Source organism: Oryx dammah, unplaced genomic scaffold (genome assembly GCF_014754425.2).
Source record: "Oryx dammah isolate SB20612 unplaced genomic scaffold, SCBI_Odam_1.1 HiC_scaffold_24, whole genome shotgun sequence".
Classification (NCBI taxonomy): Eukaryota; Metazoa; Chordata; class Mammalia; order Artiodactyla; family Bovidae; genus Oryx; species Oryx dammah.
Window position 1 is genome coordinate 80,489,105 of NW_024070208.1, and position 72,089 is coordinate 80,561,193.

Genomic DNA, 72,089 nt, shown 5'->3' on the forward strand with positions numbered 1-72,089 from the left:
ATCATTGCACAGGGCCTATTGTCTTCCAGACCCATTGACCTATGGTGAAGTGAAGTGAAGGGAAGTCGCTCAGTAGTGTCCGACTCTTTGCGACTCCATGGACTGTAGCCCACTAGGCTCCTCTGTCCATAGAATTCTCCAGGCAAGAGTAGTAGAGTGGGTTGCCATTTCTTCCTCCAGGAGATATCCCGACCCAGGGATTGAACCCGGGTCTCCCGCATTGCAGTCAGACACTTTACCATCTGAGCCCACTAATCTTCACAACAGCTCTCAAGATGAGCGTTAATGGGCCTCTTTTCATTGATGAAGAAACCAGAGGTTCCAGGAGGTTAAGTACCTAGACGCGCAGCCAATCAGCAGCGGGGCCAGAGTCGCCCGTAGCCAATGGGAACGCGCTCTGAGCTACGGTTCATGGAAGCTGTGCTGATAACAGCAAGGCTTTTCTGAAAAAGTCCCTTTATATCGGGTGCCACTTACCACAATTTGGGTTGAACAGGGAGGTCCCGCCTGGCAGATCCTACACAATGCAGGGAGGGGAACATCCCCAGGGGTGAGCACCATTGCACCCAGCTGCACACCCCTGGATTCCAAACTCAGGGGGAGGCCGCCCTCCCAGCTCTAACCTGCTCTTCTCGCAACGTGATCTTTCCCTAATGTGTTTTGCTAATGCTCTGTTTCAGCCTCCCGTCGCTCGGATCCACGGAGCGCAAGTCCTGTGAGCTCCTTCCCTGCCTGTGGAAACTGGCAAAAAAGAAAGGGCAAGAGCCCAAAAGAAAACAAACAGGCCTCGTGTTCTCTCGGTTATCACCATTAGCTATGGATTGTGTGTGTGTGTCTGGAACAGTTCAAAGACTCGCCTAGTTTCTAATGCCTCTGTGAAAAAGTTGGGAATGTTCATGGCATGCAAAAGAGAAGAGAAGGAAAGAAAAACGATGATGCTTGTCCTCACTGTTCTAAGGAACCATGGCCAAAACCAACCCTACTTCTGGACAGGGAAATGCATAGTTTGAATGTTACAGAGAAGCTTTTGTTGCCAAAAAAATAATTCTGTATTGACTTGCTACGAGCTGATTTTTATTGGGAGAAACAAGAAAAGCAGGGGCATTGTCTTCAGAAGGCCCGAGTTAAATAAACCATGTGTTTCCTGAGCAAAGCCTTCTCACTTATAGAAACTGCTCATCAGATTAGGCAGCAGAAATTTGGGAGTGGAGGAACTGAGATATAGGGCGATGTCAGTGGGTGTGGTTCCCAGCAGAGTGAAGTTGGCAGCGTGGTGATGGGATGAAGGGATCCGGGCAAGGAGGGCCAGCCAGCTTCACTGGGAGGAGGATGGGCAAATGTTTATAGTGTCTTAACAATTGCTCCCTAAGGAGAAGGTACTTTATTTATTTATTTATTCTGTCTTGTCTGTGCTGATAGAGAAGTTACTTTAAATACAGCCACACATGTGAGCAAAAAGAAGGCCATTAAACTTGTCCAGAACCAACGTCATTGTCTTGCTAAGAGCTGATCCTTTTGCGGGCCCCTCTGTGTAAAGTTTATGTTTCTGAATCATCTGACGGGCAGACAGGTGAGGCCCAGGCGAATATGGAAGAGACCTGGAGAGGAGGTGCTTGCCCATAAACGGAGACTTTTGACGCTGAGGACAAGCTTTACTCATAGACCGCTTGGACAACTACATAGGCAGTGCCGTCTAGGGAGTCTGAGATCTAAGTTCTAGCCCTGATAAAGCTCAGTTCCTTCTGTCCTGCCTGACTCTTTGTGACCCCACGGACTGTAGCCCACCAGGCGCCTCTGTCCGTGGGATTGTCCAGGCAAGAACACTGGAGTGGGCTGCCATTTCCTCCTCCAAGGGATCTTCCTGACCCAGGAACTGAACCTGTGCCTCCTGCATTGCAGGCGGGTTCTTTTACAGCTGAGTCATAGGGGAAGCCCAGGCATCTTCTTACTAGGAGCAAAATACGTCTCCTTACATCGTAATCACAAAGCAAGACTGAAGGTTCTGAGCACTCTAGAAGGTACTGCGTCCTGTGTAAATATAAATATGCATATTTGTGTGTGTGATATTTCTAATTCCCAGAGCTTGGCACCAAAGCAATATTTAGTGCCTTAACAATTGCTACCTAAGGAGAAGGTACTTTAAACACAGCCACACATGCAAGCAAAAAGCTCCTGGTGGTATTAATCTTTTTCATCCCATTTGCCTCTTGCAGGTTTTAAAGCACATCACAGAGGAAAAATGTAAACAAACTAGGAAAGGGAGGCAGTGGAGTGGAGCAGAAGTTGTATATTTAAATAAAAAAAAAAAAAGAGGAAGGTAATTGGAAGGCAATCTGGCAGTATTTATCAACATTTCAAATGTGCTTTGCCTTTTGTATAACAATTTCACCACTAGGAATTTGCCCTATGGATATACTTGGAAAAATACCTGGAGATGGTGAGGATGTATAAATTAGGGTAGGTGGGCACAGGCTGTGGTAACAAATACCAACCCCCGCCCCGATCTTCTGGCTTACCATGTCAATTTGAGTCATCAAATGCAGAGCACAGTAACACAGACCAGCAGGAGGCTCTGCTCCATACAGTCACTCAGGATCCAAGCAGGCCAGACCCAGCCTCTGCTTCCTTTGAACTGTGCCCTCTGGAACTTGTGGCAGCCTCATCGTGACGGCTGGGGAGGAGGGAAGCATGCCAACCCCTCACCTGCTCCTTTGTCCTTCATACGACATCCCCATCGCCACCTGTTGCCTTCAACCTAATTGCAACTGAAGCTGAGAAAAGTACAGGAGTATGTAATTACCCAGTGAACCCCACTGTCTCTGCCACTAACATGAGCTACACGTGATGTATTGTATGTCCAAGCTTAAAAACCAAATTTTGCTAGTGGCCAATGATTTAAATAAGCTGCGATATATTATGATACGGTGACTTAAAAAATGAATCTGTATGTCCCAATAAGGAAAGACCTCCTAGATGTATTATTTAGCAAAAAAAAAAGAAAAGAAAAAAAAAACAAAACATGGACAATGTGCAAAGTGTGATCTCTAGAGATATCATTTAGAGAATGCACATATGCAAGTATACAGTGTTTTTCTGAACAGACAGACACAATTCTGTTCACGATGGTTGCCATGAGGAATGAAGGAAGGGACAGGAAAAGAAAGATAATTTTTGCCAGATGCAAGCTCAGTACTAATTTTCCCCAAAATAAGAAAGCTAAAAAGATAACTCTAACACACTAGTTAATAATATTGTGAAATTCTTAGTTTTCTCAAGATTGATTATGGTATTTTGGTTCCATGAGGGGGGAATCTTTGTTCTTTTCTTTTAAATATTTTCTTGGCCATGCTGCACAGCACATAGGATGTTAGTTCCCTGACGAGGGATCAAACCCACGCCCCCTGCTCTGGAAGCTCGGAGTCTTAATGCCTTGACCACCAGGGAGGTCCCGGGTTTCTCTCTTCCTAGATGCTGAGCGGTGAAAGGAAGTGTAATGATATCTGTAACCACTTTCAAATGCTTTAGCCGAGGAATCATGTGCATGTGCACACACACGTGCCCCCAGAGCACACACTTACGTGCAAAATGTGACTTGTTGAATCTGCATGGTAGCTCTGTGGCAGCTTACTGTTCTGGTCTTTCAGCTCTTCTGTATATCTGAGAATTTTCAAGGTAAAAAGCTAAGGAAAATGAAATAATTATAAAGCTTGGCACCTTAGGACAGAGAGCTTCAGAGATCTCCCGTCTTCCTGATGTAGGCAGCGTTCACAGGTTGCCGTATTAAAACGTCAGAAATTAGGCATTAAAATCTGAAATGAAGATGCATTACAGAAAGAGTGGAGACCACGGTCTGGTGGAAGGAGCTCTCTGAAAGGATTTCTGTTCAGGCCTAGGGGAAGCTGGGAAACCTTGGTAAGGGTGACGAGACTCTTCCAACTGCTTCGTCACTGTCATAATCATGGTATCTTCTTGGCTGGAGATGCTGTTTGAAAAGATCAGTTGCCTTGTATCAAACCCTTTTCTGGAATCTGTTCTTCAAGTTAACCTAAAGGAGCCTCTTAAAAACAGTGCCGGGGGATGAAAAGCCCAGTGACGGTAACTCATTCTCTTCTGCGTCCTTGAGGTGGTGATGACTCATGAGAAGGCGTGTCCCTGCAGGTCATCCTCGGGGAGGCAGTGATGCTGCCATCCCAGTGGCTGGCAGCCTCTCTCCACACCCCAAAAACGCTACACACAGACTCTTGTCCGTCGCGTTCCACGAAGACTGCGGTGTTTCCCACATTCAGCGATCACTTGCAGCTGAACCTTGTCCCCACGACGCAGAGCCGAGGGGCCTGGAGGAAAGGAACCATCACGGGCTGTCTTCCATTGCCCGACAAAACGAATGGTAACTTCCTCTTTGAATCTGACACACGTGCTCCTGGAAAGAACATGTGTGGTGCCATCTTGTCTTTTCCTGACCACAGTATGGAGGAATCCATGACACAATTATGTGTGTCATTGATGACAGTGAGATTTCTGCACGATAATTAAAGGAGTTGGTAGTTATCTTTTCTTCTCTCCGTTACAAGGAGACAAGTTAAAAGGCAGAGCCCTGGTCTCGACAGGAGGAGCCCTGCTAAATACCTTCTGCTGCAAGAAACTCTGGAGGTCAGTCTGGCAAGCATCCCAGACACTCAGACTTCATTTTTTTTTCCTGCAGTTTTTGAGCTCAGCGCTAACTACTGTTAGCAGACAGAGAACTCTCTGCAATTCTTTCCTCAGAACTAGCTACAAGAAAACTACCAATTATAGCCAAGAAACAGTCTTTCAAATACACATACACATTGTAATGTGGGCTGGAAACCAATTGGAAATGTTTTGATTTGCCCTTTAAGGCCAGAGGCAGGAGCTTGAGGCAGACTCTGAAGATGTTTTGAAGAACCGTTACACTAAATTTAGCATCTGAACCAGCCCGTTGGCATATATGCAATGAAACATTTAAAAGGAAAGAAATGTAACCCACAGTAACAAAGACATAGGCTGCTAATGGACAAATACTTCTTACAAAAGATGCTGTGGGAGTAAATCACAGAGTGGTTATTAGAGTTGTTACTCCCCTCTTTACATGCGTTTGAGACACTTCATTTTTCCTTGTGAAGGTTTTGAGTTGACGACTGGACTCTGAGCTCCTTAACAGGAGGAATCTTCTGATTCATGTCATCATTTCCAAGGCTTAGGGCCCTGCCTGGCATATATTAAGTGTTAAATAGATACGTGATGGGTAAGTGGGCAAGTTAAATGTGTGTGTGTGTGTGTTTTCAGTGGACAGAAGCTTCTAGACTTGTGTAGAGCCTACTGGGCCCCTTGTTAGCGTCTTGGACCAGTCCGGTAAAAAGGATCTCTCTGAGGATGCTGAAGTCACTGGTAATTCTGCTTCTATGTCATGATTATCTGCTAATCTCTAAGCGTTCGCTCCGGGTGAGCTATAGAGATAATAGGTTTTGATTTGTTGTGTTTTATAAGTTACACGCCAAAATGGGATGCACGGAATTAAGTTAAACCTTATAAGTGAGTGTCCCAGAAAACCCACTTTCAGATGACTGGCCTTGGAGGAGGAAGGAACAGCTATGCAGTTTGCCTGGAGCCGGGTGGCGGGGGTGGGTTGGAGCCGGGTGGGGTGGGGGCGGGGAATCCTACAAGGAACCAGAAGCTCCAGACAGGTGTCCCCGGTTCTGAGAGTTGTATGCATTCTCTCAGGCAAATGACACTTCATCAGAAGGATGTAAAGGAACCCAAACACAGAAAATGCCACGTGTAAAACAAAGAAATTTGCGGTGATGTTTGTAGAAACCTCTTACAGCCTTCTCAGCCTCTTGAACAATATGCAGATTGCCAGGATGACAAAGGGTCCAAATACCTTATAGACGCGACTGAGAGCTGTCGCAGGAGCTTTTCCTGTGGTGTTGCTGTTGCTTTCCCCACCTGATATGTCCTGGAGCCAGACATTAATCTCGACCACCTTTTCTGTCTCCCTTTCATGTGGCCTTAATGAGGCTACTATACAAAAATGATACATCTAAAAAGCATCTTCAGATTTCAGTCAATTTTAAGCAGTTTTCTGTGATGACCATTATCTCCTGTACGGTTCTTGAGCTTTTAAAGATAGAGCCACGGATGGCTTTAAAAACAAAACACACAAAAACTCTGTGATGTCTTTATTATGCATGAATGATTCTTAGGAAATAATAGTGCTCTTAACAACCAAAAGATGTTTTTCAGTCAGGTACTTCTTTGCCACAGACTACAGAATCAGAGGTGTAAATCAGAAAGGAGGTAGTAATAATAAAGACATGTTCCAGCAACCAGCACGGAAAGAATGAACTACTGAGCAAGTTAATCTCAAGTACAAGGAAAATAAAGTGAACTTGGGCTCAGTTAACTGGTGGAAGAGAACACGACCAATCGCTACCACATTGCCTGGCCCCTCATGAAATCTTTAAACAGAAGCTGGGAGCCTGCTCAGAGTGACTGACAATGTTTTTAAATAAATAAATAAATAAAAAAGATTTGCAGGCATGCCTTGTTTTATTGAACTTAGCTTCACTGCCTTTTTTTTGTTTGTTACAAATTGAAGATTTGAGGCAACCTTCAACCAGCAAGTCTGTTGGAACCATTTTTTCCAATAGCATTTTCTCACTTGGTGACTCTATGTTACATTTGGTAATTCTTGCAACATTCCAAACTTTTTCCTAACTATTATATTTGTTATGGTGATCTGTGGGCAGTGATCTTTGATGTTACTGCTGTAACTGTTTTGGCATTTTTTGGCAATAAAACAATTTAAAAATTAAGTTCTGTACATGTTTTTAAACATAATGTTATTGCACACTCACTAGACTATGTGTGTGCGTGCTCAGTCACTCTAGCCATGTCCGACTCTTTGCAACACTCCAGACTGTAGCCCACCAGCCTCCTCTGTCCGCGGGACTGTCAGGCAAGAATCCTGGAGTGGGTTGCCATGCCCTCCTCCAGGGGATCTTCCTGACCCAGGGATCGAGCCTTCATCTTCTGCTTCTCCTGCACTGCAGGCAGATTCTTTGCCGCTGAGCCATTGGTGCTAGACTGCAGTATAGTGTAAGGATAACTTTTTTATATGCACTGGAAAATCAAAGAATTCATGTGACTTGCCTTTATTGCAGTATTTACTTTGTTTTGGTCCAGAACCAAACTTGAACTATCTCTGAGATGTGCCTGTTCTTAAAAATTATGGCTAAAAGGCTGAGCACACAAGAGCAGGGCTCCCAGTTCAGTCCGTGTGTGCAGATTGTTAGAAGTTGGATCTTTCTAGTTTTAACGGCAGGAAGGGGTGGCGAGCAGCCAAGCTCAGAGCCGGAGGTGGACTCTCGATGGGGGAGGGGTGAGCGGTCAAGTGCAGCCCCAAGGGGGGTGGGGTTTGACGGTGAACAGTCTTCAGAGCTCTGTCTGTGGGATGCCAGGATAAAGGAGCTTGCATTGAGATCCTTTTGTACAGAAGACTGATGGCTTTGCTGCAAATCCTGTAAAAAGCTGAAAGCGACCTTCAGTGTGTTAGAGACACACCCTCTCACTTTACAGGTGAGGCTGCTGGGGCGAGGAGCACAAAGTGATTTGCTAAAAGGCCATGGAGTCAGTGGCAGTAGAGATAGAGCAGGAAGCTAGGTCTTACTTTCATTCATTTGACACGTGTCGACTTTCTATGACTGTCCATGAACTGTACGGGTTTCCTTATTTCTCAAGTCACACACTTATGTCCATAGAGATTTTTTTTTTTTTTTTTGAGGAGTTTGGTTGTTTTTTAAAATGTGTCTGTGTGTTTGTTGCTCGGTTGTGTCTGACTCTCTGCAACCTCCTAAGATTGTAGCCCACCAGGCTCCTCTGTCAATAGGATTCTCCAGGCAAGAATACTGGAGTAGGTTGCCATTTCCTTCTCCAGGGGATCTTCCCAACACAGGAATCGAACCCAAGTCTCCTGCACTGCAGGCAGATTCTTTACTGTCTGAGCCACCAGCAAAGACCCCCCTCTTAAAAAAAAAAAAACTATATATATATATATAATTAGCTTCATGTGAAGAACTGTTTCTAAGAGATTCTGTTAGTTCATTTACCACGGTATAAAATCTTTGAAGTGAATACATTTTTCAGCTTTGGGGGCACACTTTCATCACTAAAAAGTGGATTCATCTATCTGTACTTTGCTGGAAAAAAGATAATATATCCCCTTGATCACTGATAAATGCTTTGTTACCTGGAACTATGAGGTAGGAAATACAAAAAGAGGAAAATATTTAGAAAATACAGAAATTGTGCCATCAAGGGCATCAGTTGTGTAAATATCACAAACGTTTGCCAAATTCACTGAAAACAGAAACAGAAGACCATCCCGGGCCTTTGGGTGCAGTCGCAATTTTGCCTCCTGTTGAACCACCTGAAGACCTCTTTTCTACCCAACCAAAAGCAGGTAATCAGTCTTTTCTAGGTACATTAGCAGTCAGTTTTATTCCTCTGAATTTTGTTTATTTTTTCCTCTTCCCCGATTCTTCTCTGGGTTGGGGCCACAGACTGATACCAAACTGCACGGCCGGACACTGATATTTTATTTTATTTTATTTTTCTCATTTCCATTGTGAACCTTTATCACAGTGTTTGAATGGACAACTGCTTTACCAAAAAGGAGACTGACAACAGGGAGAGTCGTTCCGAAGAGTCGTCAGCTGGCCGGACAACACTTGGGGGTACGAGGCAGGGAAGTAGCAACCGTGGGCTTACCTTTCAAAGAGGACGCAGGGTTCCTGCTTCTGCAACCTCTGCAAGGAGTTTCTGTATGTGACATTCCTTCTCTCTGATCGAGAAGAGTAACACCTGTTGGGCACGTTTTATTTTTCTCAGTTGACGCTGACTTAGTTTGGAAAGGATGGTTTCAAAAACAAAGTGGCAAAAATGGTACTATGCATGTGACCACTGAAACTGTCAGAGGTCACAGTGCTTTTGTGAAAGTTGAAAACACAGTATTTTGTCATCGATTTCTTTTACTGACTAATCATTTGTGATCAGGGTTGAACATTCAGCTGGGGGGCGTGGCTGTAAACTGTGCCCGAACCTTGGATTTGCACTGGAGGGGCAGGGGAATAACCTGATGAGGAAGATGAAATTACTATTTAAGCACCAAGTGAAACTGTAGACCTCTGGAGAACTTTGTTTCTGGTTTTAGGAAAGAGAGCATTTATTCGACAAACACGCCTTTAGCCCAAGTCTGCTGGGCCAAGGCATTCCATGACAGTCTCCTGAGGGGCTTCTGAAGCACTCAGATTCTTTGTTTGCTACAGCCGTGGTCTGGGGCAAATCACCCCGGGCTGGAACGATCTCTGGCTCCTTACTTCAGGGGCCCTTTCTCACCCTCTCAACCTAAAAGGCTTTATTCCGTAAGGTAAGGATCAACCAGAGTTCATGTAGCCAGTGAGGGCTTCCGAGGTGGCTCTGTGCTAAAGAAACCACCTGCCAGTGTGGGCAAGGAAGATTCCCCTGGAGGGTCTCACTCCAGTGAGGTTCTGAAGTCCTGGCCGCTCACTCCAGTACTCTTGCCTGGGAAATACCATGAACAGAGGGGCCTGGTGGGCTGCAGACCAGGGGGTCACTCGAGTCAGACCCGACTGAGAATCGGAACACTCAGTGCTGCATAGCACCGGCGGAGGAGAACTGAACCCGTCATGGTCACCAGTCAGTCACTTCTTGGCTTGACCACAGCTCTGCCCTCGGAAATCAAAGGATGACCTCGGTGGGGGTCTGATGATCAAGCCCAAGGCCTCAAAGACCACAAGATACGGGAAAACACTTCGGGCAGCAGTCACCTTCCCCGGAAGGTGTGCGGCAAGGGTGGCTAAAGCTAAATTCACTGCTTGCCTCAGTCCCGCATCACAACACTCGCTTTCATCCATGGCACGTTTTCACAAAGAACCTTTGACTTTTTCCCTCCTCCTAGGATTATTTTGTGAAGGAAAGGGAAGCAAACAGCTCTGTTTGAATGGAAACCAGATCAATCTGCAACTAAGGTTGGAATAAAAGTCCTTATCGTGGGACTTTCCTGGTGGTCCAGTGGCTAAGACTGTTCTCCTAATGCGGGCGGCTCCAGTTCCAGGGAAGCTATGGGCTTCCCTCATAGCTCAGTCAGTAAAGAATCTGGCTGCAGTGCCTCGAGTTTAATTCCTTGGTGGGGAAGATCCCCTGGAGAAGGAAATGGCAACCCTCTCCAGTATTCTTGCCTGGAGAATCCCATGGACAGAGGAGCCTGGCAGGCTACAGTCCAGGGGGTGGCAAGAGTCGGACACGACTTAGTGACGCTCATTTCATTTCCGGTTCGATCCCTGGTCAGGGAACTTGATTCCACATGCGTCGGTCACCTAAGAGCCCCCGCGCTGCAACGAAAGGTCCTGTGAGCCACAAACAACTCCCAGTGCAGCCAAATCAATACACAAAAATATTTTTTAGAAGTCTCTCTTCTTCTCGTGGCTGTTTTCACACCGAGCAGGTCAAACTGCTCAGGATGAAGAGGAGTCCATGTAAACCCTGACACTGAAGCGTGAGTTCAAAAGTTTTACGCGGAAACCAAGGGGCTCACGCAGCAGGGCGGGGCGAGATGAGCCTTTACGCTGTGCGCACGGCCTGGTTTGAAAAATGGACGCGTGCCCGCCTATCATCTATGGGCAGAAGGGTTTGGGGAACTGCAATCACAGAGAAACATGGGAGGCAAATTAAAATAACGAACAAAAAAGAAAGCCAAAGGAAAAGAAAACAAGCAGGAAAGGAAAATACTTTGAAGGCGCTTTTTCCATAGGAAAAAAATATTTTATTTTTTTAAGAACAAATTCAGTTTGAAACAGGTTTGGAACGTGACTTCATTGGCTGGGGACTAACTGCAATGTGGAACTAAAGCAGATCAAAAAACCTATGACAGGCTATCAAAATAAAACAAAGGAAAGAAAAAATATTTATAACTCAAGCATAATACTGTGTTACTTACAAATTGGACAACGAAATTTTAAATAAATATTCATGGTACATAATTACGGCACAAATATGCAGCAATTTGGCAACCTTTTATACCATTTTTTTTTTCCTCATTACAGTGCAAAGGGGAATGACACTGTTTAACAAGCTGTAGCTAAATACATTGCAAAATTCAGATTTTATACAAAACATCTTGCTTAGACTTTATAAAAAACCAACATTGCTCTATGTACACAATCTGGGTAAGAAAAGCCATATCTGTCTCGTTTTTCATGTGTATTTTTATTAAAAAGGTGAATAAGGCTACTGTAACACCCCAAATCCATATACAGTAAAATCTGAACTTATTTACAGCATCTTCACTTAAACATTATGGTGCAAATTCCAAAGTCAGGTGACTAGGGATGAGAATACAAGGAAGGCATTTACAGTAACTTTCCAAAGCTGAACCAACTTCAGACAAAGGGACAGTTGGTAGATTGTCATATTCTGCACCACACACAAAACAGACGCACAGACTACTTGTCAACTGCTTGCAGGCAACTCTTCATCAACTCATCTGATTTTTTTCACAGTTTAGCACATACTCAAAATGTAGCCAACTGATGACGCACACCTTCAATTGCATTAAAATCAGACTGGTTCCCATTTCTCCCCTTCTTGCCCCTCTCCCCCATCCTAAAGGTCAATTTTTGATGGCTTACAAGAAAACCTTGTATGAATGCACGTACAGGAGAGGCCAGGGTGATGGAAAGAATTACATATGTACTGTGGCTGGTCACCATAGCAACCTTTCACAGAAATATGATATAGATATATATAATATATACTGTTGATATATATTATACATATATGTACACATGTATACCACACACCCACTCACACAAACACACACGCACTTTGGACCAACATCATTTTCAGGTTCAGGAAGTAGAAAGAAGAATTTCTGTGACAACTCATTTTTGTAGGTATTCACTGGAGGTTTGAGAACCTTAAAATGCTGTTGCTTCTTTTTTTTTTTTTTTTTTCTACCAATTCAGAAAGCAAAGTGTTACCATAGTAACGGGACTATGTTAAAGATGTCTATTTTGCATAGCACATAAAAAGTAGGTTTCCTGTTTACTCGCTTCTTTTCCCAGCAGGGAACGGGCGAGGGGAGGGGGAGAGAGGAAGGAAGGGGGTCAGGCTGAACTTTCAGCCGAAGCCCCCTGGACGTGACCCGGTGGATTCTAGCGAACACTTCAGCCCATGAGGCAAGGAAAACACAGCGCAGAAGCTAAAGGCCGGCACATCTTCTCATTGTTGAAAACACGACGCAGTGAACACTGATTTCCTGGTATTTGGGGCTTGCACTTCCTAATCTATGGTGACGTGACATGCCTTCAGAGGACTTGGTTATTTTTGTGTTTGCTCCCATTATTGTTATTTTTGGAGTAATGTCGTTTTTCCCAGAAGTAGCAGTCCAATTAAAAAAAAAAAAAAAAAAACCACGGAGCGTTTGAGACCACTTAATCGCCACAAATGAGTTTCACATCTTCTGGTGTGGATTGTGTGCAATCGTAAAATATATATTAGGAAAACTCTTTCATTTTATATCCCTTGTGTTCTATATACCTATTATAAACACATCCTACCTTCCTTCTCCCCGCCGGACATCATCATTTGGGTACTCGGGACTCCTAGGAGGGTTGCCGCGTGTGCCTCGCCCTGACACAGTACCGGGGTCTGCAGTCTCGCTCAGTACCCACCCCTCGCCCCGAGGCCAGGGCGGCACCACCATAAACCAAAGTGTCACGAGGGAGATGGGGGGGGGGGCGGGGGCGGTGGCAGGGGAAGGGCGATGAGGGGCGGGGGATCTGACCTTCCTTACGTATATGAAGATGCCTTAATAATTAATGTCAGTGATGATGGAATTACAGCCCGCGTGACCTTTGGCTTTTTAAACTTCTAGGTCAGGTTTGGCTCTCTGCTATTCTCCTAAAGGCTCTCCCTGTGTTGATAAAATGTGGTAAGTATAGCAGCTGGGTCCGCTTTAAACAACATCCAAAGCAGACCGACGACTTCCCTACAGCTTCACAGCTGTACGTCTATTGCCAGTACCAAGAAACTCCTGCCCGAATCACCCTTCTCTCCAAGCCTGGTCCTCTACCAACAATGCCTCTTTGTTCCACCCGGCTAGAGAGGGACTGTTTATTTCTTTTATTTTTCCTGTGCATTGCTATTTGATAAGAGTGAATTCCTTCAAATGCATCCTAATCTACGGTGTGTGTCGTTGTGTCTCCTGCTTGCCTCTTAAAAATCTTAGCAAAACCAAAGTGCTGTGCTCTCTAATTGGGGCTTTCCCTTCCCAAATCTTGTTTCAGAGGTGGCAGCACGGAACCGCCTTCGCAGACAGACAGCCTTTGCGTCTCCCCCACGCCCCCTTCTCACGAAACTCCTTGTTTTCCTGGGCTGACGGCCGAGCATCTGGCTGGAAGGCTCCTCTTTACCCGCAGACGCCATTCCTATCAACGTGTGGCCCCTTCCGCTGCGGCTGTTGTTGCAAAAGGATGGGGTAGGAGACGCCCAACGTTAATGTCCCGTGAGTGATGCGAGTGTGGCGTGGGGGTGGGGGGGAATCTCGTGTGAAGGCCTGCAGAGCCCTGGATGACAGGGCGTGTGCAACAGTGAGGACTAGAAGCCAGCGGTCTCCCGAGGCCTCAACGCAGCCAGAGTCTGTGCGACAAGACAAGTCCGGGGTGCAGCTCAGGAGTAGGGGGTCGGGGGCCACGCCCGAGGCAGAGGGCGGCCCCGCCAGGCCCGGCGACCCAGGGGCCTGGGATGCTCCCAGCTCTCGCTCCTGCCCACCGGCCGCTCGGTCTCCCGGCTCCTGCGGAGGCCCGCGGGCGCGCGCGCTCGTGGTACCCAGTGGTACCCGGAGGAGGAGAGGGGCGGGGCGCGCGCGCGCATCTTCTACGCGAGTCTTCCGACCGCCGGGGCGCATCCTCCGTCACCGCGGCCGAAACGCTACAGACTAGTAAGCTGTCCGACTTCACGGGGCTCTTCCGAGAAGGGGTGTCCCCGCTCCCCGCTGCGCGTCAGTCCGTCGCAGACACGGGGGGTCTCGGACCCTCGGCGGGCGGCAGCGGGGACAGTAAGTTTCCTCCGGGAAGCGAAGGCACCGCCGAGGCTCAGACCTTGTAGTAAATGTTCGCCGGGCTCTGCGGGGGCATCTCCTGGACGATGTACACCGGGTGCCCGTAGTCCCCGCTGACCTTCTCGTAGTGGGGGCAGAAGACACTGTCCGCGGTCCTTAGCGGGATGATGATGTCGCTGGGCTCCGAGCCGTTGTTGTTGCCGCCGCGCTTGGGCGTGGCCAGAGTGCTCAGCGACAGCGTGGCCGTGTGCTGCGGCGAGTGCTTGCGGTGCCGCCGGCGGTACTTGAGCAGCAGCACCACCAGCGTGATGATGATGACGATGAAAATGATGCATCCTGAAGCTATCCCTGCGAATAAGGCCACTTCGGAACCGAGGATATTGCTCCCAGAATGTCCGGCGCTGCTACCGTCTGTGCTGGAACCTGTGGGAACGATGGGGGTGGGAAGAGCAGTCAGAAGAGTCAGCGCTGTCCCCGGGGTCGGGGCGGGGGGGAGTTCTGGAGCGCTGCTGGGGATGAGGGGAGGTGTGTCCAGGTGGTAAAACTCAGCGGGGGACCAAACATTTCCCTGGCAGCTAGACTCTGGTAAAGCAATCACCTCCTTTATGAGCCAAAAGCAAGGGTAAATCAGAAAATTGGAACTGGCCAACCACTACTATACATAAACTAGAAAACCAACAGGGACCTACTGTGGGCTTCCCTGGTGGCTCAGAAGGTAAAGAATCTGCCTGGAATGCAGGAGACCCAGGTTCCATCCCTGGATCCGGAAGATCCCCTGGAGAAGAAAATGGTAACCCACTCCAGCGTTCTTCCCTGAAGAATGCCTGGTGGGCTACGTACAGTCCACGGGGTTGCAGAGCATCAGACACCACTGAGCAACTAACAATACAATAAAGGACTGTATAGCCCAGGGAACGATACTCAGTATTTTGTAGTAACTTGTAAGAGAAAAGAACCTGGAAAAGAGCACATATGCATACCCGGACCACTGCGCTGTAGGCCTGAAACTAAGAGGACATGGTAAATCTCGTTTTGTTTAGTCACTAAGTCGTGTGAGTCTTCTCCGACCCCATGGACTGTAGCCCACCAGGCTCCTCTGTCCGTGGGATTTCCCAGGCAAGAATACTGGAGTGAGTTGCCATTTCCTTCTCCAGGGGATTTTCCTGATCCAGGGCTGGAACCTGCGTCTCCTGCACTGCAGGCAGATTTTTTTTTTTTTTTTTTACCAGCGAGCCACTACTGTACTTCAGTTAAAACAAACAAACAAAAAACAGCTAAATGCAAATGGCAGAAGCCAGCCCTGGGGGGAGACGGGACTCCAGGTGGGGCTTTGATGCTGCTCCCAGACCGCTTCATTTCCCCTCCATACATCATCGTCCGTCAGCCGCGAGAACGGGCTGTGACAAGCAGCCCTTGACCTTGCCCCACGTCTCAACCCGGGTCAGCCAGCCTGCAGCCACCACAGGGCGCAGGAAAGGAAGTGGCCAGGTCTTCAGGTCAGCGTCTGCCGCTCAGGCGGCGCGGCTCTTGGACCACCTTCTGGCTCCAAAGGCTTCCTGGGAATCTCCAAACCCCCTGTCCTTAAGGACAAGCCCCACCTACCCGCAGAATGGCGGGAGCGCTCGAGAAGAGGGATGGGGCCTGGGAAAACGTTCAACCCAACTCGTTTGTATTACTTGATTACACTTAAAATATATCTGGAAGGCAGTAGAAACTCACACAGAACAGACTGCCAACCCAAATGTTAAGCACTAAAAAACTGCCTGGCATCATTATATTATCCATTTATCAGTTTGTCATAAGAATTTGACACATCTTGTCATTGAAAGTTAGAAATAACAACTTCCCTCCTTGACGCCTGGAAAGAGATGGAATATTGCTACAGATGCTAAATTTGTGCGACTACCAACCGGGCGTTCGGATCTGACGTCTGCTCAGTGACCACCACATAACAAGTTCATTCCAGTGGTAATAAACACATAGCTATTTGCTCAAAGACTGCTAAAAAAGCGAAGTTACACAACAGTTTTATCCAGTATTCTAAACTTTTGCCAGGACTCCCTTTAATATCTCATTTTACACTGAATTCATGGAAAAAAAAATTTATGAAACCACCTGGAAAATGTAGCATTGTGCAATATTTTAAGGCGTTACCACCTTGAATGTAGAAGAGGATCAATCAGGCTCTCTGTGGATTAGATATAATTAGATGAGGCATTAGAGCCTTAATTATATATACATTAACACCGGCTTGAAGCTAGTGTTGCAACCAGCATGATAGTGTCAGCCAATGAAAATAACTTTGATCTGAAAGAGCAGTGCTAATAATTGGCACTTAGATTTGATGGATTCTGCTCTCTTGAATCTAAGACTTTTGTAGGAGTGAATTATTTTATTCTGATTGGGTAATGGTGATGGACAGGGAGGCCTGGCGTGCTGCGATACATGGGGTTGCAAAGAGTCAGACACGACTGAGTGACTGAACTGAACCGAGAGTGAAGATTACTGACTTCGGGAAGTACAAGTTCACGTTCTGGGGCAGAAGTACCTGCACTGTGGTACTCCCCGCTGCATGCAACACAGTAAGTGTGGTACACAGTAACAGTGGTACACACAGACTAGTCACACACAAGTCACGCTGCTGTACCTGAATTTGGTTTGACAAAGGGACTTGTCGTTGAACTTCTTCCATTTGTACCAGCTTCGAATTCTGGCCTCCTCGTTGGATCATTATGCCTGGTTGACCCAGCGGAACTTGCATCTATATGAAAAACAAGCAGTTACTTACAGTACAGAGATCTGATGGGATCTACCTTTAGGAGCTGGATCTAAATCTCAAGAGGCACGAATAGCAATGAACGTAAGATTCTTTATGCAAAGTACAGTGAAATGCAAGAATATAATTTTCCTTTGAAAGCACAACGGTTCTACTAGTTATTTCAGAGGTTTAGCTAGTGAGGCCATCTGTGGAAACTGTAGGGATTCTTGCATTTGGCAGGCAGAACATTGCAGATGACATTTTAATTTAACTGAGCGAGTTGACTGACTACTACCCCAATTTCTAATTAGAAGAATAATTCTCTCTGCACAAGAGGTCATCTCTGTGTGAAAAGGCTCAGTGAACACAAGTCTTCTGTAGTCAAGAGGCAGAAATGGGCAAAATGGCAGAAACTTTAGTTTGCATTCGGGATATTTTAATTGTGAACCAAAGGGGGTGTTTTGCCTTGAAGAAGGAAAAATCTATCTGCAGATACAGACATGGCCATAGACACTGAACCTGGCTGACCTCAACTTTTAGAAGTGTCTCCAGTAAAAAGAAATGGGCTGCATCAACTTAAGGAAGTCTGTCAGTGGCTCGAGGTGCACAGAAAGGTTTGCTTTGGAAACTAAGCTGAAGAGTGAGAGGAGGCACGTGTGCGCAGCCCTGGGGGCAGCCATACTAGCTGGGGGCCCAACCAGATCAGAGGCTCCGTGAATCAGCAGACGGTTTTTTACCTTGTCCAACTTTCATGAGGATCTTCATGGCTCTTGTCTGGCACACCCCTCCCTCCTGGTTATCCAGGCCCTCCAAAGACCCATTTGATGTAGCTGATCAAAAATAAAATGGACAAAACAAAAAAATAAAGAAAAAATCAGGAAATCAATAAGCCAAGTTTACATGAACATGAAATGTCTGAAAACAATTCGGAAAATAAGAATTCACTCTTAGTCACAGGTTTGCTGAAAGTATGGGATGCTGAAAGGCAAAACGAAAAAATAAAGAAACAAAGAGCGATGGATGTCATCCACATTGCTGCACGTATGACCTCTGGTTTCCAATGGACTTAAGCGCTTTCTCCTCCCTTTATAATCAACGGATTTCGTCTGAGTCTGTAGATAAAAGGAACAGCATCTTCCAAAAGCTGACTATTTTGGAGTTCAGCCTCCAAAGAGCAGTACAGTAAATACGGTAATTTCAAAATGTGGTAATCATCACCCAGCACCTGCTTCCTCTACTACTGATTTCCTGCCTCAAGAACAATTACCTTGATGCTCCCTGATTGTCAAGCGTCCAAGTTCTATAAACACTCAGAGAGGAGACTCCCACGCCCCTTTTTCTTTCCCCAGCCTTTCTGGAGCTTAAGAGGTTGTACTAGAATTCATGTCTTCCAGCTCTGGAGTTTTCCTCCTCCATCATTTTGTACTCGTCTCTAATGAATGGATGTGCTATTACCACCACCATCGACCTTGGTCAGACTCATCAACCAGATTCCCTGGCGCAGAACTCTGGGTGGACAGAGCGACCCACACGTGCCCACTGCTCTGTGAGTCGCCTGGGGCAGCTCGGGACATAAGGCAAGGACTTGGTCCAGGTCCACCAGCTCGATTACCTTTCCACCTTGAGGAGGAGGGGGAAGGCAGGATGTTTAACCATTCTCAGTGTCTTTTTTTCCCCCAGCAGTCCATGCCCTACTCTATTTGAAGACAAAGGTCTATCTCTTTAGGACAGTGAGTTCTCTGAAGAGCATTGTAACTAAAGCTGAAAAAAGACAGGCTGCTAGCTAACTTGCTGAGGTACAGGATTTAAATTACAGGTTAAGTTCCAGAAGAGAAAAGGAGGTGGACGTTTAGACATTTCTATTCCTCCACAGTTCAAGGGGCAGGGAACATAAGTGTTTCACATCCAATTCTGCCGTATAAATCTTTCTCTATTATTCCCCCCCCCCTTTTTTTTTTGTCATGCTGTGTGGCATTCTGGACCTTAGTTCCCTGAGCAAGGATCGAACCTGTGGCCCCTACGGCAAGCCGGATCCCTAACCACTGGACCCTCATAGTAGTCTCCCTTCTCTAATTACCAAAGTCGTGCCTACTAACTCTATACTTTTAAAAGCACTGAAAAGGGGACAGACTTTCTGATAAAAATATACCCAAAGACATTCTGTTAATGGGCTGTTTGTTTCCCAAACAGCAGGGCAGCAGACAAATCTGGATAGGTGTGCATGGAAATATGTATGCTGTGGATAATTACCTGAGCTGGAAAACAAGGCCTGAGTTGACTCGTTTTTGTGTTCTCAAGTTACTGACTTTCACTTTCACTGTTTTCCTTAATAGCAGTGGCTGCCTCTTGTGTGTATAAATATCTCTTCGCTTATCTGAGTGCTTCTTTAAAGTCCGAGCTTACAATCATATCTTAGTCTTCTGTTCTTGCTGATACTGAGTCTGAGTTTCTCCTGGGAAACTGGACAAAAATTGCCATCATGATTTTTTTTTTTTAAGAGTAAAAAGTAGATAGTATCCTCTTATAGATGTCTGAGAAAATGCTTGGCAGATAAGTTAGAATAAATACCTAAGAAGCTTGCATGCTTTGGGGACTCTAAAAAATTTTTTTATTTTTTTCTTTCCATTTTCTGTCTTATTTCCCTTTTGTTTTTTCCAAACCTGGGCTTAAATTTCTAAGTATCTTTTCCTCCCAAAGGCCTAGAAGAGTATGGGTAAGTGTGAGCAGGCACTCTTTCTGAACAATATCAGAGCAGTACTATAATTGTCACTTGAGTTTTCTCAAAATTTAGGATATGTTTCTATACAGAAGAAATGGTGAAAAGCTGATGTCTTTGTCTGGCTGACAGTCTCAAAGGTTTAATTACTTAACCGAGTGGAATTCCCATCTTTTCTAATTGATACACACATGAATGCACCTCAGTGCAAAGTGCAGTGACTAAGTGTTTCTTGCTAAACCTTTACCATTGAGCTGACGAATGATAAAAATAAGATTTGAAGGTTGATACACAGAAGAGTAAGAAACAACCAGGTAAGGGGAAGGAATAGAGATTTATTTATTTTAACCTTGATGTAAAAAGATCAAAGATTCAGGTCTAAAAGTAAAAAATAAAGGAATACAAGAAAGGATAGCCAAGTCACAGCAGAGAACAGTCACTGGTGAATAACATTCAGAACTGCAGCTGCAGAGGCAGAAACTACAGCCGACTTACACTTTGTCAGTTTGGAAGCAGGAGGGGTGCCCGTAATTCAAGTGACTTTCCTTTTGATTTTAATTTATAGGTCAGTGCCTTTCCTATGCCGTGGGAGAAGACCGCTTTGCATCTCCAACTGTGGACGTTTTTTCATTCTTTGGGGAGGGGAAAAAAACAACCCTCAAGCCCTGGAGAGTCCCAGAAGGAAACCTGAAGATGCAGCTCTGGCTGAGCTCTTGAGGCCGAGGCCACTGCTGGGGTGGTGGCTGGGATGAGGGTGGAGGGGGCCCAGGAGCAGACTGTGACTGCGGAAGGGTCTTCTCTCCACTCTGGGCTCTGCATCCCTTCCCTCTAAGTCCACTTGGAAGTTGCAAAGTTACTAGAAGATATTGAAAATTTCATCCCTAATGTTTGTTTTAGCATCCCAATACTTGGGTGTTTAAAAGGGTGCGAAGTGGGGGGTGGGTGGGATGAATTAAGAGACTGGAATTGATACATATACCCTGTTGCTTATTTTTAACTTTTCATTTTGTATAGGAGTATAGCCGATTAACAATGTTGTGGTAGCTTCAGGTGAAGCGCGAAGGGACTCAGCCTTACAGGTATCCATTCTTCCCAAACTCACCTCCCATCCAGGCTGCCGCGCGCGTAACACTGAGCAGCGTTCCCTGAGCTGTACATATACGCTACTGACACTCCACTGTACAGCCCAGGGGACTCTGTACTCAAAGCTCTGTGGTGACCTAGATGGGAGGGAAATCCGAACAAGAGGGACATATGTCTATGTATCGCTGATTTACTTTGCTGTACGGTAGAAATTAACACAACGTTGTAAAGCAACTATACTCCAATAAAAACTTAAAAAAATAAATAAAAGGGGCTAAACTTTAAAATACAGTTAAGAGGGCCTGGCAGTCCAGTGGTTAGGACTTGGCATTCTCCTTGATGAGGCCCCGAGTTCAATCCCTGGTCAGTGAACTAAGATCCCACAAACCATGCAGCTCGGTCAAAAAAAAAAAAAAAATACAGTTATATGTTCCACCACGAAAGGATTTTTGCCCTGAGTTAGGAATGATGTAAGCTGTCTGGGAAAAAACCCTGTTTTAAGATGTGAGTACCAATGGAAACTTCAGAAGGTACACTTCACAGCAAGTTCAGTTATAAAATAACTCAAGAGTTACTTCAACTTATTTTATATTTAATCTCACAGTAAAAACTAATGTCTGTCTTCCTCACGACCTTCTTATCAAGGAATGTAGGGCTTGTGGTCCTAATCTAGAGGTGTCCCCTGCCCTCCCTCCACCCCCACCTTGAGAAACGGCACAGCTGAAAGTCTTCTGACCTGATGACACCTCATTATTGGCCATGAACTCTGAAATAAAGCCTCAAGATTAATATTCTGATTTCTGCTGCAACAGCTAGTCACCAACAAGCTTTAAAAAGCTTAGTGGCTGACTTTGAAATACAACAAGAAAGTGCTAATACTTGGGAGTAAAATCTACTTCTACTTCAGGAGACAGTTTTGCAATTATTCTTATTGTTGATTTGAATGTATTGGGAATTTTTAACTGGGAGAAGGTAAAAATAAATTGCTAACCTCATTCTACTTAATTTTTCTTTGCATCTCTCAACCAGCATCATCTAATGCCACCACAATCATAGTATGACTGTACTAAATGGATGAAATTGCATTTAATCATTTACAGAGAAAAAATAACATTGTTATATCTAAGCTTTTAGTGCCCAGACTTTCCCCCCAGCCCTTGACTCAGAGAAAAACTAGATTTTATCAAATCAAAAATTATCAGAAGAGTATCTCTATCTAGTTAGAAAGGAAGGTTCATAAAGATACATGGGCATTTTATAGCCTGCTTTTAAAAGCTTTTGCTTCTGGGATCTAATTGCACTGAGCAAGTGTATTGAAATCACTCGCTTGTTCCCCCAGGGCCTGATTTTAAGTGGGTGGAGATCATGGCTCAGCGGGGGAGGAGGGGAATACCCCCGAGTTCCTATTGCCTAAAAGTTCTCTTCACCTTTGAAAACTACTCCGTGAACCTCTGTACCTGCCCGTGTATTTGTACTCGGACTTAACTGCAGTTTCTCCCTAGCTGCAGGCAGGCAGCGTGCTGGTGATCTGAGTAAGAGAGGAGAACCAGTGGGCAAGGCATACTGCATTTCTGGCTGTGTTTTTGGACTGTGCCCACGGAGAGGAAGTCCTATCACATTTTAATGTGTCTTCACTTGCTGGTTATGGCTCTGCACCCGGGGGAGGGTGAGCTGGAGTCCTGGATCTCCCGTTTTTATTTCAGTCTTCCACCTCGGGTAACTGGATGGAGCATTAACAGCTGGCTGGGTGCCGACGTATACTTGGGTCCGTCCCATGCACAGAGAGGTCAGCACCAAGAAATTCTACAGAATGGGCACCTCCTGAGGAAGCCCATCCATCATTCTTAGGTTATGATGGAAAGAATGAAGCATCAAGATACCCTATGCAGGGCATTTCATGCTATTTTTTTATTTTCATGCCCGCACCTCTCAGCTTGTGGGATCTTAGTTCCTTGACCAGGGATCAAACCTTCGCCCCTGTGTTGGAGGCACAGAGTCTTAGCCACTGGACCGCCAGGGAAGTTCCTAGACCATTTTAAAATGTAGCTAACTGGGATGGGCTGGGATGGAGTCGGCGGGAGGAGGGGGTTGATGGACATCCCCAAAGCAAATCCTTTTCTCATCAGAGAGATGCAGCAAAGAGAGACAGATAATAAGCATACAGGGTCAGGAAAGGAGAGAGTTGGGTTTTCTAGTAAGAATAAAAACTCTGTGTCCATATAAAACTGCACAAGACATAATTTGCTCTTATTTTGTTATGAAACAAAGAGCATTTTGTGAAAATCCTCCATCCATCTCCCTGGCACTGTCCGCGTCCGCCGTGTCATCTGATGCTGGCCGTACTAAGTGTGGTTTCTTTGGGCAGCCCTTACACACACGGGGCTCCCGAAACTCAACTCAAGAACTGGAAGGACTTGAAGCCTATTACCCAGCACACTGAGGAACTAAAAAAAGCAAAACCAAGTGAGAAACTTGGAAAGTAAAGTGATCTCACTAAACTGCATGTGCCACATGGACAGGGTTACCGTCTCCTTCCAGAGGGTTGCTGTGTAAGTGGAAAACCAGGAGGCTGAGAAAAATGGAATTACTTAATATGAACACACAACCCGGGGAGCTAAGACCTACCTATTTCGCACCCTGACATGAATTCATATTCAAAACATATGATGCATATTCAAAATATATATTAAAGACACAGGGATTCAGTTTCTAGAACTCAATGTAGTTTAATGCCCTGGGTATCATAGTTATCCTCTAATATGCCAACTTCAAAGAGAAGTTCTAAACATGGAAATGCTAACAATCACTAAATGCCAAAAGGAACTTGCCCTTTGCTTTAATTAATAAAAACTCTTGAAACAAAAACATCTGTATAATGTGTCAAAAGGAGGATGAAAAAAAAAATCACTTCTAACTTCTTCTTTTTTATATGCTTTCCTCTGTGGTTTTATAGTTAAAGAAGTGGCGAATACACCACCATGGTTTTCCAAGGTCCTCACTATTTTTGCTTGGTGCAGTATCAAAAAAAAGTTCAGCATTAATTCAAATCCCAGAATGCCTGATCTTAGAGCGAAAGATTTATAGATACTTCTAAAAGTTTGGATTTGAAGGAAGAAAAATACAAAGGAAGAAACAGGGTGTGTGCATTTTTCACCCAAGGAAACATTGTTTCAGTTATGATGGGAAGAGTCACTTGAACTTAAACCCACATCATTCTGGCTGTGTTTTGACATTTTAAAGCAGTAAATCAGGCATTTGGAGGTAATAACTGGCTTAGCCCCAGTGACTCTATACAACACATTTAGTTTCTCCACTAGACAGAATGATTTGGAAAAATGAATTAAAAACCAAAGTCACAATTTAGCCTCTCCTCCCATATTAAACTACAAGTAAAGCTACAAGTAAAGATACCTACTTCTCAGGCAGCACTAGTGGTAAAGAACCTCCTGGGAATGCAGGAGACATGAGACGTGGGTTCGATCCCTGGGTCAGGAAGATCCCTTGGAGAAGGCAATGGCAGCCCACTCCAGTACTCTTGCCTGGGAAATCCCATGGACAGAGGAGCCTGGCAGGCTGCAGTCCATGGGGTCTCAAAGAGTCGGACACGACTGAAGCAACTTAGCATGCATGTAGCAACAGAGATATGGGGATCCAGTATAAATGAGTGCTCTTGAATAAAATGGTATAATTTTATTTTCCCAATTTTAAATGTTCACCGTGAACAGTGATAGGATATTCTACTGACAACTCAGTAATGAGAGTTTTGAAAAATGTAACAACCTTGAAACAGTTTAGTCAACTGCTTCTGCTTATGTGTTCACTAAAAGATTGTATGACATATTACTTTTCCAATATTACTCTTTTGGGAAAGAGGGGAGATGCAAAGATACCACTTAGAACTGAGTCTAAAGGCGCCAACATATGTTATTATATCTCCTACGTCATACGAGACTTGGACGTTGAGAGAATTCAGCCAATCGAGAGAACAGTAATAATCGAAAATAATAAATATGACCCTCAGAGCATAAGAGATTTCATCACAGCTTACTCATAAAACCCCTTCACCATGAGGAAGTATATTCAAAGTCCAAGGTGGGGACAGTCACTGAAGATGCTAAAAGCTGTAGTCACCTTTGATGAGACAGCCCTGAACAGTCACTGACTACACATAAAACCAGAGTGGAAAAAAATGGGAAAAGGAGAAGTGAGTGTGTCAGTGTGGGTACACATCACAGGTATATGTCGATGACAGAAATACCTCCCAGGCTCAGCGGCTGCTCTGACATTTCGCTAAGAAAGATCAAATAGTCCTGGAAATAAATCACCGGTCCCCTCTTTTTACAAGAGGCAGGCTTAAACACATGGGGTCCTTTATGAGTGGCTTACTTTATTTTCCTCAAAATATGGCTTGCAACACCGTGATTTCTTGATTTTTCATAAATTCTGTTGTGGGAAAACATTCCTTTCAGAGTCTAAAATTTTATTGGTACAAGTGATAATGATTTATGCAGGTAGGATCTCTCATTAGGCAAAACAAACATATCAAGATTTAAAAAAAAAAAGAAAAAGCTTTGCATCAAGTGTGCTTTAAGAGAGTGTCACAATGATTCAGAATTGAGAGAATGTGATCATTAACAGTAAAAGAACCTTCTACAGACGACTGTCAACCTTAATATGGGCCAAAATCTGCTTCAAAAGAGGAATCACATTTTAAAAATAGGGTGCCAACTGCCTGGTGGCCTAATGGCTAGTTAAGATTGCAAGTTTTCATTGCTATGGCTGCGGTTCAAAAAAAATTAGGGGGCCAGATGATCACGTCAATAGAATGACCAAACTCACATTAAAAAAAGAATGAGGTCAGAGTTCTAAAGATAAAACATAATGCCCTATTGTCTATATTAGCTTTACTTTGGCATTCTGATTTTCTTTTTTAATAAAAATGAGATTTCCAAGTCAAGAGAGAGTGATAACATCTAATAAAAACATTTTGGCCATGAAGAAGCGTGTGTATGGGCAAATTATTTCCAGCACACGATTTCTAGCCCACTCCTGAGTGTTTAACGGTCTTCATCATTAAAATATCTTTGTGGAGATGTGGAAACCTCTAGATAGCAAAGGGTCAGAGTAAAAAGTTCATGGTGGGGCGGGCACAGCCCACAAGCCTCCTGCTCGTCCCTAATCACAGGCAATGATATTAATGACCCAGTAATTGGGAGACCGCGGCACTGAAGTGGAAAACTTCCATCTGAGGCAGAGTTCATCTCTGGGTGGTAGGGCTTCACCAGAGACTGAATTAATGCTTGCTGACAGTTTAGAACATAACACTGCAGATGAGAAAATGCATGATAGCTCAGACGGACATGATGTTATTTGCTTTGACCGCCTAGAGGCCAGCAGGAACCCTGATAAAGTGCCCTGTCTGAATCTGCCCTACACGTGAACCTAATTCCATTCAGGGGACACGTCCTGGACTCCAAGAAGCCTCATTTTCCACATGTTTGTGTCAATAAAAGAACACCTGCAGCTCCTGGTTTAACATCAGGAACGATGAAACTGGGTTACTCCACCAAGGCAAAAAGCCGTTTGCAAAGCGGGACGGTCTTTAACGACACACAGCCTGGCTCCTCTGTGAAGAGATCAACTGTGCTCCTGCCAGAGGTTCTGCCTGCCCACCCACCCATCCACCCCTCCCTCCCTCCATCCACCCATCCATTCATCCATTCCTCCATCCACCCATCCATTCACCCATCCACCCCTCCCTCTCTCCCTCCATCCATCCACCCCTTGCTCCATCCATCCATCCACCCATCCATCCAGCCATTCCTCCATCCACCCATCCATTCCTCCACCCCTCCGTCCCTCCTCCATCCATCCATCCCTTGCTCCATCCACCCATCCTTCCATCCATTCCTCCATCCATCCCTCCATCCACACAAACTGTACGCTTGTACTTGGCTAAGAAAATCTGAAGTCTCTTATTACCTCTTTTGTACACTTGAGAGATTTTTTATTATTTTTCATCTTACTATTAGCCACTTCTCACTGACAGGCAAAGTACACTGAACCCTTGAACAACATGAGGGTTAGAGGCCCCAATCCCCAAGCAGTCGGGAATCTGAGTCTAGTTTACGGTGGGCCCTCCATACCCATGGTTCTTCCATATCCTCGAATTCAACCAACAGCAGATCCTAAGGTGCTGGAATAGTTACTACTGAAAAAATCTGCACGGAAGTGGATCCAACCAGTTCAATCCGTGCTGTTTAAGGGTCAACTGTACTTGATAAAACACAAAGCTCCGTCTTGCCGGAGAAATGGAATTGACTGATAGTAGCTCTAAAGAGAAAAATGAAAATTTGTAAGATCTGACAAATTGCCACTACAACCACTGTTAACCAATGGCCCTTTCTACTCTCCTACTGCTCTATAGCATTTTCGTACATCAATTTCAGGGCATATGATTGAAGTTAGCCATCACTGTGATCACGCTTAGTCACTCAGTTGTGTATGACTCTTAGGGACTTCATGGACTGTAGCCGCCAGGCTCCTCTGTCCGTGGGGATTCTCCAGGCAAAAATATGGAGTGGGTAGCCATTCCCTTCTCCAAGGATCTTCCCAACGCAGGGATGGAAGCCGGGTCTCCTGCACTGCAGGCAGATTCTTTACCATCTGAGCCACCAGGGAAGCCTGAGGGTAGTTATACATTTACACAACACAAGCTAGCACCTCTGGTCCAACACGTCTGATCCAAGCAGAGGTCTCTGGGTATCCGTGTGAGTACCCATACTTGGGCACCTCGGTATCCATGCCTGCTCCTGCCATGCATGCACTCTGTATGAATATATGCTGTCCCCGCTGCCACCATGTGACATGTGTGTCCCAGTATGTAGTGCGCTCTGGCTGTAGACTATCTTTCCTCTCCATCTGTACACAGGTATGTGACTGACAACCCCAAGGAGCACTGGCAGCATCTAATGATGCTGGTCTAAGGGTCTGAAAACCTTGGTCTCAGTTTTGCCCCTGACACTGCATGCCCGTGTGAACTGTACTAACCTACTCACACGTCCTAAGTTTCTGTTTTCTCACAGTGATAAAAATTCCTCTGTCACCTGTGTTTTGAGACTGCACAGTGACACAGAGTATGTGAGGCCATAACACTTTCTTGTAAGTGATCAAACACCCAGAGCCTGAGATTTCAATCTGTTAGGAACAAACCCAGGACTCTTAAGAATGATATAAATAAGTTCTTGCCAAGTAATCTTTTCATGTCTGTCTAATGCTTCCTGGCTATTTCTTGAAGTACTTTATTTTGCTTTAAATTTTGATTTTCATGATAAATATTTAAAGGCTATTAAGAAAGAAACGCGTCCTCATGCTTCCACAAAGTCTCCAGGACTGTTCAATTATTTACAAGTCTAAGTAAACTTTGCAAAAGCTATAAATACAGGTGCTAGGGAAATTAAGATGTAATTTATGAAACAGTAATGGCAGTTTTATTCTGAGCAACTCCTAAATATTTTTTTTTTCCAAGGAATTGCCTTCACGCCTCATGTACTCTTATTTCACATGAGAGGCTTTTAGTCTCTCCCCATTGCTTTAAGGACCAGAGTCATCTTGTCCGTTCATAGGTTATTTTGGGAAAAAGGAATGGTGCTCAGAGGACAATCTCTGTCTAGCTTTAAATAAGATAAGCTGTCACTACCGCCTAGGTGACGCCATTGAACATGAACAGAGTCTCAACCTACAATAGCCTAATCCTCCTAAACCCCAAGAGATACGGGATAAATACCCCAGTGGCCATGACTCCAACAGACCTGCAAACCAGGCATTTCCCACACAAGCTCCAGTGGAGCAGAAGTTGAGATTTTATTCCTGAAATTATAAAGGATTTAAGCTTTATTCATATTAAATTGAACGAAGAGTCTTACTGATGTACTCGGTAAGAGCACTTCCAATACGGTCATAAAAGGATTTTATGTTACGCTAAAAATAACAGAAAAGATGCTTCTCATGGTCAGACCAGTGAAAGGAAGTATGGTCTCAGTTGGTCTCAGTGACGAGACAACCCAGACGCCTACATTTTCTCTAGAAGAACATGGATACCACGTTGGGATGCTGTAAATGATCAATAAAAACACAGCATCTCCTTTGTGTAACAGGGAATAGAGAAACGGACCTGGCAAGGCTGGTGAGATGCTAAGTGGGAGATGATTATACGGGTAGAAGACTCCGCCCAGTCTGTCTCTTTTGGGTCTTACAGAGGATCTGCTAACAAGCTTGGGCAATTCCTCCGACAAAAAGATCCATAAATGCATGCTTCTCAGTAAGGAAAGCCCAAGGACAAAAGAACTTTTATAACACTCCAAGAAGACAAAAAAGAGGGAAGGTCTTATAATTAAGTTACGCAGCATTACTGAAACTTGTAAAGTCTCCGGAGTTTCATTTTGTGGATGGTTTTTCAAATAAACGACACTTTTGGAGGGCATCCTCCCCGCCTGCCAGCTCGCAGGAGCGCACAGGCTTGCCTTTAATCTCCTGCCTCTTGCATCCCTCCACCCCTGCCTCTCTCCAAAGAGACCCCCAGCTGTGCTTGCTCGGCTGCCATGGTAGGCACTTCACATACAGTGCCCCACTTCAAGGCACATCACCCCAGCTGACAGACAGGGGCCTGAGGCAGGGACTGGTTCAGTTCCTTGTTGAAGGGCATTCGAGAACCCAGCTATGCCTGACTCCAAGCTCCCAACTGGGTTTTCCCAGGTGGCTCAGTGGTCAAAAACCCGCCTGCCAAGGCAGGAGATGCAGGTTCAATCCCTGGATGGGGAGGAGCCCCCAGGAGAAGGAAATGGCAGCCCACTCCAGTATCCTTGCCTGGAGAACCCACAGACAGAGCAGCCTGGAGGACTACAGTCCACGAGGTCGTAAAGAGCCGATGAGCATTCTATGATGCAGCTAATCAATTCAGTTCAGTCGCTCAGTCGTGTCCAACTCTTTGCGACCCCATGGACGGCCGCACGCCAGTCTATGAAGCCAGCAGTGCTAAGTTAAAACTAAAAATGCATTTAATTCTTGAGTTTATACGCAAGGCAATTCTATGCCAGGTATCAGACATAAATCCCTACCCCAAAGTCGGATAAGTGACAGGCTCATACTGTCATGCTCTTGAACTTGATGATGTACCGTGAGGGCAATACAGCTTTTGCCACCTTTATCATGTAAATAACTTATCAACTAAAGCCCATAATCAACTGCAGAGACCACACATATATTCTAAAATAAATCTATGTGTAGAAGGACATCTGAAACCTCCCATAACAGTTTTGCTAGGGAAAGGGCTTAGAGTACATTCAGCATATTTTATTTTTTGTTTATGTATATATATATATATATTTAATCTTTTGGCCACACCACTCGGCAGGTAGGATCTTAGTTCCCTGACCAGAGATCAAACCTGCATCCCCTCCACTGGCAGCATGAAATCTAACCACTGGACCACCAGGGAAGTCTCTATTCAGTATAATTAGTGCCACTTACTACACTTACTCCCAGAAATAAGGAAACCAAAAACCAAAAAGAAAAACAAACAGGAAAAAAGAAAACATTCCACAAAACTACAGGAATGAAATCTGCTGTCCTGTTTTGATTCTTTAAGAATGGTGTTTCCTTATATTTGTGTGCAAACATTTTAATTTATTTTGCAATTTTGCTCAGAAGTGGAGCTTATGCCTAAAAAATAGCAAAGCTGACTGAGGAGCTTTCCAATTTTATATGCTCTGATAACATTTTAAAAAAAATTTGCTTTGGAGAATGAAACCCATGATGGGCCTATGAAATGGTGACTCATTCAAATTCATTCAGCGTTTCTCAAGGAAGACTTTCCCGAGGGGTGGCTTTCCGAAGGACCACTGTGAACACAGCAGGGTGGAGTTACAGAACAGCATTTAATCAATCAAACAATCGTTAGAAATGATGTCTTTTAAACTGTTCCACAAATCCACATCTTGGCTATGGACTTGCGGTAAAAGAACGTACCAACCACACAAGGGTAAGTTGGGAGGTGCCCTGAGCGGGTGGTGCTCTTCCTAACATCTGGGCTGTGGGCATGGTTCACTTAAAAATTATCCACACAAGGGCATTCATTGTCACCGTCTCTGACTCACAGGTTTTCGGTAGTGTGATGAAAACCTCTTTGCAGGTATTTTGCAAGATTTTACGCTGTGGCTGGCTGACCAACCCCAGGGACCTTCATGAGGGTTAATACGGCAAAAGGCCTCCACACCAAAATTGCTGATTCATTCAGCTCTGAATTATTAATTCCCCCTCTTTTTTTTTTTAACTTTTCAAATCCTTCAGCCATTTATTTATTCTTCTCTTCTCATGAATAACTATTGATAAAAAAAATAAAAACAAATACATAAATAACTCTTAAGCACCAACTATGCAGCCCATGCCGTGCTTAGGTCTAGAAATATCCTGGTTAACAAGCCCACAAAAGCTGAATCTCTGCTGTGGAAGGCAGAGATAATACAAAGTGAAAGTGTTAGTCGTTCAGCCGTGTCCGACTCTTTTCGACCCCATGGACTGTGGCCCACCAGGCTCCTCTGTCCATGGGATTTCCCAGGCAAGAATACTGGAGTGGGTTGCCATTCCCTTTTTCAGGGGATCTTCCCGAACCCAGAGATAGAATCCCAGTTTTCCGCATTGTAGGCAGACTCTTTACCATCTGAGTCACCAGGAAGGCCCCAGAGATAATGCAAGTGAGTTATTAAACGATTCCAAAGAAATCAGTGACAGTGACTCCCAATTTGATATTTGGAAGCAAGCAAATCCTTCTGGGTTATCACTTCTAAAAAGAAATTGGAACAGAATTGTAAAGTAAAAATTAAAAATAAATAAATAAATTTAAAAAAATAAATAAATAAATAAATAAAAAGAAATTGGAAGCCAAGCATAAACTGGACACAAATAAGGCTGAGGACACAGTTAGGAATGCTTGCCTAGTATTCACTGGAGTGTTTTTCTGAGACTGGGCTTCCTTTGACAAGGGGTCACTTCAGAACAGATAGTTACTTTATAAACTTTTTTTAAAAATGTAAAGACATGATTAAAAAAAAAAAAACCCTGTAGCTTATATAAAATGTTTGTCTTTGAGGCAATTAAGAATCAGAATGTAATGAAAAACAGATCAAACGCCTGCAATATCCTCACCTTTGGAAGATTTAAGATTAGGAGATTTTATTATGCAAATTAAGCCCAAGGTTAATGACTGACGCAGGTCACCTGAAAAAGTCAGTTCCCAACATGAGGAAAACCCGGATATATCACTTTGCCCCACACCAAAGCAAATAATCATCCAGGAGAAAAACTAATTAGGATGAACGTCTGTCACGTCCTTTCTTAGGAGAACTCAGCGGATACTTGGTAGGTTTAAAAATACATTCCCAATCAAAAGTTAATATTGACTTCTAAAACTTAAAAAAAATATGATGCCTGTATTATAAACCTGTAAATACTACAAATCAGTGTCTTTAAAGAGTTTAGAGTGGATCCTGTCCATTCAATTGGAGAAGAGCCACCCTGACAAGAGACGGTAGACCAGATGTACACATCCAACCATAAATGGCTTGGAACTGGAGATTTCCACCATTAGCCAGAATGAGAACAATAATAACAATAAAGGCCGTTTCCCACAGAAGACATCAAACTTCAAAGAAATAAAGTAAGTTTCTCATTAAGCTTAGGCAGCAGGACTAGAACCCAGGTCTCAGGGCTCCTGGCATCAGTTCACCTAGGGAATGACCCAACACCAATTCCAATTCAGTCCACTGGCAACTTGGACTATTCCTCTGGGGGTTATAAACAACTGCTCCCAAGTGTCACTTCTCTTCTTCCTACCCATGGAAAGAAACCAGGATACAGTAATGATGCTGACTGGACTAATACTCTTAGTTATGAAGGTGCCTACTGCTGCTGCTAAGTCGCTTCAGTCATGTCCGACTCTGTGCGACCCCATAGATGGCAGCCCACCAGGCTCTGCCGTCCCTGGGATTCTCCAGGCAAGAACACTGGAGTGGGTTGCCATTGCCTTCTCCAATGCATGAAAGTGAAGTCGCTCAGTTGTGTCCGACCCTCAGGGACTCCATGGTCTGCAGCCTTCCAGGCTCCTCCATCCATGGGATTTTCCAGGCAAGAGTACTGGAGTGGGGTGCCATTGCCTTCTTCGGAAGGTGTAGCCCGACAATGTATAGTACCTGAATTTAACTCCAAATCTTTGCATCCAGCTAGAAGGTGCCTATTAGCATTGTCAGGCTTCCCTGGTGGCTCAGAGGTAAAGAATCCACCTGCAGTACAGGAGACCCAGGTTCCATCCCTGGGTCAGGAAGATCCCTGGGAGAAAGAAGCGGCAACCCACTCCAATAGTCCTGCTTGGGAAATTCCACGGACAGAGGAGCCTGGAGAGCTATGGTTCATGGGGTTGCAAAAAAGTCAGACATGACTTAGTGACTAAACAACAACAAGAAATCTTATTTTAAAAAGTCTTTTTTTTTTTTTAAGACACTGTTGGACTTCCAGAAGCTTAAGATTTCCGTTTATTTTACCTAATGACTATTTTATATTTTCAAAGATTTCCCCCATATTTCATACATATTACCACCCCATCTGCTTGTCCCATCTCTCAGAAACACTTCCTTTCATTGTATGAGCACTCTGCTTTTAAATCTGTAATTCACCACTTTCCCTTTTTCTTTGTCACTTACTCTCCCTAAGCCACTCTCTGTGCATCACACTGGTTTAAAAATAGGTTTTCTGTTGCTGTGGCATTTCAGGTTCACAGCAAAGGACAAGGATTAGATGGTTATGACTGTCTTTGTTTTAATTACTAATGACTGTAATAAAAAAACAGAAAACAATACATTATTGAGTACTTAATACATAGTCAATGAATTGTTGATTTTACAGTTTCTCAAGAGCAGCCAAGAGAGTTTCAGTCTGATCCCCCAGAGACGGTCTCCCAGCAGACAGCAGCTTAGCGCCCCTGACAAACTGGAGCCCACCATGACGAGTGAGTGGTGACTCCCAAAGAAACCAAGGAAAAGGACTGCGCTGCTTGGCTGATGTGAACAGCTGTCCTAGGCACCCAGACTGGGCTCTGACATACCCTGGGCCTGGAACAACCCTAACTCCTGTACCTAGTAGGCGCATCCTGCCCCTCTGGATTTCACAGCCTCAGGAGTGAACAGCAGTAGCTCAGATAGAACCCAAAAGGTACACAGGATGTGTCAAATTAATTATATGGGGAGGAAAAAAAAGAAATTCATCAAACAAACCTAACTTTATTCTTAGTCTTCCAAATCTGGTTTCAGCCTGCCCGTGTATGACAGTGGTTGCCTGGAACTCCCATCCTTTGACCTACACGCTCCCTGAGGAATGGGTACCATTTTACCATCTTGCTCACTGCTGAACCCCCTAGCACTGATGCACAGTTTCCGGCACAGAGTGAATACTAAATGAATGGATGGATGGATGGATGGATGGATGAAGATAAAAGTCATCGCACAAGATTCACCTATCAAAATCTCACCAATGTTTCTTAAAAATGGTTTTGTCAGTAGAGATGCTGAGCATATTCAAATATATCCACTTATTTCAATGCTACAAAAATTCTAGGAGGCTCTTTCACTTTAGGTATTTATATTAATGAGTATTACTAATACAGGGTCCTTCATTCAATTAAGGCTTCTTTTAAAAAAAATGGACAATTTTCAGTAAAGATTCCCACCAAATTATTTGCCACAGTAATAATTTTAAGGAAACAAAAATGGATACAAACCTATTTAGCTTATCCTAATTTCTATAAAATAAGTGAATAGAATTATACTTACATATAATGTAATAATCTCTGTTCTTCTGAAATTCTAGACCCCAGAGGTTAGGGCTGAATTCTTGGAACTTGATAGTGAACTTTACATCTTGATCTGGTCTGGCACAGTTGAGAAGAGGGGTATTTTCCTTCTTAATAGTGCATCTGTCTGCTTGGTCTTTGTCCACCATATAAACTTTATAATATTCATACTGGCCAACAGTTTTAGAGTCCACCTTGGGGCAAATAATATCCAATTTGTCTCCTATCTGTGGGTATAGTACCAGTCCTTGTCCAGGTAGAAATCTAAAAGCATAAAAGAAAAGGTATCATTGAGTTTATTAAAAAAAAAAATTAACCGTGTTAATGATAATGACAATATAGTCAAACAACATCAAGAATTCCAAACTGCAATTTCATAGTTCCACACTTTTATTGATCAACAGTATTTGAGTTCACTTTGCTGACAACAGTCTGTATAGTCAAAGCTATAGCTTTTCCAGTAGTCATATATGGATGTGAGAGTTGGACCGCAAAGAAGGTTGAGTGCCGAAGAACTAATGCTTTCAAACTGTGGTGCTGGAGAAGGCTCTTGAGAGTCCTTTGGACTGCAAGGAGATCCAACCAGTCCATCCTAAAGGAAATCAACCCTGAATATCATTGAAAGGACTGATGCTGAAGCTCCAGTACTTAGGCCACCTGATGGGGAGAGCAGACTCATTGGAAAAGACCCTGATGCTGGGAAAGATTGAGGGCAGAAGGAGAAGGGGATGACAGAGGATGAGATGGTTGGAAGGCATCACTGGCTCAATGGACGTTGAGTTTGAATGAACTCGGGGAGATGGTGATGGACAGGGAGGCCTGGCGTGCACAGACAGCGGGACACCACTGAGCGACTGAACGACAACTCCCTGAGTTCAGATCAGCACGGGATGCATGTATTTAGGAACTAAGCTTTAAAGAAAAAAAAAAGAAACAGAAAGAAACCACACTCCTATCTTTACCCAGCAGGATCAAGTCACCCTGCCGACAGTCCTTTCCCACCCCCTCACTTGTAATATTTCAGTGCTCCTTTGTGTAACTTCACAATGCCTTTTCCTTGATGGTGACTCAGACCTTCCCACCTGTTTGTTATTTTTTAACCATCGGCAGCCTCCATTTATTGGGCATGCCACAGAGAGACCGCATCAATTCCAGGGAATGGTGGATGCAGTAAGACTTTGTTGTCCTGTTAGTTTCCATTTGCTGTTGATGCTAATTAACAGACAAGTTTCATCAAGAACGTTTCAAATTACTTATCATAATTAGTCACTCACAGATCCAACAATGGATCCTTTATTACCCTGAACAAAAGAAACGTCTTACAAACCCATAAAAAGTCAACCAGAAATAATTAGTTGGAGTATTGATTCAGCTGCAAGATGAAAAGTCCCCAGCTCAGGAGGACAGCATCTACTGTCCTGACCCCACAAACCATTTTCCCCCTCCCTTGAGATATATTTGCTTCAATTAATTCTTAGGTGCAGATCTTTAGAAGCCAAACTCCTGATACACTATCCCCACGATGCTTACTGCTAACAGCCTCCCTCCTCCCCGTTCTTTCTTCCCAGCTCTGCTGCTGAAAGATCTTTCCTATCGGGGAGCTCCTCTGAGAACCCAAAACAAGAACTTCTCAGTGAACATCGTTCTACAAGTGCTAACATTAAAAACACACTTAGGAAACCCATCTCGTTCCTTCCGAGGAAACCAAGCCTGCAGGCTCATTCAAGTATTAAAGTCTGAGAACAAAGCATCATGTCTGATCCATCGTTTACTGAACCAGGGAAGGCCATCAGCCATGATCATGAATGGGTTGTAATTCACTGAGAGAGAGAGAAAGACAGAGAGAGAAAGAGAGAGAGAGAGGGAGAAACCAGGAGGGATGGGGCGTCCCCAATTTCAAATCGATACTGAAAGAACAGGTGATGATGTGTGTTAATGAGCGGTATGAATTTTTCTGAAACGTGCATGAGGTTGATTATAAAGCATCACAGAACATAACAAAAACTAGATAGCAGATTTATGTGAAAAACCAATATTCTTTGTGGCAGGAAAAAAAAAAAAAAAGCAAGTTGCACACAATGGCTTGTCACTTTTCCCTGGAATGTGCCTTTCTACAATCCCAAAGAGAGGGTGGACTCCTTTCTTTCTTATATTGTCTTAACTGAGATTCCTAAAGCAGGGATATATGACACTTTTCTTCACTTAGGAAAGAAAGAACAGTGGATGAGAACCACCTGACTAAAATCTTTCCTTGAAGCGGAACTCAGAATGAATGACAAGTCTCAGACAACCATGCTGTGCACCCTTGAAGAATTCTCTAGAACTGTTGAAATGTAGATCACCACTGCACAGCCTCTCGGGGAACCTCTGGGCCATTTCTGCAGTTTTCTGGAGAGCTGCTGGGAAGACTGGACTCCTGGGGACCGCGGGCCTCTGACGCTCTCTCTCCGTCCCGAGGGTCAGTGGTCTCCATCTTTTGTGTGGCTAAAACCTGGCTCTGGCTTCTGGTGGACAGACTGAAGGGCAGAATCTGACTGTTTGAGGCTATTTTAGTCTTTTCTAAGTGATTCTGCCGTGGTTGGGAAGCGGGGCAAGGAGACTGACGGTCCATATAGATGAGATACAGTGAGTGTTAACGCTGCTCACCTTCCCGACACATCATTTGTCTCATGTCTTATCCCTGGACCTTCTTAGGAAATCTTCACTGCATCTGAGAACCAAGGGGGAACTCCTGCCTGGGGTTTCCCACCCCTCTCCAAACACCTCCTTCCCTAAACCTGCTCAGAGAGCAGCCGGCACAGCGTGGGCACCTGTGTTAGCTGGAGTGAAATCTGTAGCCTGGATGCCCGGACCTGCCTCCTTTCAGCTCTGACCTCCACGCTGAGCGACCTTCACCCTGGACCACCAGGCTCCGGACCTCAGGACCCTGAGACAGACGCACCCATGCTCTTGCCCATCCACTCAGTTCCTTTAAGACTTCGGGCCCATCCCCACCCGAAAGCCGTGTATCATCTCTGCACATCTCTGCGCTCTCCCACATCACGCCTACGTCTCGGGTTTGGCTCACCATGCTCTTCCTTCATTCAAGATGCTACCCAGATCCTGTTTCCCTCACGAAGATGATTTTTTCCTGCGTAACTGAAGACTCGCTGGTGGTTCCCTCTCGGCCCCCGTGAGCACCTCCTCGTGACTCTCTCTTCACTCACCAAATCCAAGTTCCAGTTTCTGCTGGAGCCGATGGGGTGAAGTCAAGGACAGAGGACATATGAACTGGCCTAGCTACAAGCATCTGCATGTTTCAGACCAGATTCTCAGAAGACACTGATTATATTGGCTGAGTCGCTTCAGTGGCGTCCGACTCTTTGCGATCCCATGTAGCCCGCCAGGCTCCTCTGTCCATGGGATTCTCTGGGCAAGAATACTGGAGTGGGTTGCCTTTTCCTTCTCCAGGGGATCTTCCTGACCCAGGGATTGAACCCTCATCCCTTACGTCTCCTGCATTGGCAAGGTGGTTGTTTACCACTACCAAAACCTGGGAAGAAAAGTACTGATCACACAAAAAGCTGAAATGGTCAATGACAGGGGAGCCATGTCTGGGGAGGAGTTAACCCAGGGGATGCTTTTTGAGAGGGAAAAATCTCAATTGCAATAAGCGTATTGGATGCACTCACAAAAAGTAAATCCTGATGAAACCCACTATTCCTAATGCTTGCAAAAGCATCGGTTCACTTTTCAGAAGGCACTGTGGCAAAAAGTCAGGCAAGGATTTGCTCCTTCACTCTGAAAAGTGGTTTCAAGGGTTCCTAAAAAAAAATTATGCCTTCTTTAAATCCACACAACAGGACCCGACACTTGAGCACTTTAGAGGTTGATTTTTTTAAACCTATACAGGTATATAGTAATAGATATACCAGCAATTAGCATACTCGTTTCTTTAATTGATGAGATTATGGTTTCTCAGTGGACAAATGATTTGGGCTGAATTTCCTGCACATGTTACCACTAAGTGCATCGAGCCCAGAAACTCCTTTGCCTCCCAGGAGACTTCACGGTTGTTGTTTTATTTAATTGAGATATAGTTGATTTATAATATTATATTACTTCTAGGGGGCACTACATTGTGATCCAAAACGTGTATGGTTCTACTCCATTTACAATTATTATGAAATATTGATTATAGTCCCTGTGCTGTACAATATACCCCTGTAGCTTATTTTATACACAGTGGCTTGTCGCTCTTAATTCTCTGCCCCTCCCACCCTCCTCTGCCCACCCCCCTCAATTAATAACCACTGGTTTGTTCTCCATATCTGCGAACTTTTCTTTTTGGTTACAATCACCAGTTTGTTTTTCAGATTCCACACATAAGGGATCACAAACTGTACCTGTCTCTGGCTTACTTACTAAGCAGGCAGGATACCCTTCAGGTCTATCCAAGCACCTTCACTGTCTCTAAGGCAATGTGGAGCAAGCAGAGTCAAGCAAGTGAGGGTAACAACCGAGGCAGCTACATCCCCATCAGAGACGCTACGATGACAGGAAAGGAGGACCCGGATGTCAGGACTTTACAGTCTGGCTTCCTGAGGGCAGGCAGCTCCCAGGCATGGCTGACTGAACACAGAACATCCAAGTGCTGACATCCGGCAGATGCTTAAAGGACCAGAGGCAGCTAAGGCACACACAATGAATTCGAGTCAGAGCTAGTGCCACGAACTAGCTGCAGATCGCAGGCACGGAAGGGATTCTGAAGAAAGGATGAGCTGGAGTCGGGATGGGGTTCGGGGAGGTGTGCGGGAGGGCGGTGGTGCCGAGAACCGAGCGGAACCACCCCAGCAGGATGCGTCTCTGGACAGTCAGGGGAACTGCAGGTGGAGTTCTGGATTCGTTCTCCCCAGAGTCATGGATATCAGCAGTTTTCTGCAACCCTTTCCTGGTTACAATGCAAAGCTGTGCGCCACCCCCAGAAGCGAGGCTGCTTTTGAGCACTGACTCTTCGGTAAGTGAGCACCAATCACAGCACCCTCCACCACAGTCTCCATTCGGTCCCCGCACAAGGACCTGACATGCAGACCAGATGAGGACACACGTGCCGCATGCGAGATGCGACAGGAAAAGCTCCCCCCACCCCCACCTGCCCTGCACACCTCTCAGCTCCGGCTGCACTGCCTTAAAGCGTAAATCAGGTTTGGGGAAATGCAGCTTTCTCTCAATTGAGCTTTTCATAGAAAAGCCACGCAGTTAAAGGCAAATCAAGAGAAAGAAAGTCAATCCACATGCATGCCTCTGCCCAGGCGTCAGAGACCAGGGTCCATAGCAAACTGATGGATCCATCTCCGTGTCCATCTCAGGCCGTGTCCAGCGAGCCAAGGACCAAAGGGTGAGGGAAAAACGGACCAGACATGCAACTTGTGTTTCCAATGTCATGTTATAGAGAGATCTGGACAGTTCGTGAGAATCACAGAATGTAGGTGGGAAGAAAATGGGGTGGATGTCCTGATAGTATCATTTCCGAATGGAAAACAATGTGTCCCATAGGTTAAAGCCGAGGCAGTGACCACAGAGTTCTATTTTTGAAGCCAGGTCACTTATATTTGCATTTTATCACCTCAAGATTGCTCAGAAATGTTAACAAGTCAGATTGCACAGCACATCTGTGCCCTGAACATTTGGTAATAGTAAGACAATTGTCTTATTGTTGACTTGGGAAAAAAAAAATTTTTTTTTTTTTAAAGAATAATTAGGGTGGGGACAACTGGCTAATTTTAAATTACTACACTGACTCTGCCTGTTGTTTAGTCGCTATGTTGTGTCTGACTCTTTCACGACCCCATGGACTGCAGCCTGCCAGGCTCCTCTGTCCATGGGACTTCCCAGACAGGAATACTGGGACCGAGCCGCCTTTTCCTTCTCTGGGGATCTTCCTGACCTGGGAATCTTCCCTACTCAGGGATCGAACCCTCGTCTCCTGCATTGGTCGGCGGATTCATTACACCAAGCTGCCAGGGAAGCCTAGTGACCCTACCTAGTGAATATCAAGTGCAGGTTTCCTTCTGTGTGATGAGATCATGTCCATTTCTGTAGCCAAAGAAGCCCAGGGGAAAATCCCCACGTTCGTAACCCATGCCACAGAGCTGAGGTTGTTGTTGTTCAACCACATCCAAACAGGGAAAAAAACAAAAGTGGTTAGAGGTCTTCGTCAAGAATATCTACTGGCTTTTGATGGAAAACAAAGAACAAAAAAGGCTCACACTGTCTCATAACCTACATAGGAGAGCAAACACAGTGGGTCAGATCCCCTTCGGGGCCAGGGGCTCAGAGTCAGAGCAAGTCTCCCTGCTGCCCTCCTGGGAGGGGGAGGCCCGTCTTCCTACCCATCAGGGGAGCTCGCGGTCAGGACAGCTGCCCAGAGTGTTGGAGCTGTGGTTCTGGGTCTCTCCCTGGAGGGCTTCCGTGGGAAGGCACAGGAGTGGGGTGAGCCGAGCAGAAACAGGGAACTCCTATGGTTTTCCAGTTTTTCCCAATGAATCATTCCCAAGCAAGACAATAAGATACGATGACTCTGAGCCAAACCCAGGGACAGTATAATGTGGAATAAAATGGAAACTCTGAGTAGGGTTTCTGAAGTTTCCCTGCCTGAAATTTATGATGATGGTGATTATTCTGGTCGCGCCACACAACTTGTGGGGTCCTAGCTCCCCAACCAGGGATCGAACCCCACTGCTGTGGAAGCACAATCTTAACCACTGGACCGCCCGGAAAGCCCCTGATATGAAATGCTTTGCTAGTAGGATCTGTTTTTATCTTCTGATTACCTATCAACCTGAATCCAAGTTTTTAAAAGTTATTCACCAAACTAGACTCTTAACACTTCCACGGGGAATACTCTGAATCAATCTAATAACCTAAATTAGACTTTAAGGTTTAATAATCTAAATTAGATCTCTAACAATCTCAATTAGATATCTCAACTCTATATTCATCACTGTGGAAACTTTTAAAATAATGCAACCATTATGTGACACAACATTTTTTTAAAATTTATTTTCTGGGAGTAGAGCTGATTAGCGTGTGTTGATTTCTGCTGCGCCCTCCTTCCCAGGTGGCTCAGGGGTAAAGAATCCACCCGCAGTGCAGGAAACGCAAGTTTGATCCCTGTGTTGGGAAGATTCCCCTGGAGAAGGAAATGGCAGCTGACTCCAGTGTTCTTGCCTAGAGAATCCCATGACAGGCTACAATCCATGGGGTTGCGAAGAGTCAGACGGACATCTAAACAACAACAATTCCTGCTGCGCAGCACAGGAATTCAGTGATACAAACACAATACATTCTTTTTCATATTTTTTCCATAAGGTTTGTCATAGGACATTGAATATAGTTCTCTGGTGACACAAATTTCCTTAATGTTTTAATCCACACTAGGATCCCATCCTTGTTTAAAAACCTGGCATAATGCATTTAAAGCCTAAACTTGCCACTTAGGAGTTTAGGGGTCACGACAGATCGGAGTATCACACGTTACCTTCTCCAGTCTGGACCCTTCTGTCAACTGGCATCACACTCCCAGGTTTCACAGGGTACATCAGATGGGGCAATGGTTGCCTCCCTGACATCCAAACCAGACCTGATGAAACAGCGAGGTCCACAGGAGCCAGGAGCTGAGACGCCCGGGGCTGGCTGGTTACAGGCCCACAGTTATTCTCTCCACCCCTCACAGACACCCCGTTTTCCTTGCTTCTCTTTTCTCTCCTTCCCACTCCTCCGTTCATGCCCCCATCATAACATATGCCCCTCGGGACAAACATGCAAGGACTTCTCACACTTTTCTTTGAGGTTGCCAAAAATACGTAGGTTGAACCTAGAAGGACAGTCAAATCACTGTGGCCCCCTTGATGCTCAAAGAGTCTGAAAATACTTGAAACAAGGAGCCCTTGCTCTCCTGAAGGCAACAGCACGTCGAGGCAGAGGACTGGAGAACACATCGAACTACCATAGTAATAAGGGCAAATTGATACGCTGCTGCCAAACGCAAAAACATCCCGCTGACCCAGAGCAGAAGAGATGGGAATGAAAGGATGTAGGCAAGAATGACCAGCTTCTGGGTCCAAACAAATAACCGGGTCAGGCAAACGCCCTCCAGACAGGCATAACCACCGAGCTTCTTGTTTTAAAGTGTGTCAGCTCCGACCCAGGGTCCTCTCTGGGTACTGTTGTACACATACAATTTCACATCTCCCTGAGTATCTAATATTTCCGCATACTTGTGGCAGGTATCATCTGACTGAGAACAGGAGCACGTCACTCATAAAACAGGACCCATGCAACCCTGCCAATGTGCAAACTGGGGGAAAGCGACCGACAGGTGACACCCTTCTACCTCTGGAACAAAATGCCGAGCCAAAGCAGTTTCCGCGTCTGAGTGAAGAGACCTGACTTTGCCACGTGTGTCTGTTAGTCACTCGGTCGTGTCCGACTCTTCACAACCCCGTGGACTATAGCCCATCAGGCTCCTCTGTGCGTGGGACTCTCCAGGCCAAGAATGCTGGAGAGGTTGTCATGCCCTCCCCCAGGGGACTTTCCCAGCCCAGGGATCCAGCCCAGGCCTCCTGCAGTGCGGGCAGATTCTTCAAAGCCTGAGGCACCTGGGAAGCCCATGTGTATGACTGATTTTATTTTTCCTTTCGCTTCAGAATTACATCATTAGATGCTCATGTGCACACGGCCATATTCAAAATGGACAGCCAACAAGGCCCTGCTGTGGAGCACAAGGAACTCTGCTCCCTGTCATGCGGCCGCCTGGGTGGGAGGGGAGTTTGGGGGAGAATGGATACACATATGTAACATATGTGTGGGTCAGCCCCTTCACTGTTCACCTAACACTATCACAACAGTGTTAACTGTTAATTGGGGTATGCCCCAACACAAAATAAAAAGACTGGAAAAACATGACATCATTAGGGTTTATGATTATTTAAGTAAATGGCTAAGTTCAGTTGAAAATACACACACACACACACGCATACACAGAGCGTGTTGCTCTGCTCATTTTGCTGACCAGACAGAAAACACAGACACCGACGGTCAAACACAGGGCCTTTATCTGAGGCTGCTTTGAGGTAGTGGATGGTGGACCTGGGGTGACTGTCGGCTGTCTGCGTTTTTTTCAGAATTCTCTGCGATAAACATCAAATGCTTTTGTAATCTGATTAGAACATTATGTGTCAAAGTCCAGTTTTCAAGAACAAACTACTGCATTCTGGAGCAGTCTGTCATGACTCCAGTTTAAAACAAGATGTTCAAGGCCTGTAGACGCTTACACTTTTGGGGGATGCATTTCCTGAGAACGCAACTAAAACTGATCTTCTCTGAACTGTGGTCTATTTAACGAAGCAGTTCTTGAGTCTAGAAAAGCCGTATGTAGTCACATACAAGTAGTTTATTCAAACAGATGACAACTATGGGATACAGTTTCTGCTTAATCATTCAACTGCACAGATCTGGGAGTTGGCTAACATTTCAGGCACGCTTGAGTCCCAGCTTTAGGAACAAGTTTTTATTACCCTAGCAGTTGGCACACCCCAAATCATACCACAGAATAGGCTCATTCACAAGCCAGAGTCTGTATTAAGTACACTCTGAGTTTACCATGTTTTGGAGAACATGCATTTTTCCCAGAAAATGCTTTTATTTGTAATTAAATGTCAGAGGCTGCAGGAAGAAGAGCAGCTGGTGTGTAAATCGCTGCCTCTGAAATTCTGAATCAGGACAAGCCCGCTACCGCCTTGTTCACCATGGCACACCTTCCTAACTCCCTCCTGAAAAAACGTGCTCAGTGCTAGCGATGAGCCCAAACCCTTAACCCTGTGGCCTCCCCATGCACTTGGGGCTTTGCAGAGGTGGAGCTAAAACAGTATTAACACAGCACCCCGAGATTCTTACCAGAGATGCTCAGTGCACTTGGGAACATAAATCCCTCCTCCCCCCAGAATGACTTAAACTCATGAGTTTGTGAATTTGATGGCACATTTCATAAACAGGCAGGATTTTCAGGCTTGCCTTACTTCCGTTTAATGCTAGATTGCTGCTATGGCTTAATACGATCAACTCCAAACGCCCCAAACAGAAGAGCTTGTCATAAATGAATAAAAGCAGGGCCCAAGAAAGACTTAGGCAATATCGACCATAAGAAATACTCGGGGAAACCATTGTGCTGTTTTTGTGGACAGCACTTTACTGCCCCCTTTTGCACTCTAATATCAGAACAAGTGTCTCACACTTACTCTGAAACCAGAGAGATATGGGGTGTCGCTATAGGGTGTCAGGCTGATACAGAATTAGGTTACCAGACCCCACCTTGGAGGAACAAGTAATTACCTTAAAACTTCACGTAAATGCACCACTCACTGTCTTCTCAGTGGCTTGAAAGCTCTAACAAATAAGGTAGTCACTGGAGGCTTTAATTGGCATTTGCAGCTTTTGATTCCAGTGTGTACGGGTGCTGGGACAACTGTCTGTTTTCACAGGTCTCCCTTCTTTCATACTTTTCTAGAAACAAATATCATCTGCAACATGAAACTGATTTATTCAAGGAAAAGAAAAGGTGTATAAAAACTGGCTCTACAATTTGGACCATTACAGCGGCCTTAATCCAAGAGCTGGTGGGGGGTAGGGAGGGGGTGGGGGTGGAGAGTACATCTCAAACTTCACACCAAGGACAGGCAGCATCTTTTCAAGGAAAGGAAAGATGAGAAGCACTGAAACTCACATGGCTGTGAGCACAGGTGCCCAATCCCGTTCTGCAACTCTCCAAGGGGAGGCGGACTCCTCATCTACCCAGGGACTTGAAAGAACTGTAGACTGCGGTGACTGAAGCAGTTTTATTTATAAAATCCTGATCTGCAAGGACACAACTCCGGGCCCCCATTCTTGGCCCAATGACCTCAACCTGCATTCGGCAGTGTATGTGTGCAGGGCAGTGTATCCTTTCATTTCAACTTAATCCATTTCCCTCTGTCATTCTACAATTACCGTATAAGCCAAAATAATATCAAATTTCACAGCCTCCAAGGCTGCACAATGGGGCGAAAACTGACTCCCTTTGATGTTAATCTTGTTTGTTATTTGTGATATAACGCTCAAAACACTGGTGGCTGAAAGTGAATTTCAGTCTTCAGTGCTCAAAGAGATGATGCTCAAGCTTTACATTTTCTTTCAGGAAAATAACACAAGTAGGTATTTAGTTTTTTGATCCCTACCGTAATTTTCTCCATAAAAAAACCCTCCAATTCATAGAAGGCTCGCCTTTAACGAGCCGAGGTTGGACCTAGATATATCTTTGTTGGTTAGGTTAGAATTTAAGAGCAGGAGGGCAGAGGTCATGGTCTCCTTTTCCTAGGCTCACAGAGGCTAGTTAATCTCCAGCATGGAATTAAAACAAAAATCAACCACTGGGCTCAAAACACACACACAAAAATCAAAGTCTTTATTTATGGAAGTGCCCCAAACATCTCCTCCCTCAAAACTTTCCCAAAAAAATCATGCCATGAATTTTGTAGCTAGCTGGGGCAAAAGGGTTGGGGTTTGAGGGGTGAGACCAGGAGGGCTGGAATGCTGGGATGTGCCTGGGAAAGCGGATGGGGGTGTGAATCACCCAGGCCAACCTCTGTCAGGCTGGCCCGACCACGGGGCCCCATTATCGAAACAGGAATTTCGTAACCAGGGCAGGCGGGAGCCGGTGCAAGCAAGCTCCTTTCCCAAGTGTAATCTGTCTGCACCTGTGCGGTCTTGCTCCAAAGCATGCTTTTAGCAAGAGTCTATAAAGGAAGGTGGGACTCTCTCTATTCACAGCTGAGGGCCCAGGAAGAAAACCCAGAAAACCAGCTTTCCTGCAGAAAGCCATTTGAAGGGCATTTCCAGCCGAGTCTCTGCTGTTTCAGATAGAAGTACTGAGGTACTCAGGTACTCAGCTACCTGAGTGGGAACACCACAGGGAGAAAAAGCAGAAGGACACTGTCCAGAAATGGGCTGGCATCTTAAGGAGATGGACCTGAGATCTCAGCGCAGCACCACCATCGAGGGCCCTTGAGCAACCCTTTCATTTCCATCAACACACCTTTTTTTTTTTTTTTAACTTCAAACAATTGTGCCTATTGAGAGAGACCATCCAGTCACGTTTTATGGGTGAACGAAACCTCTCCCCTTTGGTGAGGAAAACAGCCTTGAAAGAAGGCACACACCATGCAGGTGGGACGCCCATTCTCCAGGCTGGAGTGTGACCCCAGGACTGTTCACCACTGGACCCCGGGGCCCCCACCCCAGTTTGCCCCGCATTGAATAAGGGCTCAGTGAGTGTTTGTGTAATTGTAGAAAGAGCATTTTCAGAAGTAAGGTTTAAGAAAGAGGCGAGATTCCCGGTCTCTCTTGCCATAAGCAGAGAATCCTCTTGCCAGGCAAGCATCAGCTACCAACACAATTTAAAAGGCTGCATGCCAGCCCTTCGCAGCCACCTACACAGTTGCCTTCTGGACACTTCCTCCTTCCTCACTCCAGAGAGGGTCAGGGACGGGTCTGCTGTGGGCGGGTGATGCTGACCATTCCCTTGCACCTCCCGGGATGGGCCACAACCCAGGGAGCAGGGGCAAAAGACAGGAAGAGAAAGCAAGCAGTTCCTGAAGTCATGTCTGCGCCATGATCATCAGAAAGGAGGAAAACCAGACTGGGTGACGGAGTCCCTTGCAGATCACCCCCAAGGTGTGTACATTAGGGAGAAAAATGTGGATGGCGCGCCACCATAACTTTGTGGACCATATATTTCCTGCTTAGTCGCCGCCAGCAGCCTGGGATGAGCCAAACCGAAAAACAAACACAAGGGGAGTTCACCACCCTGAGTCACCCAGGCTGCTGCTGAACTCCAGAAGGGGAAGGAACTGGACCATGATGAGATGAGAGGAGGCCCTGAACTCGGGCAGGAATGAGGGCCGGAGGTGTGAGAGCTCCTCACCAAGTCCCCCAGCCCACGCCAGGGCTGCAGGTGAGCAGACCCTGAGCCCTGAGGGGATGCAGCGGGGTTGGCAGGAGCATCCCAGGCCCACTGATCCTCCCCGCCTCGCTTCCTGAAACAAACCGCTCCAAACTCGCCGAACATCAAAAGCCAGATGGGCTACACTGAATGAATCCACAGGCAGGAAGCCAGAAGCCCAGTTTGCTGTAGAAATAGGCCTGGACTTGATTTGAGTCTTCTCAGCTCTGACAAGATGGAAGCTGGCTCAGATCCCAAAATCCAAAATAAAATGGCATTTAATTGTGACTAGACTCTAAAAAAGATGTCATCCTATCTCCTTAGCTTGACACGCGTGCAGCATCGAACCCCACGGAACTCTCCATGCAAACCTGACCTTGTCTTCTCCCAGCAAAGAGACAATCAAATGCTCCCATTTTTAAAAGGAAAATGTTAATAGAGGAGTAATACTCAATAAATGCATTATTAATATGATGGACTTTTGTAACTGTCTAGCTTCCATTGGGTAAAACCTTGTTATCAAAGATTTAAAGGATCCATTTGGAATCGCATGTCCATCACAGGAAAGTCTATAAATCAAGATGGACAGGCAAAGAGTGATACCCCAAACCTTCTTTCAACCCACCTTGTGGGTACCGCTTTGAGCACGCGTAAGCTTCACTGGGTTATGTGATTTCTAACCAATCCATGCCACAGCCTGAGAAAGAGAGCTGGAGAATTTAGAGGGAGGATCCTGGAGTCAGAACACTCAGGTTCAGATACAGACTGGAGCACCTATGAGCTGCATGAGTTGAGGCAAGACGAGGAGCCAGTCTCCGCCTTGGTTTCCCCGTCGCTGTCACGGGGGTCATGACACTTCCTCTCTCGAGTGGTCATTATGAAGTCTGAACGAGTCAGTATTTGCGGGGCAGTTAGAACAGTCACTGGCCCCTAGCATGTGCTGCAGGCAACTGTCATTCAATGAAACAGACTGTGCCCACCAGGTGAGGCGTTTGCTAAATAAGCAACAGCATGGCACGTTAATGCCGAAAGGGCACCCGGCTGTCTTCAAGGATTCATTCAACAACCCAATGGCTTCCCGTGCCCTGCCCATAAAGGGGGTTCACCCAGGATCCAGCTCCTCCCCAGCCCTGGTGGAGAAGCTGAGTGAATTCAGGGTTATAAATGTTATAACACAGCACCAGGGCAGGACGCAGAGGAGAGAGCATCCAATTTGGTAGCAGCAGGGAACCAAACAGGCGCTTCACATAGCAGCAAAGTGTCCGAGATGAGCGGAAGACAGGCAGCTAAACAGGGACTTTAAAGGTGCAGGCGCCACGTCCTAATCAACATTTTCTTTTTATTTACTTGACATCTGTATGTAGAAGGCAAACTGAACCAGACAGCCAGGCATACAGTAGATGCTCAATTAACTTTCAACAGCAGGAGCCGACAGGTATCGGTTCGTTGTGCCAAGTCCAGAGCTAGAGTCTTCAATCCTGACCACAGTTCTAGCACACTTCTTCTTCAGTCCTGTTAGATTACTGTCCCCCACTTTAGAAATGGGACAAGTGAGAAACGCAGGGGGTTTTGCTCCCAAAGCCACACAGCGAAAAAATGACTGACCTGGGAGTGGGCTCCTACAGCCAGATTCCAAGGCCCGTCCTCTTAAGCAAACTAAGATAGCCCTGGCCTGGCTCACTTTGCTAAATTGAATCACCTGAACTTTCCATTATCAGCACAGACCTTCTGAAAACCAATACGTACTGCTAATTCTCCTGAGAATAAGGGGGCCAGAATCGCTGGGTTAGCTGTCCCGCAGGGTCTGTTTGTTCACTTGTGGGAATCTGTCTCCAAGCTCCACTGAGACATAGGAAATGAGGCAGATTATTAAAGACATACGGTGTAGACAGTGGCCACTCTTAGCTGAAATGTGTTCCTTTGATTTGCTGACTGTGGTTCTGTTTCGGAGATCTCCCGGGATTTTGCTTAGCGACTGTTGTCTCTCTTGACTCAGTTTCCCCTCCCGTGGGAGGAACGCCAATCCCTTTCTTCCTCTGTGCCCGTGGCCACGCCGGCCATGCAGCACTGACCTTGTTTGCCTTCCCCATGGGATACCCTTACTTCCTGAGGGTTTAAGGCTCTTGAGGGTAGAGACTGCTCTTTTCTGTATTCTCAGAGCCCAGCATTAACAGACCTCACTGTTCACAAACGCTCATCCAACAAATCAATGAATTATCTACCATCAGTGATCAACCAGGCAAAAACAGAGGCCAAGAGCTGGGAGACAAGAGCCTCCGATTTCTTCAGTGATCCAGGGCTTTCTTCAGCAATCCTTATCAGCCTTTCAGAGGATGGTGATCTAATCTTGAGCCATTTTCCAAAAAAAAAGTTGGAAAGAGGGCAGCCATTCTTAAGGTGTGGCATCAGCTGAGAGCTTGTTAGAAATGCGAATTTCAAGTCCCACGCAGCCCTCAGGAATCCGGAACTCTGGGGGCGGGCGGCCAGCCTGTTTTAACAAGCCCTCCAGGTGATTGTGATGGTTCTAGAGCCACTGGGCTGGAGGGAGCGCCCCAGGACCAGGTGATTTGTTAACAGGGGCAGCCAGAAACAGACCTCTGAGTTGTGACTGCTCTTTCAGCTAACACTTATTGGATGTCAATGCTCGCTGGTAGAGATGGATGACACGAAAGAATTCTGCTCCCTGCCTTTTAGGGACAGGCTGGGTGGTGGGGAATTAAGACTTGCATATGAATCATGACAGTGCCGGGTATCATGTTCTTTCTATGCCCTGGGTATTTAACTCAAGTGCTGTGGGATTACAGGGCCAAGATTTAAAGAAACTGTGTTTGATCTACGCCATCAAGAGAGAGCAGTCATTTCAGGGGAAGTGGTGACCTTTAAGGACAGTCCATTTCTCATGAAGATCCATTTTCCCATAGACAAAGTCGGGTGCAGGGCTTAGGAGAGCCTGTTTTTATCAAAAACGTACCCCAAGAACCTACTGTGCAGCACAGGGAATTCTACTCAATGCTCTGCAGTGACCTAAATGGGAAGGAAATCCAAAAAAGAGGGCTTATATGTACACATAGAGTTGATTCACTTTGCTGTACCCAACACTGTAAAGCCAACTATGAATGTGGAGTGAAAGTGTCAGTTGGTCGTGCCAACCCTTTGCGACCCCGTGGACTGTAGCCCGCCAGGCTCCTCTGTCCATGGGATTCTCCAGGCAAGAATACTGGAGTGGATTGCCATTTCTTTCTCCAGGGGATCTTCCCAACCCAGGGAACAATACTCCAATAAAAATTAACTTAAAAAAAAAACACAATATGCAATCACAGAGAAGGTCAATCTTATTTTTAATTATTTCCCCCATACAATTAGACATTTATTTTCTGCTGATTGGAGTTTGCAAGATTAAAATACTTATTGTTTAAAGGTCATGTATTTAACATAAGAGAAGGGCATTACACATTAGATGATATTCCTAACACTGACTATGCATATATTTGTACTGAATATAAAAGAATAGAGATTAAAATACACTGTTTATTGCAAAAAAAAAAACATACCCCAAATATAGTTCTGGTAAGCGAATAGTGGCTCATCGGTAAAGAATTCGCCTGCCAATGCAGGAGACACAGGTTCAATCCCTGGGTTGGGAAGATCTCCTGGAGCAAGATAATGGCAACCCACTCCAGTGTTCTTGCCTGGGAAATCCCATGGACAGAGGAGCCTGGGGGGCTACAGTTCATGGGGTCAAAAAAGAGTTGGACACGACTTAGTGACGAAACAACAGCAACAGATCCAAGTGAAAACTGACCTCTTCTAACTTCTGCAGGTAGAGGCACTCTGAGCTGGCCTTGAATGTAAGCAGCCTGGCCCCACTCACTCATCAGACAGTTCCTATTCGGGACAAAAGTTTCAGGCCACAGTGAGCCAGTTTAACAGGTAGAAAAAGCAAGGATTGAGATCCAGAAGTGCTTCCTCAGGTGAGAGCACCACGCTGGGCCTCAGGTTCATCAGCTGGTACAGGAGATGCTGCAGAGATGCTAGAAGGGCCATCTCAGACATTAGCTCTGCAGCTCAGAGCTACTGAGGTGTGCAGGGTTGGGTGGGTAGCACCCATCACCACTCTGGTGGAATGCAGGAGTACTCAGTACGTGAAAAGCAAAGAGTTCTGTCTCAGAAGCAAGAGAGACTTAAGTACCACCTATGAATACCTGTGGGCTCCCCAGGTGGTGCCAGAAGTAAGGAACCTACCTACCAATGCAGGAGACATGGGTTCGATTCCTGGGTCAGGAAGATGCCCCAGAGGAGGTCATGGCAACCCACTCCAGGATTCCTGCCTGGAGAATCCCATGGACAGAGGAGCCTGGCAGGCTACAGTCCAAGGGGTCCCAAAGAGTCAGACACGACTGAAGCGATTTAGCACGCATGCACATTTATACTTGTAGAAGGATCCAAGGACTGTAATTAAAACTGGGTGCAACCAAACGTAAACTGAGAAGAAAACTCTGGATGGTTTTCGAGGTTCATACAGAAAACGCCAAGAAGATGAAGTTTTCAGAGCATGGTTCATTCACGGTCTTCTGAACGCCTGCCCAGCACCAAGCAGTTAGAACATTCACCTACCCGTGCTCTGGAGAATGGAAAGAGCGAACTATTAACACTTCACTACTGCCAATTTTGTCTTCATATTTTGTTGGGGGAATTACTAAGGGCAGAAACAACCTGTTTGCCTTTCATGGCGCTTTCTCCTACTATGGTGTTTTCTTTGAAACCAGCACGGCTGCACTCACCAACCACAAAATGCCCCGGACTAGAATTACATATTTGATATTTATACCTGAAAAGGGGAATAAAGACCCTCTGCCGCTTCTCCACGGGAACCACAGAAATTGGCGCACCTGGCATTCAGCGCGTGTGCAGAACAGTTCATAAGGGATCACCTTCTCTTTCCACGGGGCCAGCGGATCCAAACGTCCTGATCCCTAACGCTCCTGCAAGGGGTTCTCAAAGGTAGGACTCGAAGCTGTGGGTTGGATGCTGGTTCGTAAACAAGTGGCAGGACTTGCCTGCATCATTTCTTTAATCACTTTAACCCTGTTCCTCATAGAAAGCTGGAGGCCAGGGCGATTCAGCGGCTCCTTTTGTCACTTGCCTGCCATAAATATGCACCAGCCTGCGTCTGAAAGGCTGAAGGAGGCCGCAAGCTTGCTGGACATTTATCATGCTCTGTTCCCCGCTAACAAGCAAATACTTTCGCTGAATGGACCATTAGGGCTCATTGTCAGATGCAGAATGCAAGGTGCTGGGATGTGACCAGCTTGTAAATGAGGGGGTGCCCCTTCTCTTAGATGAACCTGGGCAAACGCACTGGGTCTTTTGACATGATTTCTGAATTGCACTGGAGAGGAAGGTAGACTAGCAGGCCCTGCGGAGGGCAGGTCTCTGGGCCTCTCCCACATGTGTTGAAGTGGCAAAAGCTACATAGCAGTGGCCACAGAAACAGGCAACACGCGTCAGAAAGCTGTCGCCGCACACCGTCGAGGTGGCTCTCTGAGAATTAGGAGCAAAATCCACGAGGTGGGTCTAAAACAGAAAAATTTCGATTTAGTGAAGATCTTCAGACACGGGATGCGTTCGTCTAGAAAGTCACCACACTGTTTTTCTGAGGACGGCCCCCAGATGTCCGGCTCCAGTAAGTCGTCACCCTGGGGGGTTGTAGCTTTCAGTTTTCTCAGCCTCTTAAGAGTTCAGACTTTCCTAAAGAAATGCTGAGACTTTTCTAAGACGCCAAACAGGAGGCAGAAAAAGCAAAAATCTCCTTTCTGGCCTGACCTAACTTGCCGATGCCACTCTGCCTGGAACCCAATCACGGCTTCAAAGGCCGACTTTGGTTAATGACTAAAATGCAAAGTGTAGACCTCCAAGACAAAAGCCCAGCCTATGGACAGGGCTGTTCAGGGCACGGAGGAGCAAGAGCCTCTTCTGTTTTTAAGTTTCAAGCTGGCAGCAATCACACTTGTACAGTCCTACCCTTTCCCCAATGGGGGCCTGTCCCATTCAACTCAACTCATGGTGAGGAGTGAAATGTCATCTCCACCGGTAGGGGCATATCGGATTACTACCTATCTGAGTGAAGATGCAATTCCCCCTGTGATTTTGCTTAATTATACATTTCCCCCACCCCCCCGCGAGTGGGAAACACAAAACTCAGAGAGGAGCTAGCTCCCTGGCAGAGGCGGGGGGTGGGGGGTGATATATAAATGTTTAGCTCAGCTTTTCCCCGAGCTGGGGCTGAAAGATGGCTGAAATCAAAAGGTCTGTGTTTTCTTTTCAGGTCCCTGCGGCCCTTCCTAGCCCCTCTGGGCTCTGTTCATCCCCAGCAGGTCCCTGCCTGGAGACCAAAGAGATGAAGGCAGGTACCGCCAAGGGCGGCTTATCCTACATTACGGCAGCCGCTGTTAGGCCAGGAGTTAAAAAGGAAAAGCTTGCAGGCCTGAACTCACTGCAGTGAGCCGAGGTTTTAATCAACCGCAACCTCAACCTCTGGAAAAGGCGGTCAATGGGAACCTACCTTGGCCATATTATCCGCCACCAATGAGCAAGAACTGAGCCATCTTTTCTTCCCGGCTTCAACCATCTCGGGCCACAAGGGGGGCTTTCATACCTTCTAATCCGAGTTTCCAAGTCTGTATGGCTCCCACATAATAGCCAACAGCCTGAAGCAAGGGCCTTCCTTTCTACACTCTTTTCAGAGACGTGTCATTCCCCACATCCAGCTAATCTATATGTTGCCATGGCTTCACCCTTTATCTGCCTTTACATCTTATGAACTGCATGGATTTACCACATTATTTTTATCTGAAAGACAGAAAATGGTGGTTTTATTGCCATACAATCAGATTACCGCTGCTAGCTTCTCTATGCCTTTTTACCATACTTCAATCAAAAGGGATCCGTGTCTTTTTACTCTGCCCTTGATTTACATTACATCTGTAAAGACCCAGTCTGGGTTGTAATCCCCTTATTAACTATGACCAGGGTTGATTTGCCTAAAAATAAAAGCAAATTGTGTCAGACCCTTTCACTTTGTTTTTGATTCGGAACTACAAAATGGATTACTAAAGAAATCTTCAGAGTTCACACGGCTCGTATAGTACTGAATTTAAAATGAGAATTAAACAAGTCAAACAGGAGAGCGATGTCCACGGTCTACATTTTCCATCATGGGAGAAGGGCTGAATTGCCTGTGTCTTTGTGTGCTTTGGCTTTAGAGAGACAATGAAGCCCCAGGAGTTTTTCCAAGCTGTTCGGAACTCTGTCCCTTCCTTACCCTACCCTTCCCTCTTGCCTTTTCTTCTCCTCCTCTCTCCCAGCCCCATTCTAATTCCTCCCCTTAAAAAAAAAAAAAAAAAAAGAAGTGGGGAGAGCTCATTCCCGAAAGACCTAATTCCTAACTAGCAGCTTCTAGTCTGCATATGTTAATGAAAATATTTTAAGCCATTGAACACTCCCCATTTAAGGCTCTACTCTACTGCACCAAGAGCGAGCTCCTAAGTAAATCTATGTAGATAAATGAAAAGTGACCTGAAAAACAGGTTTTTACAGCAGCAGCCGGAGACTAGGCGGCCCCCAGTACCGTTTTGATGATTATTTTCCTTAGAAGAGCCCTCCTTTTCGTCTCATTTGCAGTGGGAGAGTTCAAGAATAAAGTTTTCATGGAATGCTCAAGAAATAGCCTGCTTGTTCTTTTTTCTTTCTTTTCTGATAAGGGTCTCAAGCCTGTATTTCCTTCCCCCTGCCACTCCCATCCCTGTGACGCGTCACTGCAGTCACGCTGGGATCTCGAATCGCTTCCCATTAGGTGCCAGCGCTGGAGACGTAGCTGGTTGTGGTGGGGGGCGGGGGTCACTCTCAGCCACCCCCGGCACTACCTGAATTATTTCAGTGTGGGGCCAGGTAGCAAAGTCCCTCTGCAGGTAATCATCATGCTGACCCACCAACCAGAGGATTCCTCTCGGTGTATTTCCAGATAAGAGGTTTTACGATAATGATTCTGAATATACCGCTGACTCTTCAGCTGACTCCGTATGGAGGAACCAAGCCCATCAGCAGTTCTCAGCTGGTACGGGCTTGATGGCTCATTCACCTGTCCCCCGGCTTCAGCCCGGCACATTTCGGGACTCGGGAGTCATTTGCATGTCTTTGCCTCCTAGGACAAGTGTCAAGAGCTACCCTTTTTGAAAGATTTTAAACCAAGTGCTTAAGGAATCATCTTAACCTCCAGCTCCTGTTTCTGAAGCTCTAGGTTGTTAATTGCTGAGGTTAAAAAGTGCAGTCCCTGGACACACGATTCCCAAATCAATTCTCTCCTGGTCTGAAAAGAAGGCTCCCAAGTCTGCAGTGAGATCTCGAGGCTGTCCCGGCTTTGTGCTCGCCCTGGCTCGGTCATCCTGTGCAACAGCGACAGTCCATTACCTACAGTTTATCATCCTGACAAAATGTGAGGGCTGTGGATGTGAAAGCACGAACAATTCCACCCCTGGTGCTTTGTGCTTTTTCGCCCCCCCTCTCTATATTAAAACCGACAAGATTAACCCAAACGCAAACTGGGGAGCATAGTTCAAGGGGCTATTGAATCCTTGCTGAATGTGCATTTGTTTACCTACAAAAATAAGAATTTCAGACACAATGGAAGGCAGGCCGGCTTATATATGGTATTGAATGGACTGTTTAAACAGCACTATCCATTGTAGTTTATTTTATCAATCTCTGACAGGTCTGTATTTATTCAGAGCCTGACTGTGGTGGAGCCTAAGTATTATAGGTTATCTGGACATTATCCAGCCATTCTTTTGTATCAAGTCAATCAATATCAGGAATTCACCATTATGTAGGGAAAAAATGACCTGAGAAAAGCAAAACGCTTGGTTAACTAGTATATGGGGCATATACTAGGGAACAAGCACTCCTAGACAGAAGAAACAAATGCTCCAAATTCAACAAAGCTAGTGTAATTCACTCCAGAATTCCATACCAATACCGATCTGCTCACTCTAAAGTGAAGTTAATAATAAATATATATATGTATTTTAAAGAGCAAACCTTTTTTTTTTTGGCTGAAACATAATGGTTGGAAAAAATTATTCTACTGAAATGTTAATTAGCAATGAAAGCCAGGCTCTGTTTTTCTCTCCAGAGTTAAAAAAAAAAAAAAAAGCTACACAACCGAAATGGCCACAGTTGACACAACTCTTCCTTGAACCTGTGGATGCAGGGGCTAACTTTTCAATCAGTAAAACTTCTTCAAAACTCTTCCGGGGCAGGGGGTGGGGGTGGGATGGGGTGGGAGAAGCCTACAGTGTGATTGAAGTAGTTATGGAGACGGTGAATTTACAAAGGATTTTCTGGACTGTGTCTCCAAACAGCTGCTGTGTGCTCCCTCTGTCCACCACCTGCTAAAAAAGCTGACCTCGGAGTGAAACAAACCTAATTACTGATGGCCGCTTCATTACAAGTGAATTGTTCTACACTTGGACAAACTGATGGGCAACTTCAATGCAGTTGATTACTCTCCTGCCACGTCGTCACATTTACTGACTTCCCCCCTGGAAATAAATATGCAACTTCCCCCAACAAACAGAGCAACTCTTTGGTACCTTTTAAAAAAAAAAAAAAATTCATTCTCAAACTTAGAAAAGGCTCTTTTATAGCATTTCCCCAGGAAGAAATCTTTCTGATCTCTCAAGGTAGCATTCAGCTGCATAACTTAGTTAAGTAGACTTTTGCCAGGGGACAAACGATCCCCTCCTCTAGGCCAGCCATTATCCTGAGGATTGGAAAAGAAATTCTCCTCTTGGGGGCCGGAGACATCACACCAACAGCAACGCGGTCGGTGCAGGGAGGCAGGCTTCTCCACAACCAGGCCTCCAGGAGGGCTCTAAATCCAAGCCCAGCTCAGAAGAGCAGCCTGATCCTCGAATCAGGCTAGTGAGTATCAGTCACTAGTTCCCCCAGCATCTTAGAGGAAGAAGATACAACCGTAGGCTGAAATAATTACTGCGCTACCTTTATTGTTTCCAAGTAGCTATTTGCAAATCCCACAAACCAGTAGTTAATAATGCAAAAAGGTGACTTCTACTGAGCTGAAACTTGAAGGGGTTAATGGAAATTTCTTTAAAGACTGGAATGTAAAAATTAAATCTTATTGGGAGGAGGAGGGGAGTGGAAACCCAAACCCAAAAACCAGCCCCCCATAGCCAGTCGGTGAGTGAAAGTGCAAGGCAGCCCCGGGGAGGAGGCGAGGGCCAGCTCGGCGGCAGCGCAGCGAAGAGTGACCCCTGTAGGCAGGAAGCGAGCGCCGGCCGCCCTGGGCCGGCTCCACGGGGCTCGCTGCCCGGGCCCGGCTCCCGGCTCCCGGCTCCCCCGGTCCCGGGTGCCCGGGCCTAGGCTCCCAGCCCCGCGTCCTCCCGCACCGCCCGGCGCCTCACGCTGCGGGAGCAGAGGCCAGCTCTCACTGCCAGCACTTTCTCAGCAAATATAGCATCTTACACCAAGGCGGGGAAAAGGAAACACAAGTCCATAGAGATCAGGCTACAGGGAAAGCGACTGCACTGAGTAACTTTTATTATACACGGGAGCAGTGTCGGGATAAAGCCATCCAGCCTCGTGCAAGAATCTCGGTTTCATACGCTTTATAGCCATGACGGTTTTTTCACTCTTCACCAGGGAATTCTTGGTTAGCATATTGGTGAATCTGAAATTCACCACTTTTAAAAGCGTGGATATAATTCTCTGATTGAGATGTGATCTTCAAATCAACCCCACCCCACCTCCATCCCTTTATTCCTAAATCCACGGCCAACTCAGCTCAACTTCGTATTAGGTCATTGATTTCGCTTCTGATCTCAAATGCTGACTCCGGGAACAACCAGTGTCTTCAGACTCCCCCCGCCACCCAAGTTTCCCAAGGTTAAAAAATCCCATGGTTCTGTTAAATAATTTTGGCTAGGATTTGAGACGTGTCCCGAGAGTGAGGTAATAATGCAATACTGAGTGCACAGCTGACTAATTACCAGTCACGACCATATATGTATATATATCATATATGTATATTTCGAGATGCATCGCCTTGTCTAAATGTTAAACGTACTCGGGCTGTTCACACTGAAACTTAATCTCCGCCAGGCCTGGCTTCTTCGGGCTGCACCTTTCGATAAAGCAAATCGGACCCAAGGCTCCCATTCCCGCCCAGGCTCCCCAAGCGCGAAGGCTTCAGGAGCTGCGTGGCGACTAGGCAGGGCCTTAATGAAGCTTTTGCGCAAAGCATTCTTAAAATCAAGTTAGCTTTCGGGACACAGAGTCCGGCCCATGGGTTTAGAAACGAAGGGAGAGGCCGACCTGCAGACGGTTCCCCGGGAACAGCCGAAGGCCGGTCTCCCAGGCGGGGAGGGAAGGGCTCGCCGCCCGAGTTCTCCCGGGCGGGCGAGCTCCCGGCACACCCTCGGGCAGGCAGCGCGGCGCCCAGGCGCGCGAGCTCCGGGCGGCCCAGGGACCCCCGGCTCCCTTCTCCCGGGAGCGCTCCGCTGCACCCCTGGCCTGTTTGCCCCGCCCGCCCAGCCCGCCCGGCCCGAGCCCCGCCGCTCCTCGGGAGCGCGGCATCCTCGCGTCTCCGGAGCCCACCAGCCTCGGCGCGCCAGCCGGCCCTATTTGTGGCCCCGTTCTCCGCCCTGGAGAGGTCAGGGTCAGGGATCGCCATCGGACACCTCTCCAGACGTGACACCTAAGTCAACAAGGGGCTTTTTTAGCGCCCGGGAGCCTGTTCACAGGGCGGAGGACGAGGAGGGCGCCCCTCAGGGCCGGTGCTTCGGCTGCAAGGCCGAGCGGAGTCACCACAAAGCGAAAGACGGCGGGGGTGGGGGACGAGGGGGCGCGAGGGATCGAGGATCCAGAAACAGACTCCAAGGCTCGGCGGCCCGACCCATCCTCCCTTCGGGGCTGCGCGGAGCGGCGGACCCCGGGGCGGCGAACGAGGGGCATCGTGGACGCTACTTACTTGGAGTTCGAGGAATTCCAATAGATGGGTTCTAAAACTATCGATCTGGAAATCGCAGTTCTGCATAAAACCATCAAAACTCCCCAGCAGTACTTCCACAAGGAGTCCCTCCTCGCGGCCATGGCCAAGCCGCTCCCAGCTCCGCGCGCTCCTGGCGCCGGAGGAACGAAGTGCGGGCCGGGAACCCCAATCCTCCGGGCAGGCACGGGGGAGACCGCAGGCAGCTCCGGTGCGCGCCGATCAGCAGCTCCAGCGGTCGCCGAGGCCCGGGGGCGCTCTCCGCGGGGGCCCTCAGAGCGCAGGGCGGGAGAGCACGCGCGGGGCGCGGCGGCGCGGCGGGCTCGGGGCTCCGGGGCGCCGCGCCGGACGCAGCTCGGACAGCCGGCTCCCGTGCGGCTCCAGGGTGCCGGGCGCTGGGAAGCGGGGAGGGCGCGCGGCCGGGACACAAAGGCGGAGAGACGACGCAGCGGCGGACGCGGCGCCCCGAGCGGGGCCGCCTCGCACTATAGATCCAGGGGGCCCGGCAGCGGCCCGAGCGCGCGGACGCCGCTTCGGCGCCGTTCCATGTCCCGGAGCGCGCGCGGGGCGCGAGCGGCGAGGGGCGCCTCCGGGCGCACGGGGTGCCTCCACAGTCCTCGCGGATCCCAGCCCGCAGGGCAGGCAGGAACGGGGGGCTCGGTCCTCGCCGCGAGCGCCAAAACGCGCGCGCGGGGCTGGGGGGTGAGGGGGGCCCTTTGTGCGCGGGGAGGGCGCCGGGACCAGCTCCGCGCACGGCTCCTAGCTCCGGCCGGCGCCGCCGTCCCCGCCGAGCAGAGTCCGCTCGGCCGGCGCGCTGTCAGAGCGCTATAAACGCGGAGCCCCGCCCCACGCCGCGCCGCCCATTGGCCCGCCGCGCGGCCCTCGTCAGCCGGTTGGGCGACCGGACTGTCCGTCATCCGCCACCCCGCCCCCCACCCGAGAGTGGGCGGTGCCATTTGACAGGTGAGCCCCGCCCCCGCCCCCGGGCGGGCGGCGCGAGCGCCGCAGAGGCGGGGAGCCCGGGCCAAGGGGGACCGGCCCGCGCGCGAGCCCCTGGCGCCCCCGGAGCGGCGGCCTAGAGACGCTCGGCCCCGAGGGCGAGCGGGAGCGGGGGCAGCACGGGCCACCCGTCCCCGCGCCCAACAGCGCCCAGCAGCGCCCGGCAGCGCCCAGCAGCCGCGATCTCAGGGCCCAGCAAGCGCCCTAAAGTTCGGCAGAGACACCACGGCAAGAGCGCCCCTTTTCCCTGCGGAGAGGAAGGTGGTGGGTTTCCCAAGGGTCTTCCTCCTTATGAGGCGGAGGACCTCCCCCCCCAAGATCTGCGGAGAGGGGCTCGCGGCCCCTCGCGCAGCCCCTAGCCACCCTCTCTCCAGGGCTTGTCGGCGACGCTTCGCACACCTGATTTCTGCGCCGAACGCTGGCCGGGGCGCCCGATCCCAGTGCGCGGGGGCCGGGAGAAGCAGAGCGCGTCTGCCGGGGACCCGGCGGGGTGGCCGAGCCCCAAGGCGCTGGCCCCACGAAGGCAGCGCTTCTCCCCGCGCGCGCCGCCGGACCGTCTCCTTGATCGGGACACGCTCACACCTCCCCAAGGTGACCGCGAATTTCGAGGGTGACGGGGACAGAGAAGCGGAGGGGCGGCGGGAATTCTCTCGGAGTCCCGGCGGAGCGCGGGCCCCCGGAGCAGCGGGACGTGCGGCGCCGCCGCTTCCGCGGACCCACAGTGCCCACTAGCGGCCGGTCTGCGCGCTCCGCGGCCAGAGCGGGACCCTCGAGGGGCCGGTACTCCGCGCGCGCGCCCCGCCGCGCAGAGGGGCCGCGGGCGAGACCGGCGGAGTGAGGAACAGCGGCGGGAGCGCGGCGGGGACGAGGCGCTGTGCACATGATTGCCAACAATTCGATTTGAAAAATTTATGTTGTATACCTACCTACAGCATGCTTTAAAAAACTCCTTTCTACACCAGGGTTCCCTTCATGTTTTAAACGCAAAGAACCGGTCACTACTATTGCTACGAATTCTAAATTTTAAAGACGGATTATCCACTAAATTTAAAACAGAATTACTTATGTGGTAAAAAAATATATATATATATCTCGTTTAGATAGTTTGAGCCCTTTCCCTCTTCTTTGTAATAACTTTGGAAGGGTTTTATGGTGCATTCAGTATTCGGTTTTGGGACATTAAGAATGTACATTTCAACTGGGAATGTTAAAACTTTTGTGAAGGCTGAAAATACCAAGGCAGGCGAGGTACCCAATACATTATTATTCCAAACAACTCTTTACAAGAAGAAAACAACTGTATTTTCTGCATTTGCTAGTTTTCAATGATGACTCCAACTTGCGACAAGTATTTTAAAGTTTCAAAGACAACAAACCAATTGGAAGTCATCCTGACTCCCAGAGGACTGAAAAACTGGGAGCGAAAAGGCAGTATATTTCACAAAAGCAAGAGTTTTTTTTTTTTTTTTAATAAGCTTACAAACATTTAAGGGATTCATTTGAAACAATATAAAGCTAGCTTATAACCCTTTAAAAGTACTATAAGTCGAATGTCTCAGTAGCTGTTTCACATTTAGCAAACTTAGGTTGTGAAATTTAAGTTGTGACCTCTTAGCACCTACATCCTCTCTCCAAGTAAACCAGAAGAAATAAAGGAAATTTGCATTGTCTGAAAATAACCCTGGCTTCCATTTTTAGTCAATCAGATATTCTCACATCCAGAGCATTTTACCTTGGGGAAAATGTAAATGTACATGTTTAAATGGCTTCCTTTTAACATTTTAATAAATTTTTTTTTCATTTATTTTACAATACTGTATTGGTTTTGCCATACATCAACATGAATCCGCCACAGTGTACATGAGTTCCCAGTCCTGAACCCCCCACCTGCCACGTCCCTCCCCATACCATCTCTCTGGGTCATCCCAGTGCACCAGCCCCAAGCATCCTGTATCCTGCATCAATAGACTGGCGATTCGTTTCTTACATGATATTATACACGTTTCAATGCCTAAATGGCTTCCTTTTAAATTAAAAAAATAAAGTGTGTTCTTGACCAAAAAATAAAATTACACAAAAAGATTCCTATTACATAACTTTCGTGTGAATATGTATTAACTTACTTTCAGTACAAATAACTGTAGAAACTATGTGAAAAGTACCAGCAGTAGCTGCTCTTTAATTACAATTAAAAGCATTACCCCAAGTCACTTTATCTATTGTGTATATATATATCTACAAGGAAAAACCACCAGTCCCATCTGCCTGTATGGGTCAGTTTAATAGCTCTTGGTATTTGGACTTCGTTTTACAATTGTGAGAGAAACCTGGTTATTTTTGAAAACCTGTAATTCTACTGGCACATATTTAGCCCTACATCTAAAAATGAGATTTCAGCAAAAATTACTTCAACTACTTCCAGTGTTAAGAAATTTAAAAGTCTAATCAAATTTTGAGGGATTTCAGAGACATAACCAAGTATAAAAGTTGATGGATATAAATTGGAATAAACATAGAATGAAGTGGTCAACATAAAAGTTCGATAGTTGTAGTTTTAAAAATAAGAGGGCAATGAATTTTGTCCAAGTAAATGTGCCTTACTAGTGTTCCTACCCCTTTGGGGTTCATACTCAAGCTTTGGTCTTTGGAACTTACTTTTCTTACATATTCCTTGTACAGTATTCCAAGACTTACTTTGAAAGACATCTTTAACTTTCAAAAAACTAAAGAAATGTCTAAGTTTAACATTACAGAAAAATTGCTGACATTTGATTCTTGATTAAATGTTGTCAAAAGCCATGAATTTTCTCACACGGCTGGAAGCCCCTACTGTACTACACGCAGTTCATGTCATACAAGTTACTCAGGTTGTAAGAGCTCTTCCCCCGAGTGACACTTAACTTGGTCTATTCCCAGGTTAAGACCTTTCAAAACAAAACTCTTAGATCACCTTTGCCACACATTCCTGCCCCATCAGCTTATAAAATTCATATTATTACACACTGCAGCATGCTAAGTTAGTGTCTAGTTTGGTAGGAAAAAATTATTAGTCATTACATAGGGTTCTCGGTCAAGAGGGTAGTTTTTCCCTTTGGGAAGTTTCATGACGACTCATACCTTATAGACCCTAACATATTTAAGGAGCCAAATTCCATTCCTTTCTACTACAGATGGCTTCCAAGGTGACTTTCCAGTAGTAAAGAATCCACCTGCCAAAGCAGGATATGCAAGAGAAATGAGTTTGATCGCTGGGTCAGGAAGATCCCCTGGAGAAGGAAATGGCAGCCCACTGCAGTATTCTTGCCTGGGAAATTCCATGGACAGGGGAGCCTGGCAGGCTACAGTCCATGAGGTCACCAAGAGTTGGACACAACTGGGCAAACACGTAATCTAATAAATCTCTAGCTCAAATTATCACTGCTTTTATATTAATGCAAAAGCACTGCATGTGGAAAGAATGCAGGTATGGCTCCAACTACCTGGGGAACCGGGCACAAGACTTCAGTTTAGATCAAGCCAGTCAACCCTAAAGGAAATCAATCCTCAATATTCATTGGAAGGACTGATGCTGAAGCTTCAGTACTTTGGCCACCTGATCGAAAGAGCTGACTTCACTGGTAGACTCTGATGCTGAGACACTGAAGGCAAAAGGGGGCAGTAGAGGATGAGATGGTTAGATGGCATCACCAACTCAATGGCATGAATTTGACCTAACTCCGGGAGACAGTGGAGGATCTAAGTGCCTGGTAGGTTATGGTTCGTGGGGTTGGGAAGAGTTGGACACGACTTGGTGACTGAACATGCCGAGATTCCCACTTTGTGCACTGATAAGATAAAGACACCCTATGTAATATAATAAATTCTGCTCTCAACATGTAAGGGGTATTACTGACCAGCAGTCTCCATCAAACCGTTTTTGCTCCTTTATCCCACTTTGCAGTAAGAGATTTCACAGTACCTAGAACCAACTGGAATTATATATTCCTTTGATTATATATTCCTTTAATTGTTCATGTTGTCATTAACTTAATCCATTGTGAAAGCCTGGAAAATGAGGAAGACAACAATCATTACCCGTATATATATACAAAGAACCCATTTTATTCTAACCCTAATAAACCAGGCTTAGTGATCAGCAGTTAAAAGCACTCTTACAAGGTTATTGACACTACTGACACCCACACCCACACCCACCCACCCCTTCGCTTGGGTGGTAGTGAAAACTACCTGAACACCGATTTTACTTTTACTCTGAAACTTACTGGCTTCAGACACGGAAAGATAGATAAAAAGTGAAACTGTTCCAGCATCCCCTGGTCAACCACCGGAGGCTCAGGAAAGGGACAATATTGTAAAACAACGTCCCATGAAGTTCAAGCACACACACACCAACTTTTAAGTCCTATTGGGTTGTCTGTATCCCCCTTTCCATTGCTTCCTAGCTGCAAGTCACTCATTCTAGTAATTATACACAGTAAATGTACCAGGCAATGTGACTTAACCGTCTGAAAACCAATTATGGCTCTCTGCTAAAAAGCATACAGCGCGAAACATACAGTATAAAACAGATTACCGCTCCACGGGCAACTCTGTGCCACTGGACCACAGACTGTTACGAAGAAAATAGGAACACTCAAAACACAAGGGGCAAACAAGAAAATTTATGAACGACAAAGGTGAGGGTGAAGAATTAACACCTCCCCAAGTGGCAATTCAACCAACCAGAGTGGGCCTACTGCTCGGCCTCACACTCCTCCCACAGCCTGTCATCTTCACTGGTTCTCGTCCTTTCACGAGTCAGTCACACTCTGGTACCTGAGTGTTTACAAGCCTCCTGGATGGAGTCTCAAAAACGGATACCCTGTTGTAGAATTTCTCAGGCCAACAAACAGATGGATGGCTCTGGGTATAAAGGAGCAGAAAGCAGGGACAACCGATGACAGCAGCTCTGGCTTTATTAACATCTTTGGAGAAACTAGTTGAGAAGTCTGATATAAAACAAAGTCTTGGAAACAATATATACACCTCAACTGGCCAGGATTCTATGCTTATTTTACCTCAGACAGAAAATTTAAAAAGTAGTACTAATTTTCTTTTGCAATTTTTTTTTTTTGGTAAACTAAATTATTTGCAAATTCTTAAAGTACTTGTGGCTACACAGAAAAGCTACGGACATTACTAGTAAAACTGACTCAGAAATTAACTGAGGATAGGGAGAGCCTAATTTGCTGTCTTCACAAGAGAAACTGAAGCAGTGGATCTTTAACTACAAACCCCTTCCCCTCTTTGCAAGCATTGAAGAGTCCTCACACATAGCTAATTTAAAGGTTTAGTTTATACAACTGATTTCATTCTGCAAACTCCACAATATAAATGGCAATAACTACATTATTTTAAATACTGTAATAAAAATAAAGTCATTAGTTAATTCTGTAATGCAATAAGAACATATGACTTTAAAAAAACAAATGGTGAAGAAAAGCATGCTTAATAAATTAAAGAACATCTGAACTGCTGATAGTTTGGGAAAGAATTTGAACTTTTATAGTATGTATACAAAAGCAGTCGAAATGAAGAAAACAAATGACTACATATTGCTGTAGCACAGAGAAGATTGGGTGTACTTTATTAACAATTCCATCCTCTTTCCTGCAGCCTGGAGCAGAAACAATTTCATTATTGGACGGGAGTCTCCAATAGCAAGAGGGATACTGCAATACGTTACTAAGCAACTCACTGTGATTTCACACCATATGAGGCAGGAAGAAATTTTTTAAAAATTAAAAAAGGCACGCATAAGCTGATTTCATATATTCTAAAGTCCAGGCTACTCTCTTAGATACAATGTTTAGAACACTTGTATAGCAAAACAATTTTTAAATAAACAATTCCAAAAACTTGAATACACAACTTAGGAACAATGGATCTGCACCCCCCCCCCCAAAAAAAGTTACATTAAAAAAAGTGTTAAGAATCATAAAATAATTAGAGCTAACCTAATTTAGAGATTAAAAAAGGGATTCATAAGCAACTTAAATTCTTCAGGTAAATAAAGTGAATCTAGAGTAGAAGGAACCATGTTCACTAAAAGTCAGTTCTCACTACAGTTCATGCCTATTTAAAATTCTGTCTTTAAAGATATTTAAACCTAGTTTACTGTTCCTTATCACAATTAGACTCAGGAAGAGCTCAAACTAAAGCATGCACACACAAAATAATCTAGCATTTAGTCATCTCATTAACTTATGTCTTCACTTTTAAAAGACTGGTCAAACTGTCTCAGAAATACTGGAAGGTTTCTCTACTTTGATGACGTATCTATGCATCTCAGGCAGCTTTTTTATATCCATCTCCTTTTCCTGAATAAATGTTTTAATGCCAGTTGACTTAAACATATGTAAAGATAAACGAGGCAGATTCTAGCGTATAGAAGTCATTTATAAGATACCACATGCAAAAACAAAAGAAAAACTTTTCAGCTGAAATGTGTTTTCCCCAAAATAAATGTGCAGGTACCCTCCACTGAGGGTGATCTGACCACCTTAGCCTTTTGTAAAAGAACAGAGCTAAGTTCTTTCTGATGGCCCACTGTGAAAATAATTTAAGATACTGTAAATTTTTAGAATATTTTTCTAGTCTTTATTAAGTATAATTTGTGGTGATAATACTTATTATCCTAAAATAGAGGTGTAGGATTGAGAATTTAAATCTTTTTCTGGGTGCTTAACCTTTCTTAAAGGTAATACTGCTGCCATAATTTGTGTCGGCATAAATTAGGTATTTGTAAAAATAGCCATTAAATACTAATTCTCAAGTATATTTAAAGTACATATAAATCCTATGTTAAAGGTATAAGCTAGAAGAAATATATAGCATAGTCCCAGGATTTCTAGATTGTTGACATCAAAAAGTAAACCACCCTCTTTAAGACTTAACAGAACTTTAAAAAAAATTGCTTCAACATATGAATTTAAGACTTTACTTTATTCAGCAAAATCATTTATTTACACAGTGGGGAATGCTGGTTTGATTCTGTCAATGAAATAGAAACCAGGTGAACAGAGACAATACTGAATTGTGTATGCATCCTGTGCCAGAGGTGACCAACTGCTTCCTTACCTGTGTCAGGAACACCAAGAGCAACGGTATCGCGAGACACTGGCTAACAAGACACCACAAAGGCCCAGTGACACCCTGGGGCTTCCAGTGCAACCACCAACTTTTTCTTTTTTTATAAATATATAAAAAAACAAAAAGTCAGCAAAACCAGCATTATGATGTAGTAAACAGAGTGTAACTCTAAAGTCAGTGGGTCAGTAAAAACCTTATCAGACCATCCATAGTTTACAAAGTGATCTGTTCTTCCTCAGACCACTAACAGAGTCCAGCAGGTGAAAAATAGATCGCTTTTTAGAAGGTAACAATGATCTGATAAGGGTCTGACTTAATGGACATTAAGAGGGGGTTGGGGGGTAACGGGGTTGGGGGGTGGGTGGGCTGGGGGAAGAAAAGGAACTGTAGAGCATAGCCCCTATTAAAACAAGCTAACTTTCCAGATTTTCCAAATTAAAAAAAAACAAAAACAAAACAAAACAAAAAAAACCACTTCAACATGAAGCTACCATACAAAGTTTTTCCATATTTCTTCATAAAAAGTTCAGAGTTTGCAGTCTAATCCTGGGTTTTTAACGAGAAGGACAGTTTTGGCCTGGACTTCCCCTTGCCCAGGATAATTTTTTGTTCTTCTTTTTGTTGACGCTGTCGCTCTTGTTCTAGTTTCATCCTTTCCTCATGAATCTTTCTTTGTTCTTCAACAATTCTCAACTGTTCTTCAGCCTGTAAGTTAAAAGTAAAAAATTAGTAGAAAAACTTTTTTATTTGTAATTTCTGACAAATTAATCAAAAGGGTATACGAAAGTTTATGTTTAAAAAAATCTTGCCTAAGATGACATAGAAGGTATTAGGGAAAAATATTGAGGAAGTCGAAAACAACTCCTTGTAAATTATTCTAACATTTTCCAATAGTTTTTTATGAAAAATATATGAAAAAATGTTAGGAAAGCACATGAACATTCTGAAGATGAAAAGAAGTTTCTATAATCATGCCTTGGGCTCAGTATACATTTTGTCCTATTACCTATTTTTATCTATCATTTTAGCAACCAGACTAACAAACTGTCAATTACGAATGGAAGCATGAATTCTAAAGAGTAGTCTATCTACCAATTTGTTTAACTAAATTTGTAATCAGAAAGGCATACAAAAATCCTCAATGGTGCTACATTATACTGTCATATTGACAACCAAAAAATAATAAACTTTTTTCTGGAGAGAAAAATAACGAAACCTTTCTGACTTGGCTGACTATTAAAACGCTGATTTCAATCAGTTCAGTCACTCAGTCATGTCTGACTCTTTGCAACCCTATGGACTGCAGCATGCAAGGCTTCCCTGGCCTGCTTCCCTGTCCTTCACCAACTTCCCAAGCTTGCTCAAACTCATGTCCATCAAGTCAGTGATGCTATCCAACCATCTCATCTTCTGTTGTCCCCTTCTCCTGCCTTCAATCTTTCCCAGCATCAGGGTCTTTTTCAATGAGTCAGTTCTTCGAATCAGGTAGCCCAAGTATTGGGAGTTTCAGCTTCAGTATCAGTCCTTCCAATGAATATTCAGGACTGATTTCCTTTAGGATGAACTGGTTTGATCTCCTTGCAGTCCAATTTCAAGACAATTAACCAGAAGGTTTCTTTAACCTGAAGGTGTGTGTCCTGGATTGGGAAGATCCCCTAGAGAAGGGGTAGGCTACCCACTCCAGTATTCTTGGGCTTCCCTGGCTAATTTCAATAGACACCAATAAAATTAATTCCTGCAATGCCTTCAACTCCTTCAGTCTCAAGCAACCAACTTCCTGTGTTCTCTACAGAAGATTTCCTCTCTGCACTAAGAAAAATCAGGCCATTCTCACCAGCTCCTTCCTCCTCAAGTCACTCTTCTCTCCAAAGATACCACATCCACTTGCTTCAACTCTCAACTAGGTCCAATTCCACTCCACTCTCCTCGAGGGGACATCAGGCAGTGTGTGGTGGTGACTTGAGTCACCACGACTGGGGTGTGGCTGCTGGCATCTCATGGGGAGAGAACAGACTGCCAAACACCCAACAAGGCCTAGGAGAGCCCCCACAACAAACAACTCATTCTAAAGTTGAACAGTACCAAGGTTTAGACCGCCTGTGCCAACCCTTGACTTCTGAATCTCAGTTATCACCGAGTTGGCCATTTCTCCCTATTTGACCTTGATCGTAAAATATTCACTGCATCATCTGAATGCCTTTCTATTTCCAAAGTCAAAAATTCATTGCTTTCATCTCCATTATGCTCCTGAAATTGCTTTCTAGATGGTCAGGGCATGGCACATGCAGCTGAGTCAAGATGTAGTAAAGACTCTCAGGGTGCGTGCCTGTGCTTCGGAATCTTTCACAAATACAGACATCCCTCAAGTTCTAACTCGGCCTTAAGGAAAGCATATTAGAAAGAACCCTGGGGATTGAAGGGTTTTATATCACACACCTCAACAACCCACTTGAGAAATTTATGAAAAGCACTTTGGCACTATCTACCCCAAACTACATTTTCATAGCACTTTTATATCCAGCAATTTCATTTTCTACTAGTTTTATTCTATAAATATACTTGCACACATGCAAAACTGAACAAATTTATTGTAACATGGTTTGTAAAAGACTGGAAAAACCCTATAAAGGAAAATACTGTGTAACTGTTAAATCCAGAATTATGTGATATTACCTAACCAAAAAAATTAAACAAGATTTAAAAAGCAACTTCCTTCACAGACAGAAAAAACTATTCCAACCATATTGAAATTAATTTCAGATTTGAGTGAAGAAAAAGAAAAGGTTCATTTTCATTAAGTCTACAAATACGGGAGATGACAGTGTCTATGTAGCGGGGGAGCACAATTAAGCTGGGATGACACTAACCACTGAAGTACCAGGCCCAGTGCCAGCGAAGCACGGGGCCCGCTGCCGGCACGCGACAATGGAACAGCTCTCGAACCCCGAAGCATACCTTTCCTGCCTCTATGCACACACATTCGTAGTTTGTTCTATTACGGCTTTAAACTGAGCATATTTTGGGACAAAAAAAAAAAAGATGGATTTTCACTAAACTTATCATGGTAATCATTTCATAAGTCAAATGTTTAGGCTATACACTAACCTATACAGTGCTGTATGTCAATTCGATCTCAACAAAACCGTAAGAAAAAAATAGAGTAACAAAACAGACATTTTCAAATAAAATGGTGCAGAAATAAGTGTCTTTGTGTAAAGAACATGTATTCCAAAATGTGTCCTGAAATAAGTTTTTTAACAATTTTAGTATATTAGGGAAGGCTCCCTATTTGTAAAACATTCCAAGATTTTGTAAAACACAGAAGAATTTGACATGCATAAAAGTTGGTTTTTAAGATTCAGTACTTCAACAATCTTGGGGAAATCTTAATTATTTTTGACCCTTATATATAAAGAATGACTCTAATAGCAATGATAATAACTATGAAATGACCAGAGTAATTATATCGTAGGGTAATTACAAGATGAAATAAGATAATTATGAGAGCACACTGTGAAGTACAACACTTATAAATGCTAGAAAATACCCTTTCAGCCAAACAGAAAAAATGAGGCCTAAGTACAGTGACCAAAGAAGAAAAACCATTATTTTAGCTCTAAAATAAGAAAACTATGTTGAACTGATAAAATTACAAAGTCCTTTTCAACTGCAAGTTAATGAGTATGTTGGTAAACTGATAAACCTTGACAATAAAGTAAATTTTATATTAAAAAAGGCTAGCTGAGAAAAGCCAATCTTCTCTCATTTGAACTTAGTGGCTTTCAAGAGATGGAAACCTGCCTGTGCGTCAGCGTGTGTGGTGGGCTCCACAGCTGCCTGGAAAGGCGTTCCGCTAAGGCCTTGCAGCCCTCTCAGCCAACGGACCTGCTCTGTCTCTCATGACCCCGTCTGCAGGCAAGTGCGCATTATTCCTCTCCCCTCTTCGTTTCCAATGTGACACAAGAAACAATTCTTCCAAATGAGGGGCGGGCGCCCACAGGCGTGTTTATACCGATGGACAGCACCAAGTTCTCTTACACCATGGAGGCCTAAGAGAAAGGTCAACACCGATGATGCGGGCCAGCCTTCCCGGCCACTGCACCCACGGCCCTGCGTGGTCTCAAAAAGGTTTTCAACTCTCACCTCATTCAAAAGAATTGCTGAGGTGAAGTACAGAAAAGCAGCGTATACTGCCGTAATAGAAGGGTCCACCTAGCCCCCTCCCAGGATCTTTCGTCTCCCTGTCCCTCTTTACCCAGAGGTTCTATTAC

At 45.5% G+C, this 72,089-nt stretch overlaps 2 protein-coding genes across 2 annotated transcripts in view; both read right to left on the reverse strand.

Annotated features, from left to right (window-relative positions):
- Window positions 1–10,838: 10,838 nt before the first annotated feature.
- EFNB2 (ephrin B2) lies at window positions 10,839–60,015 on the reverse strand. The gene is made up of 5 exons (XM_040267296.1): window positions 59,671–60,015; window positions 34,593–34,876; window positions 17,654–17,746; window positions 16,806–16,919; window positions 10,839–14,581 (listed from the first exon to the last, which is right to left on the reverse strand). The coding sequence occupies exons 1-5, from the start codon at window positions 59,790–59,792 to the stop codon at window positions 14,193–14,195; spliced, it is 1,002 nt and encodes a 333-aa protein (XP_040123230.1). The 5' UTR covers window positions 59,793–60,015; the 3' UTR covers window positions 10,839–14,192.
- A 7,637-nt stretch (window positions 60,016–67,652) lies between these two features.
- Window positions 67,653–72,089, reverse strand: part of ARGLU1 (arginine and glutamate rich 1) — a 26,796-nt gene continuing 22,359 nt past the window's right edge. Inside the window, exon 4 of the mRNA XM_040267297.1 lies at window positions 67,653–68,523. Coding sequence (XP_040123231.1) covers window positions 68,359–68,523 — 165 coding nt within the window. The 3' untranslated portion in view covers window positions 67,653–68,358. The remainder of the gene's footprint in view (window positions 68,524–72,089) is intronic.

Bases quoted from the DNA above. Each gene is read 5' to 3' on its own strand.
- EFNB2 (XM_040267296.1), bottom strand. From the start codon at position 59,792: ATGGCCGCGAGGAGGGACTCCTTGTGGAAGTACTGCTGGGGAGTTTTG. The intron at 17,747-34,592 runs GTAAGTATAATT...ATTTTTGATCAG, and splicing joins CAGAGATTATTACATTATAT to CTACATCAAATGGGTCTTTG. The intron at 16,920-17,653 runs GTAAAAAACCGT...TTTTTCATATAG, and splicing joins CCTCATGAAAGTTGGACAAG to ATGCAAGTTCCGCTGGGTCA.